This window comes from Nelumbo nucifera, chromosome 1 (assembly GCF_055504915.1).
Source record: "Nelumbo nucifera cultivar China Antique chromosome 1, China Antique-T2T, whole genome shotgun sequence".
Classification (NCBI taxonomy): domain Eukaryota; kingdom Viridiplantae; phylum Streptophyta; class Magnoliopsida; order Proteales; family Nelumbonaceae; genus Nelumbo; species Nelumbo nucifera.
In genome coordinates this window covers 154825133-154897221 of record NC_142649.1, presented here as the reverse complement: position 1 = coordinate 154897221, position 72089 = coordinate 154825133, and the positions used below count along the sequence as shown (strand labels likewise).

The window sequence follows — 72089 nt, the reverse complement described above, 5'->3', positions numbered from 1 at the left end:
GAAAGCAGATTGCAGAAAAGAAGAATTCTTTCTCTAGAATTTGCCCCCTAATTCATACCCTTTCAAGATCAGCTTCCTAATCAAATTAGGAAAGAGTTCTTTGAACCAATTCTTTATTTGGATCTGGACTCTTAAGTGGATAAGACTTATCTTATCCTCTTGTTGATCCCTATCCAAACATAAACCCAAATTCACCCCTTTTAATTAATCCTATTAAACCCGGTTCGAATTGGGCTTTAGGCCCAATAAGTTTTCAAGCTCACTTCCTTTTAATTGTTGGCTAGCTTGGCTCTTTTTGTATGGTGTGGGACCCTAACATTGATCTCCACAAAAGCCATATGGGTTCAGCCTAGCCTCTGTTACAAGGCCTGGCCGAATTCATTGCTGAAAACAATGAACCTCTGAGCCCATCAGTTTGGCTTTTTAGCAATCCCAACGTTTACACTAAATGGTCCCTGAGTCTAGCCACCTTATGAAGGCCCAAGGACTAAGGACTTATGTGAGATTAGCCCATTAGGTATAAACCTTAAAGGGTCTTACACTTAACCTCTCAGCCCACAATGAAAAAACACTACCCGAAAAGAGAGGACCTGTCCCTCAGATACAAGGTACAGTGTTGCACACTTTGCTCACATGGATCCTAGGAATTAAAACCTTTTGCAAACATTTTGTGAAACCATAATATATATGTATATCTCTATATAGATATATTTTTCAAAACAATTCTCAACAAGTTTGAAATCAACTGCCGATAGTTTAGGTTTCCATCAGAGATAGTGCATTCCCCGATCATTCAATTTGTCCAACAAAGGGGTTGATTCTATCACTATAATCACAGACTTAGGTGAATTATCAGACTGCCCCATCATACCCAGGTTTTGACCCCGCTAATGAACTCACTGATTAGCATATCAAAGATAGCTTAATCCAACACCTAGTGCAGTACCATAATCAATTCTAGGGGTTAGGTGTAACTTTCTAATTTTGCCCATCAGTCACCAAGGTCCAAGGCGTAACTGCAAAATGGTCCGGTTCAGAGTTTTAAACAAACCCACACTACATGTGCTTTAGGTCTCACCCTGGCAGCTGAGACAAGCCACCCCAACCGACTTGGCAGCACATTAGTGTCAGCCATGGCAAGATAAACCTCCCTAGGTTTATCCAACAGTTGTGAAGATTCTAAACTAATGAGTCTCATAAGTGTCCAATTTAAGGGTATTAAACAAAAACACACCACAATAACACAAATCAATTATGCACTTTATTCATTTATAATAAATGTCAAAAAGTACATCAATCTGATTGGAGCTAAGGGCATACACTGTCTAACAGGTCCCACTTGCACTTAGGTTCAATCGGGTACAAGCTAGAGTCCATTCTTTCCATGTGTTTCTCAAACACTTTCTGTGTGAGTGGCTTAGTCAATGGGTCTACCACATTCTCCGTTGATGCTACCTTCTAAATCTGGACGTCCCCTCTACCCCAACAATCTCCTGTAGTACGTGGAATGGGTGATGTGCTAGACGGAACAACTTATAATTCTTGAATGAACTTTTTCATCCAAATGGCTTCCTTGGCAGCTTCACTTGCGGTAATGTACTTGGCCTCGGTTGTAGAATCTGCAATGGACCCCTATTTGCTGCTTTTCCAGGTAACTACACAGGACTCCGTCGTGAAGATGTAATCAGATGTAGACTTTCTATCATCTGGGATTGACTGGAATTTGGCACCAGTATACCCTAGGATCTATAGTGAACTACCATCGAATACCAGACAAAACTCTTTTGTCTTAAGAAAGTATTTGAATATGTTTTTTACAACTATCCATTGCTCCTATCCTAGGTTTGATTGATATCTACTTACCACACTCACTACCTGAGCAATGTCAGGTCGACTGGATTGCATGGCATATATGATGCTCCCTACGGCTGAGGCATAAGGAACCTCCCTCATGCCCTCAATCTCTTTGGAGTCTTGGAAGACATACCCTTCGAGAGAGTACTCCGTACCTGAAAGGAACATTTCCTTTCCTGGAGTTCTCCATGCTGTATCTTTTGACAATTTTGTCAATGTAAGTACATTGGGATAAGCCTATTATCCTCTTTGATCTATCTGTTTAGAGTCGAAGTCCCATGATGTAGAAGGCTTCTCTAATATCTTTCATGGAGAATTGCTATGAAAATTATACTTTCACCGTAGTTAACATTCCTACATCATTCCCAATTAGTAGAATGTCATCTACATATAGAACCAAGAACATAACCTTATCTCCCACTGTCTTCCTGTAAACACAGGTCTCATCCGGGTTCTACTCAAAGTCAAACTGTTTAATGATAGAGTCAAACCAGATGTTCCAGCTCGTAGAAGCTTGCTTAAGTCTATATATGGATCAATTGAGTTTACACACCATGTGTTCCTAACCTATAATAATGAATCCGTACGGTTGCTGCATGTAGATATCTTCAGTAAAATCACCATTCATGAACACGATTTTGACATTCATTTGCCAGATCTCATAATCATGGTGTGCTGTTACAGCTAGTAGGATCCTAATAGAATTGAGCATGGCCACTGGCGAAAAGGATTCCTCATAGTTGATTCCCTCTTTCTAAGTCTACTCTTTTGCCACAAGATGAGCTTTATAGGCCTCAATCTTACCATTAGGGCCCTTGTTCCTCTTGTAGATCCATTTGCAACCAATCGCTTTCACCCCAAGGGGTGGGTTTACAAGAGTCAATCTCAGCTTTCATGGCATCTACCCACTTCAAGGAATCTATGTCCAACATAGCTTCCATATAAGTCACAGGATCTTCTTCACTATTCATGGCTTCCATCAAGTAACTTTCTTGATCATAGAATGAACTGAAGGGCTAGATACCTAGGTAGACCTTCTAGGTTGGTTATTTTCTAGAGACTGTGGGACATCTCCCACTACCCCTGGGCTCTACACATCAAGAACAACTTCCTAATGATGATTGTCCAGAATATAGTCTTCTTCCAAGAAATAGGCATTTCAACTGCAAAACACCTTTTACTCCTTTGGGTTAGAGAAAAAATAACCTACAGAGCTTTTGGGGTAACGTACAAATAGGCAACGACTGCTTTTGGATTCCAATTTGTCAACACTTGTTCTTTTAACATGTGCTAGACAACCCGAAATCTTTAAGTGTCTCACACTTAGTTTCTTACTGGTCCATAGCTCATATGGAGTCTTAGAAACGAATTTGGTTGGAATCTGGTTTAGTACATATATTGCAGTCTAATGCGTAACCCCAAAAGGATATAGGTAATTCTAAGTGGATGAGAAGTGAATGGACCATATCCAATAGAGTCCAGTTTCTCCTCTCCGATACACCACTTAATTGTGGTGTAGCAAGAGGAGTTAATTATTATATAATTCTATTTCCCTTAAAATAGTCCTGGAATTCGTCAGAAAGATATTCACCTCCTCGATCTAATCAAAGGCCTTAATATGTCTCCTTAACTATTTCTCGACCTCTTATCTGAACTCCTTAAACTTTTCAAAGAATTCAAACTTGTGTCTCATTAGGTATACGTAACCATACCGAGAGAAATCATCGGTGAATGTTATGAAATAAACATGTTGGTTACATGTCCTAACATTCATGGGACCACATACATTAGTATGTATCAGGTCAAGTGTGCCTGTAGATCTTTCAGGCTTACCTGTAAATGGTCATTTTATCATCTTACCCTAAAGGCAAGGTTCATAGGTTAGAAGATCTTCTACAGTTAGAAAATCCAAAGGACCATCCTTTACTAACCTAGTTATACAATCTATGTTAATGTGGCCAAGTCGGTAATGCCGCAAGCACGTAGGATTAACTGTTTCACGAGTTCTTTTCTTGGGGATTATTTCCAACGTAGTTTCGGTAACATTAGTTTCTAGAGAAGGACGAAGAACATAGAGACCATTCTCTAGCTCTCCATAGGTGAGAAATTTATTATTCAGTTTAATAGTAATCACATTGCTAAACGAAATAGAATAACCATCCTAGCACAATTTTGAAACAAAAATCAAATTTCTTAATGTTGGTACAAAAAGACAATCTTTAAGTACAATAATGCCTTATCTGAAAAATAATTTTACAGTTCCTATGGCTATATCTGCAACTGTTGCAAAAGTCTCCAAGTAAAGAACTACTTCTCCGTCACTCAACCTTTTGCTTGTCTTGAACCCTTGCAATGTATTACATGCATGAGTAGAAGCCCCAGAGTCAATACACCAGGATGCAAAAGTAGCCAACATATTGGTTTCTACGACAAAGGATTCAAAAATACCTTGCTTCTTGGTCTCTAGATACTAAGGACAATTCCTCTTCCAGTGGCCAATTTGCTTGCAGAAGTGGAAGGCATCTGATGTCTTATTCTTGTTCTGTGTTTTGGTCTTGCCAACTTTCTTCCGAGGCTTCTTTGCCTTCCTCTTCTTCTTGCCCGATTTGCCACCTTCAACAAGCATGGCAATCGATCTATCCTTCTTAATCAGTTCTTTAGCCCTCTGCAATATATTGTTGAGTTCCTAAAGGCTAACATTTAGCTTATTCATATTATAATTCATGATAAACCAATTGCAGAAGGGTGGCAAAGAGTTTAGAACAACATCAATTTTAGTGTCATCATCTAGCCCTGAACCAAGAGCCTCCAGTTCATTGATATAGCCCATCATCTTTAAACAATGGTCATGAACCTGTTGGTTCTCAGTCATTTGAGGGGTCCTAAACAGTTCTAGGACCTTTTGTCGAGTAGAATGAATATGTTATTCATACATTGTCCTCAGACTATCCATGATATCTTTGAACACTTAGATCTTATTGAACTGTCTCTGTATCGAATTGTCTAATGAGGCTATGATGTAACACCGGGCAAGAGAAATTTTCTCCTCCCATTCTTGATACTCTTTATTACGGGCCTCGGAAGTCCTGTCACCCGGACGTTCCAGTGTAAGGTTTTTGTCTACCATGTCCATTTTCTTGGATGTCAGCACTAGGATAAGGTTATGGAACCAGTCAGTGTAATTTGGGTCCTTAAGTTTGTTGCCGTCCAACAATTTGGCGAACTGTTCATTTGCCATTTCTAATAAAAGGCAATGCAAATTATTAGTCCACAACGTAAATTGATTCATGTCATTTACATAAAAAAGGCTTTTAATCTATGTTCCATTTCCATTTTTTCATCTCTGAGATTTCCCTCCCATCTCAATGATGGAGACATGGTTATGTCTTTGGAAATGTGGGAAATAACATACGGTGCATGGATCTAACTATCACATTCTGTGGGAATGTGGGAAATCACATTTTGTGATGGATCATATCCACTTATCTTATGAGCTTTCCCTTTGGCCTTTGTCAAACAAGGTTGATTGCCATTTTAAGTTAAACCTTTCTATCTAGTAAGTGCAAACCCGTCATATTCCTGAATGCCAAAGTACCTACCATAAGAGAGTCTTCCATTTTAGGATAGGCCCCTCCCACATCGGTTTATGACACCCCTATCATATTATGAAGCATTCAAACATAATCACCAGCAAATGAATAGCCCAATTTTATGGTGCATCTCCTCATTACTGATAAGCCCATCTTCATGCTAATGACGGAACGCCTTTAAAGAGTTCATCATAAGAATCTCCCAATCACATGCACTTATATATATCTGGAGGGAACAAGTTGTTACATGCCTAGATCTTATTTAGGTCAAACCAAAGTGGCTCCCACTGACTTTCTTAAAGTCATATTCAAATGGGCCCAAAACGGCTAGGGTACCGCACAGTTCCTCTGGAAGAGGAAGCTGATTTGGGACCCATTGAAAAGGGAGATAATCCAACGATCTTTAGGGCACCATGGAAAAGATGTGCATTCAGCCATGGTGTGCGTAAAGAGCCACTAACGAATGAACATGGGCCAAGTGCTTATGGCCCATGTACATAGCCCATCACACACATCCACATGCATAAACAATCACATAATTGATCCAATCAATTAAATCAACTATAAAAACCCTTAATTAATTAAGTTAAATCAATATCAGCCCATTAAATCCCATAATATTATCATATAACATTATCTAGGTATATGGGCTAAACTGCAAAAAGTAGTTCAGCCCATATAGCATTTATGCTAAAAATGGGCTAATGTAGCTTTAACTCATAAAAACTAGGTTTTACAGGGTGAGCCAAATTGCATCTTGTAATGGGCCATCAAACGCTTGGCCCATAACTGAATTTTGGGACTAAGATCAAACCCTATTGAACCATATATTCAGTCCAACCAGTTTGGACCAATCTGGGTCAAAATGGCTTAGGGTTTAGTGTTCATTGCAATTATCAATTAAAGATTGTGATCTGAGATTAATTACAGCCAATTAAAGACAATCAAGAATTAGCAAGAAAACATATCAAATGGTTGTACATGTGATTGCAAACCTACAAAACAAAGGGTTAATCGCAGATTGCAGTTTCTTTAATTGCAAAAGGTCTTCTCTTCCTCCACGCATTCCAACAAGTCTTTAGACGTAAAAAAAAAAAGAAAAACCTAATTTTCTATTAATTACACCACACCAAATACTATACATTTTGTCTAAAAATTAAAAAAAAATTATTTACAAACCAAAATGAATAGAATGAAAAATTGCAGTTTGCGCAAATCTGGGCACCTTTAGAGAATTCGATCTCCATCACACGACAGCCCAAGAATCCAAGAAACAATTACATAACCATTCCATAATCATTAAAGAATAATAAAGAATTAATTTCAGATCTACACGCCCAAAAACTGGGAACCAATTCCTAGAAAAACTGCAAACTTGCGCAAATCGGGTAGAACAGTTTCTGCTCATTTGTGCAAGTTCAGATCTAGTCCAGATTTTTTTTCAAGACTTGAACTTGGATCTAATACCACTGAAGGGAAGGGAGATCCATCATATGAATGGCTGAACCATGCAGGGTGGCTGGGAAAAATTTCAAAATTTTCTTTTAACCTTTTGGGAATCCAATTCCCTGATTTAGAAAAACTACATTTTTCAATGTTCGTTCTTGAAACAAACCGGACCAAATCTGTAACCAAGATTAAGGGAGGGATATACCTGATATAGAATCAGCAGTAGTTCCCAACGTAGGTGTTCACGCCCAAAGAGTTCACCAAATCCGTCCTCCACTGAAGATGACACAAATTAGGGTGAGACAGGATCAACAAAGAGATTCTTCAGTAAAAACCCCAATTCTTCATCAAGAATCACACAAGGATGTGAGCACAACTTCAAGATTGTTTCTTCCAACAAGAAACAATATCCAAATCCAATCTTGATCACTCCAATAACTGGAGATCGAATAGGGTAGGGCAGCAATAGCAGAAGGAGAAAGCATATTGCAGAAAAGAAGAATTCTTTCTCAAGAATTCACCCCTACGTTCATATCCTTTCTAGATTAACTTCCTAATGAAATTAGGAAAAATTTCTTTGATCCAAATCTTTATTTGGATCTGGACTCTTAAGTGGATAAGACTTATCTTATCCTCTTGCTGATCTCTATCCAAATATAAACCCAAATTTGCCCCTTTTAATTAATCTTATTAAACCCAATTCCAATTGGGCTTTACGCCCATTAAGCTTTCAGGCTCACTTCCTTTTAATTGTTGGCTAGCTTGGCTCTCTTTGTATGGCATGAGACCCTAACACTGATCTCCACAAAAGCCATATGGGTTCAGCGTAACCTCCATTACAAGGCCTGGCCAAATTCACTGCTAAAGACAGTGAACCCCTGAGCCAATCTGTATAGGCTCTTAGCAGGCCCAACATTTACACTAAATGGTCATTGGGCACAACCACCTTATGAAGGCCCAAGGACTATGGACTTATGTGAGATTAGTCCATCAGGTATAAACCCTAAATGGTCTTACACTTAACCTCTTAGCCCATAATGATCAAACATTGCCCGACAAAAGAGGACCTCTCCCTCGACTGCAATGTACAGTGTCGCACTATCTGCTCACATGGATCCCGGGAATTAAAACATTTTTCAAACATTTTGTGAAACCATAATATATATATATATATATATATATATATATATATTGCAAAACAAATCTCAACAAGTTTGAAATCAACTACCGGTAGTTTAGGTTTCCATCAGAGATAGCGCATTCCCCGATCATTCACTTTGTCCGACAAAGGGGCTGATTCTGTCACTATGATCACTCACTCAGGTGGATTCTCAGACTACCCCAACATACCCAGGTTTTGACCCCTGCTAAGGATCTCACTGATTGGGCATACCAAAGACAACCCAATCCAACACTTGGTGTAGTATCATAATCCAGTTTAGGGGTTAAGTGTAACTTTCTAGTTTTGCCATTTGTCTCCAAGGTTCAGGATTTCAAGCAAACCCACACTACATGTGCTTCAGGTCTCACCCTGACAGATGAGACAAGCCACCCTAACCGACTTGGCAGCACATTAGTATTAGCCTTGACAGGATAAATCTCCCCAGGTCTATCCAACGACTGTGAAAATTCTAAACTAACATGAGTCCCATAAGTGTCCAGTTTAAGGGAATTACACAGAAAGACACCATAATAATACGAATCAATTATGCACTTTATTTATTTACAATAAATGTCAAAAAGTATATCAATCTAATTGGAGCTAAGGGCATACACTGTCTAACAAAAGGAATTGTAAGAACATTCTGAATGAAGAAGGACCAAAGAAATTAAAGCAAAAGTGGACCATTAAATAGAAGGAAGGAAAAGCTCCTACTTGGCTTGAAAAATAAGCTTGCGACTTATACGAGGTGCAATTAGATATATTTGAAAAGTAGCCACAGTAGCATGAACAACTTCAAATAAAAGGAAAGTCAAATAAAACATACACCTAGCATTGAGAATAGCAACAAACTGCTCAATATTCTAAATAATCCATGCATTTGTTGCCATTGGAGAAGGTTCAACACCTCCTTCAATAATGTTCTTCACCGCCTGATCTGCATTAAGAGTGCCATTGCAAAAGGCAAACAAATATTCTATAGACGACAGAAAGCATGACTTAAACACTATGTTTATGATTATTGGTTAACATTATCAACTTACCATACATTAATAGATGTTTTAAAGAAAATAAAAATAGATCAATGTAAATAATTCATATGACTTCATTGAAGGAGTGTCAAATACCAAATTGGAAAACCCTCAGCCTTAAAACTGTTTTCTAATTTCCAGGGATAAGTTAATTCCTAAAATTGAAAAGATTTGGAGAAGGGAATTGGGATGGTTGCGAAGTGTGATTTCTCCCACTCGTATGAGAAGATTAACTCCTTGAGAGGCATAATGGAGAGGGACTCTACAAAAGAGGAATGGTACCACACGGCCACATGGGAGAGGCTGATAAGAGAAAAGCAGAGAGTTAATGAGGAAGCAGGTTGGGAGTGGGAAGAGGTGTGTACAACCAGTTTGTTCGGTTCGGTTCGGTTTGGTTAGAATCGAAGACCTAATTGACTATTTGGTTTGACCATCTCTCCCAACCGATCAAATCGACCCTAAACAAATTCAGTTCGGTTCGGTTCATTTTTAGTGATTAATAAACAATTAGCTATTAATCTTTAGTCTAGGTTTTAATGAACAATTAATGCAACTACAGTCATTTAATGAACAGTTGAATGACTAATTATTTAAGCAACTACACTCACTCTTCACAAACAATTAATGAATAATTAATAATTAGTCTAGACTTTAATACTCTAGTTGTTTTGAGTCACTAGGCTATTTAATTAACTATTATTAATTAAAAGCTGGAATAGGCCCAACCTCCCAAAGCACAATGGGGAATTGCGAATTGATCATTACCCATTGAAAAAGATAAAATTATTAATTAATAAATATAAAGTATTGAATAGAATATTAAATATTTAATATACTTAATTAAATACAACCACTAATTCGATATTTGGTTTGGTTTAATTGAAAAGCTCAACCAAACCAAACCAAAAACCAAATTTTTAAAGAAACAAAAACCAAATCAAACCAATATCTGAATTAACCGAACCGAACTAGCTTATTCGATTTGGTTCGATTCGGTTTTCGATTTATCAATCGAATTTGAACACCCCCAGAAGAGAGGTAATGACATGGCAGATTAGGAGTGGTGGAAAGAAGAGGGGAGAGAGGGTCAAAGAGAATGCAGGGCGGGGGTACTGGAGCAAGGAGAGGCATGGTGATGTGGAGTGTCTTGCTATATATACTTAAATTTATATTCTATCTTTTTGTTAAGTTGGTTTGAGTTGAATGTTGTGCTTTTATCATTAAGCCATTGGTTCAATTTTTAAAGGTTATTTTCAATGTATTATGTTCATGATTTATAACATCAAAGTAAGTAATTTTTTAGTTCATTTGGCTAATAATAATAATAATAATAATAGTTGTTGTTGTTGTTATTTCTCTCCAAATGTAATTTTATATTAATTTGTACTCTCTAAAAGGATTCATAATGTGTCTATTAAAAAGTATAAACTATTGTAATTGTAGGTATATAGTGGTCACTAAAACCATTAGAGTACAGAATGTGTCAAACCAACACTATATGGACGCCTGCGATGAATCAATAACCCATCGCACATTCGCGATGAGTTCATATCTCATCGCAAATCTGTGATGAACTCATACCCAGGACAAGTCACGATGAACTTCGACTAGAACAAATCTGTGATGAACTCATACCTAGGACAAGTTGCGATGAACTTCAGCTAGCACAAATCTGCAATAAAGCTTAGACGCGAGTGGATTTGCAATGAACCCCGAACATGTGCAGATTTGCGATGAACCCTAAACACGCACGGAGTTGTGATGAACCCCGAACACGCGTGGAGTTGCGATGAACCTGATACCATTATAGAGCTGTGGAATCATAGTAGATCGGGAATAAATCCTAGTTACACATGAGTCTTTAAATTATGCATGCGGGTTTAATGAAAGTACGCCCACTAAACGATGACATCACCCACGCCACGTCAGTATAATAGGGTCACATACGGAGAGGATCCGGAAGGGATAGATTTTCTAATAACGATCCCTTAATAGTCAAAAAAAGGAAAGATCTCATTTCCTAACAAAAAAATCCCCTTTCCTAACAGGAAAGAACTTCTTCTTTCATAACCTTAAACTTTCTGTCTATAAAAGAGGAGAGCAATTCTTCCCCAGAGAGAGACAACACTATACAACCTTGACCTAGGACTTTCAGAGACTGACCAACCTCCGCTTTATCATGGTGCTTACATTAGAATCTCTGATTCTCGTCTCCGATCTCGGGAGGGAAAATGATGGTTAAGAGATTTTCCGTTGTTACAATGCGGGGAGAGAATAGCGTTTTGATGACTCTCTCTCTCCCTATGGTTGTCATCTCTGGTTCTTATCTCTGTATTGACCACTCTCTCTCCTCTTTCGACTGAAGTCAGACTTTGGTATGCAGGTTCTGCCAGTGGTATTCGATGTCCATTGTCATCCATAGCTTTCAATCGATGGTTTTGTTCAACTATGATTTAGGTTGTTTTTGGTTCAGGCTTTGAGGTTGTAGCCTTTGAGTGTTTGACAAGGCAAACTGTAAAGGATTTATTCCCCTTTGCAAAGGAGAACTTCAAATTGGCATTAGAGGCTGATAATTCAAATGTCCATGCAAGATATTGGTTGGCCAGACTCCATCTCAATTCCCTCTTATGACAACTGGTAAGGAGAGGCTAAGGTTTCTCAGCGACCTCATCCAGCTATCGATTACACTTCTCGCTGGTCACAATGTTGTTCCAATCGTTTCAATCTCTTCCTGATTTTGATCTCTATAAATTTATTCTTTGATTGTTCTCTTTCTAATTGATTTTTGCTATGTTATGGCGAGAATCTGAGATTTCTTTTGATCTATTTTATTTCTTCAGACTGGTATGAAGGGATGAGAGATCCATTATATGGATGGCCGAAACCTGCAGGAAGGTTGGGCGAAATTTCAAAAATTTCTCTCTCCCATCCGGGAATCGCATTCCCTATTTTAGAAAACGGGATTTTTAAGCATCAATCTTGAACCCAAAATCAGACCAAATCAGAAACCAAAAGGGAGGAGAGGCAAATACGAAGTAGCAGTAACTCCCAATGAAGGTGTTCACGCCCAAGGAGAAGACCAAAACCCGCTTCCACTGAATATGACACAGTGTGTGATGAAGCAGGATTAGTAGGATGGCTCTTTAACAAGAACCAGGATTCTTCAGCAAGAATCGAACGGGGGCTCGTGAGCACGACTTCAGATTGTTTCTTCAATCAAGAAACAATATCAAGAACCTTTCTTGATCTATTCCACAAGAGGAGATCGAACTGGGTAGGGATGGCAAGAATAGGAGAGAATTCCGTAGGTTGTTGTGTGTTAAAACGGAGGAATTCGCCCCCTATTTATAGTCTTCTTTGGATCAACCTCCTAATCTAATTAAGAGAGAGTTTCTTGATCCAAATCTGATATTTAGATCTAGACTCTTAAATGGATAAGACTTATCTTGTCCTTTCAGCTAATCCTAATCAGATTATAAATCAGTTCTTGCCAACTTTTAATTAACCAATTTAAGACCAATTCGAATTGGGCTTTACGCACATTAAGCTTATGTGCTCACTTACCCCATAACATGCTTCCTAGTTGGCTCTCTTTGTATGGTGTGGGACCCAAACATTAATCTATACATCAGCCACATGGGTTCAGCCCATCCTTTGTTACAAGGCCTGGCCAAATTCACTATAGGAAACAGTGAACCCCTGAGTCCACTACCATGGGCTCTTAATGAGCCCAACATTTACACTAAGTGGTCCTTGGGTCCAGCCACCTTATGAAAACCCAAGGACTGTGGGCAGATGCAAAATTATCCCATCAGGTATTACCCTCAATGATCTTACACTTAACCACTCAGCCCAAAATGATGAAACAATACCCGATAAGAGAGGACCTCTCCCTCGGCTATAAGGAACAGTGTTGCACTCTCTACTCATATGGATCCCAGGAATTAAAACCATTTGCAAATATTTTGAAACCATAATATATATATATACATATATATGATCATCCGCTCAGATGAATTCTCGGACTGTCCCAACATACCCATGTTTTGACCCCCTCTAAGGATCTCACTGATTGGCATATCAAAGACAGCCCAATCCGACACCTAATGCAGTACCATAATCGAGTCTAGGGGTCAGGCGTAACATTCTAGTTTTGCCCATCTATCTCTAAGGTCCGGGGTGATAAGTTTATGTTTCTGGTTCTATACGTAGACGACATTCTACTCATTGGAAATGATGTAGGAATGTTGACTACGGTGAAAGTGTGGCTTTCACAGCAATTCTCCAAGAAAGATCTGGGATAAGCCTCCAATATACTAGGTCTTCGACTATATAAAGATAGATCGAAGAGGATACTAGGATTATCCCAATTAGCTTACATTGAGAAGATAGTAAAAAAATACAACATGGATAACTCCAAGAAAGGCAATGTTCCTTTCAGGCATGGAGTCACTCTCTCAAAGGGCATGTCTTCCAAGACTCTCGAAGAGATTGAGGACATGAAGGACGTTCCCTATGCCTCAACTATAGGGGGCATCATGTATGCCATGCTGTGCACTCGTCCTGACATTGCTCAGGCAGTGAGTGTGGTAAACAAATTCCAGGCCAACCCAGGGCAGGAGCATTGGACTGCTGTGAAAAACATACATAAGCACCTTAGAAGGACAAAAGAGTTTTGTCTGGTATTCGTTGGTAGCTCACTACAGATCCAAGGGTACACTGATGTCGATTTCCAGTCAGATCCAGATGATAGAAAGTCAACATCTGGGTATGTTTTCACGATAAGATCATGCACTGTTTGCTAGAAAAGCAACAAACAGGGGTCCACGGCGGATTCCACAACCGAAGTCGAATACATTGCCGCAAGTGAAGCTACCAAAGAAGTCATATGGATGAAGAAGTTCATTCGTGAATTTAGAATAGTTCCATCCAGCACATCACCCATTCAACTGCTGTGTGACAAAACTGGAGCTATCGCTCAGGCTAAGGAGCCACGAGCCCACTCGAAGTCAAAGCACATCGAGAGAAAGTACCATGTACTGCGAAAAATAGTTGGAAGAGGGGACGTCCTGATTCAGAATGTAGCATCAGCGGAGAATGTAGCAGACCCATTGACTAAGCCACTAACACATAAAGTGTTTGAGAAACATGTGGAAAGTCTGGCACTCTGGCTTATACCAGATTGGACCTAAGTGCAAATGGGAGTTGTTAGACAGTGTATGTCCTTAGCTCCAATCAGAATGATGTACCTTATGACATTTGATGTAAATGAAGAAAGTACATATTTAATTCATGTTATTATGGTGTGTTTCTGTGTAATACCCTTAAACAGGACACATATGAGACTCGTGTTAGTTTAAAATCTTCACAGTCGTTGGATAGATCTGGAAGATTTATCATGCCAAGGCTGACACTGATGTGCCGCCAAGTTGGTTGGCGTGGCTTGTCTCAGCTGCCAGGGTGAGACCAGAGGTACATGTAGTGTGGGTTTTCTAGAAACCCTGAACCGGACCAGAATTCCAATATTGCCCGGGACCTTGGAGATTGATTGGCAAAAGTAGAATGTTACACCAGACCCCTAGACTCAATTATGATACTGCACAAGGTGTCAGATTGGGACAGTCTAAGAATTTATCTGAGTGGGTGATCATAGTGACAGGATCAACCTCTTTGTCGGACAAAGATAATGATCGGGGATGCACTCTCTCTGATGGAAACCAAAACTGTCGGTAGTTGATTTCAATCGTTGAAATTTGTTTTGCAAAATATATTTATATAGAGATATACATATATAGTATGGTTTCAAAATGTTTGCAAAAGGTTTTAATTCCCAGGATCCATGTGAGTAGAGAGTGCAACACTGTTCCTTGCAACCGATGGAGAGGTCCTCTCTTGTCGGGCAGTGTTTGATCATTATGGGCTGAGAGGTTAAGTGTAACACCATTGAGGGTAATACCTGATGGGCTAATCTTGCATCTGCCCACAGTCCTTGGGTTTTTATAAGGTGGCTTGACCCAGGGACCACTTAGTGTAAGTGTTCGGCCCATTTAGAGGCCATGGTAATGGGCTCTGGGGTTTAGTGTTTCCTACAGTGAATTCGGCCAGGCCTTGTAATAGAGGTTGGGCTGAATCCATGTGGTTGATGTATAGATCATTGTTTGGGTCCCACGCCATAAAAGGATACCCAACTGGGTAGCAGTTTGGAGGCTGAATGAGCACATGGACTTAATGGGCCTAAAGCCCAAATCGAACTAGTTTAATTTGATTAATTAAAGAAGGGCAGTTCTGGGATTTAGATCAACAGATAGGATAGGGAGTTATCCCTATTCACTCAGAGAGTCCAGATCCAAATAAAGATTAGGATTAGGAAACTCCTAATAAGATTAGGAGGGCTGATCTTTATCTGCAGATAAGATAAGAGTCTATCCTTATCTCTTAAAGAGAGTCCAGATCCAAATAAAATTTGGATTAGGAAACTCCTAATAGGATTAGAAGGAGCTTTCTTTAAGGCTATAAATAGAGGAGGAGGGCGAACCCCAATTCACCCAAGCTGATTATAGAAACAAGAGAGAAGACAGACGCCATCTTCTGCTCTTGCCTCCTTCTATTGCTGTCGCCATTGCCAGTTCGTTCTCCATCGGTAGGAGTGATCAAGAAGTGTTCTTGGTATCAGTTTTTGGTGAAAAACTGATCTGAAATCGTGCTCACTTGCCCTCCATCATATTCTTGGTGAAGAATCAGGTTTTTGCGTAAAGACCACTCTACTGATTCTTCTCCACCTAACACTGTGTCATTTTCAGTGGAAGCAGTCTTTGGAGATCTCCTTGGGTGTGAACACCTTCATTGGGAGTTACTACTACTATATATCAGGTATATCCCTCTCCTACCTTTTGGTTTCAGATCTGGTCTGGTTTAGGGTACAAGATTGATCCTTGAAAATGCAGTTTTCTAAAACAGGGAATGTGATTCCCATGTGGGCGAGAGAAATTTTTGAAATTTTGCCCTACCTACCTGCAGGGTTCAGATATCCACATGATGGATCTCTCATCCCTTCAATGGTATCAGAGCCAAGTTCAAATCTTGAATCGAAACTAATTAGATCTGAACCTACGCAAAAGGGCAGAAGGCGTTCTACCCGATTTGCGAAGATAATTGATTTTCTGGGAAATCGGTTCCCAGATTTAGGGTTGTTGATTTGAAATTAAAATTTTATAAATCTGAATTATATTTAGAATGCTTCTTTATATTTTTCTTGATTTATGGGTTGTTCGTACTGTAGAGATCGAAGTCTTTATTGGCGCACGAAATCTGCGTTTTTGCAGTTCTTCAACTTTTGGTCTGTAATTAATTTTTTTCTTTTAATTACTAGACTGAATGTATAGGAATTCAATCTGATGTAATATTAATAGAAAATTAGGGTTTTTCGATTTTATTTTATTCAAGATCGAAGCTTATTGCGCGTAAGGAGGAGATTTCGCAGATTGAGAATTCGTTATCTGCGATTTGTAGTTTGTAAAACTGCAAACTGTGATCTAACATCTGTTTTGCAGGTAGCAGATGTGTGAACAATCCTAGTACTGATTTTTTATTATCTTTAATCAGTAATTTAATTTCAGATCAATTCTTGAATTAATTCTTGGATTAAAAATCAAACCCTGGACCCATTTGAACCAGATTGGACCAAACTGGTTGGACCAAAGCTGGGGTTCGATGGGGGCTGTTTTCAAACCTAATTTCCCACTCTTGGGTCAAGAGATTGATATTTAATTGCAAGACCAAATTCGGTCCACACCTGTAAAGCCCGGTTCTAAAGTGTTAAAACTGCTTAAGCCCACTGACTGCATAAAAGCTATATGGGCCAAACTGCTCTTTGCTATTCAGCCCATATACCTAGATAATGTTAACCAGTAATATTATGGATCATTATGGGCTTTGATGATGGGCTTTACAGATATTAATTGATTGGATCAATTCTATCTCTGCATGTGATGTATGGATGTGTGATGTGCAACGTCCATGAGCCATAAGTACTTGGCCCATGCTGATACGATAGTGTCTCTTGCTCATGCCATGGCTGAATTCACATCATTGCCATGGTGTCCTTAAGGTCATTGAATGACCTCCCTTCGTGGTGGGCCCCACACTTCCCCTAAAGAGGAACCGTGCGGAACCCTAACCGTTTAAGGCCCACCAAAATCTGGCTTCATGAAAGCCAGTGGGAGCCACTTTGGTTTGAACTAAATTAAACTAGGGCATAACTTTTGTTCCCTTCTGAACTATGGGTGCATGTGATAAGGAGATTCATATGATGAACTCTCTAAAGGCCTTCCATCATTAGCATGAAGATGGGGGCTATCAATTTGTTGTTGGATCTGTTGAAATGTTTCATAAGATTATAGGGGCGTCATAGATCGATGTGGGCGAGGCCTATCCTAAAATGGAAGACTCTCTCACGGTATCTTGGCATTCACGAATATGATAGGTGAACACTCACTGGACAGAAAGGTTTAACCTAAAATGACAATGAACCTTGTTTGACAGAGGCCAAAGGGAAAGCTCATGCAATGAGTGGATATGATCCTTCATAGAAAGGTGGTGGGGTTAAGCAGCTGAAACAGTTGGATCCATGCACCCTATGTGATTTCCCACATTTCCAAGAGACATAATTCGTAGTCTCTGTCACTGAGATAGGAGGGAAATCTCGGAGAAGAATAAATGGAAATGGAACATAGATTAAAAGTCATATCTATGTGGATAACATGAATCAAATTAGGTTGTCGACTAATGTTTGCTTTTTATCGGAAATGGCAAATGGACAATTCGCTAAACTGTTGGACGACAACAAACTTAAGGGACCTAAATATGCTGACTGGTATCGTAATCTTATGCTGCTCCTAACATTTGAAAAATTAGACAAACTAGCTAAGAATCTTGCCCCGGAGCATCCAGGTGATAAGGCTTCTGAGGCCCGAAGGAGAGACTACTAGGAATGGAAAGAGAAGAATTTCATAACTCGTTGCTACATCATTGCCTCCTTGGATAATTCGATACAGAGACAATTTGATCAGATCAAATTGTCCAAGGACATATTGGATAGTCTAAGGATGATGTATGAGGAGCAGAACCGTTCTACTCATCAGAAGGTCCTGAAATAGTTCATGACGGCGCAGATGTCCAAGAACCAGCAGGTTCATGACCATTGTCTTCGGATGATGGGTTACATCAATGAACTTGAGGCTCTTCGATCCGGGCTTGACCATGTCTCGAAGGTAGACGCCATCCTGAATTCTCTACCTCCTTCCTTCAATCAGTTCATCATGAAATATAACATGAATAAGCTGAATGTCAGCATCCAGGAACTCAGCAATATGTTGTAGAGGACTGAAGAACTGATTAAGAAGGATGAGCCCAGAGCCATGCTTGTTGAAGTTGGAAAATCAGACAAGAATAAGAGGAAGGCTAAGAGAAAACCCTAGAAGAAGGCTGCCAAGTCAAAGAGGCAGAAGAAGGACAGAGCATCAGATGCTTGTCACTTCTGCAAGCAGACTGGCCACTGGAAGAGGAACTATCCTCAGTACCTGGAATCCAAGAAACAAGGTAATTTCGAATCCTATGTCATAAAATCAATTTGTTGGTAACTTCTGCTTCCTGGTGTATTGACTCTGGGGCTTCGAATCTTGCGTGTAACTCACTGCAGGGGTTCAGAATAACCAGAAGACTGAGTGACGGAGAAGTAACTCTTTACTTGGGGACTTCTACAAGTGTTGCAGCTTCAACTAGGAACCGTAGAGTTATTTTTCATAGAAGGAGAACTTAAGAATGGTCTCTATGTTCTCCATCCTTCTCTGGAAACTAATATATCCGAAACTACGTCGGATGACATCCCTGAGAAAAGAACCCGTGATACAGTTAATCCCACGTGCCTGTGGCATTACCGACTTGGCCATATTAACATAGATCGTATCACAAGGTTGGTAAAGGATGGTCCTTTGGATTTTGTAACTGTAAAAGATCTTCCAACTTGTGAACCTTGCCTTCAGGGTAAGATGACAAAACAACCATTTAACGGTAAGCCTGGAAGATGTACAGGCACGCTTAACCTTATACATATTGATGTATGTCGTCCCATGAGTGTTTGGACATGTAACCAGCATGTTTATTTCATAACATTAACCAATGATTACTCTCGGTATGGTTACGTGTACCTAATGAGACACAAGTCTGAATCATTTGAAAAGTTCAAAGAGTTTAGACAAGAGGTTGAAAAATAGTTAGGGAGAGAAATTAAGACCCTTTGATCGGATCGAGGTGGCGAGTATCTCTTTGACGAATTCATGGACTACTTAAAGGACAATGGGATAGTATCACAGTTAGCTCCTCCTGCTACACCATAACTAAATAGTGTGTCAGAGAGGAGTAAAGAGACTTTATTGGATATGGTTTGATCAATTCTCGTGCACTCAGAGTTGCCCACATCCTTTTGGGGTTACGCATTGGAAACTGCGATATACGTGCTGAACCGGGTTCCAACCAAATCAGTTCCGAAGACTCCGTATGAGCTTTGGACCAAAAAGAAACCAAGTGTAAGACACGAAGATTTGGGGTTGTCCGACACATGTTAAAAGAACGAGTGCGGACAAATTGGAATCCAAGACCAGCCGTTGCCTATTCGTGGGCTACCCCAAGGGCTCTATGGGTTACCTATTCTATGACCCAAGAGAACAGAAGGTGTTCTATAGCTGAAATGCCCATTTCTTGGAGGATGATTATATCCTGAACAATCATCGTCAGGAAGTTGTTCTTGATGAGGAGAGCTCAGAGTCAGTGGCAGGTGTCCCAGAAGTTTCAGGTAATGACCAACCTAGAAGATCTACCCGGGTTTCCAGGCCTCCGATTCGTCTCAGCTATGACCAGGATAGTTACCAAGTGGAAGATACGACCAGTGAGGAAGATCCCGTGACTTATACGGAAGATATGTTGGAAATAGATTCCCTAAAGTTGGTAGATGCCATGAGAGATGAGATGGACTCAATGGAGACCAATGGAGTCTGGACTCTACTAGATCCGCCCCCAGGGGTAAAAACAATTGGTTGCAAATGGATCTATAAAAGGAAGAAAGGCCCCGATGGTAAGGTTGAGACCTACAAGGATCGTCTGGTGGCGAAAGGGTATACTCAGAAAGAGGACATCGATTATGTGGAAACCTTTTCGCCGGTGGCCATGCTTAAATCCATTAGGATCCTGCTAGCTGTAGCAGCATACCATGACTACAAGATTTGGCAAATGGATGTCAAAACTGCATTCCTGAATGGAGAACTTATTAAAGATATCTATATGCAGCAACTACAAGGTTTCATAGTTGCAAGTTAGGAACACACGGTATGTAAATTGAATAGATCCATATATGGACGAAAGCAAGCTTCTATGAGTTGGAACATCCGGTTTGACTCTACTATCAAAAAGTTTGACTTTGAGCAGAACCCGGATGAGCACTATGTTTACAGGAAATCCAGTGGTGATAAGATTATGTTTCTGGTTCTGTATATAGACGACAATCTACTCATTGGGAATGATGTAGGAATTTTGACTACGGTGAAAGTGTGGCTTTCACAGCAATTCTCCATGAAAGATCATGGAAAAACCTTCTATATACTAGGTCTTCGACTCTATAGATATATATCGAAGAGGATAATAGGATTATCCCAATCTACTTACATTGACAAGATAGTCAAAAGATACAGCATGGAGAACTCCAAGAAAGGAAATGTTCCTTCAGGCATGGAGTCACTCTCTCCAAGGGCATGTCTCCCAAGACTCCCGAGGAGATTGAGGGCATGAAGGACGTTCCCTATGCCTCAGCTGTAGGAAGCATCATGTATGCCATGCTGTGCACTCATCCTGACATTGTTCAGGCAGTGAGTGTGGTAACCAGATTCCAGGCCAATGCAGGGCAGGAGCATTGGACTGTAGTGAAAAACATACTTAAGTACCTTCGAAGGACAAAAGAGTTTTGTCCGGTATTCGATGGTAGCTCACTACAGATCCAAGGGTATACTGATGCCGATTTCCAGTCAGATCCAGATGATAGAAAGTCTACATCTGGGTATGTTTTCACGATAGGATCGTGTGTTGTCTGCTGGAAAAGCAGCAAGCATGGATCCAAAGCGGATTCCACAACCAAAGCCGAATACATTGCCGCAAGTGAACCTGCCAAAGAAGCCGTATGGATGAAGAAGTTCATTTATGAATTAGGAGTATTTCCATCCAGTACATCACCCATTCCACTGTTGTGTGACAACAATAGAGCTATCACTCAGGCTAAGGAGCCACGAGCCCACTCGAAGTCGAAGCACATCGAGAGGAAGTATCATGTACTGCGAAAGATAGTTGGAAGAGGGGACGTCCTGATTCAGAATGTAGCATCAGCGGAGAATGTAGCAGACCCATTGACTAAGCCACTAACACATAAAGTGTTTGAGAAACACGTGGAAAGTCTGGGACTCTGGCTTATACCAAATTGGACCTAAGTGCAAGTGGGAGTTGTTAGACAGTGTATGCCCTTAACTCCAATCAGAATGATGTACCTTATGACATTTAAGGAAAATGAATAAAGTACATATTTGATTCATGTTATTATGGTATGCTTCTGTGTAATACCCTTAAACAGGACACATATGAGACTCGTGTTAGTTTAAAATCTTCATAGTCATTGGATAGATCTGGGGAGATTTATCCTGCCAAGGCTGACACTGATGTGCCGCTAAGTTGGTTGGGGTGGCTTGTCTTGGCCGCCAGGGTGAGACATGTGGTACATGCAGTGTGGGTTTTCTTGAAACCCTGAACCGGACCAGAATTCCAGTATTGCCCTAGACCTTGGAGATTGATGGGTAAAACTAGAATGTTACACCTGACCCTTAGACTCGATTATGATACTGCACTAGGTATCGGATTGGGCTGCCTTTGATATGTCAATCAGTGAGATCCTTAGAGGGGGTCAAAAGCTAGGTATGTTGGGACAGTCCGACAATTCATTTGAGTGGGTGATCATAGTGATAGGATCTGCCCCTTTGTCGAACAAGGTAATGATCGGGGATGCACTCTCTCTGATGAAACCAAAACTGCCGGCAGTTGATTTCAATCATTGAAATTTGTTTTGCAAAATATATTTATATAGAAATATACATATATATATTATGGTTTCAAAATGTTTGCAAAAGGTTTTAATTCCCGGGATCCATGTGAGTAGAGAGTGCAACACTGTTCCTTGTAGCCGAGGGAGAGGTCCTCTCTTGTCGGGCAGTGTTTGATCATTATGGGCTGAGAGGTTAAGTGTTAGACCATTGAAGGTAATATCCGATGGGCTAATCTTGCACCTGCCCACAGTCCTTGGGTTTTTATAAGGTGGCTTGACCCAGGGACCACTTAGCGTAAGTGTTGGGCCCATTAAGAGCCCTTGGTGATGGGCTTAGGGGTTCACTATTTCCTACAGTGAATTCGGCCAGGCCTTGTAACAGAGGCTAGGCTAAACCCATGTGGTTGATGTGTAGATCATTGTTTGGGTCCCACGCCATAAAAGGATACCCAACTGGGTAGCAGTTTGGAGGCTGAATGAGCACATGGACTTAATGGGCCTAAACCCCAAATTGAACTGGTTTAATTTAATTAATTAAAGAGGGGCAGTTCTGAGATTTAGATCAGCAAATAGGATAGGGAGTTATCCCTATCCACTCAGAGAGTCCATATCCAAATAAAGATTTGGATTAGGAAACTCCTAATAAGATTAGGAGGGTTGATCTTAATCTGCTGATAAGATAAGGGTCTATCCTTATCTATTAAAGAGAGTCCAGATCCAAATAAGATTTGGATTAGGAAACTCCTAATAAGATTAGGAGGAGATCTTTTTAAGGCTATAAATAGAGGACGAGGGCAAACCCCAATTCACCCAAGCTGATTACAGAAACAAGAGAGAAGACAGCCCCAATAAGACTGACGCCATCTTCTGCTCTTGCCTCCTTCTATTGTTGCCGCCATTGTCAGTTCGTTCTCCACCGGTAGGAATGATCAAGAAGTGTTCTTAATATCAGTTTTTGGTGAAAAATTTATCTGAAGTCATGCTCACTCGCCCTCCATCAGATTCTTGGTGAAGAATCAGGTTCTTGTTGAAGGACCACCCTATTGATTCTGCTCCACCCTACACTGTGTCATCTCCAGTGGGAGCAGTCTTTGGAGATCTCATTGGGTGTGAACACCTTCATTGAGAGTTACTACTACTCTATATTAGGCATATCCCTCTCCTACCTTTTGGTTTCAGATCTGATCTGGTTTAGGGTTCAAAATTGATCCTTGAAAATGCTGTTTTCTAAAACAGGGAATGTAATTCCCATGTGGGAGAGAGAGAAATTTTTGAAATTTTGCCCTACCTACCTGCAAAGTTCGGCTATCCATATGATGGATCTCTCATCCCTTCATTAATTGGAGATAAATAACTCACCCAATTGACTTGAAAGACAGTTTGTCGTAATTTGACTAAATTTTAATTGATTCGAGTTTTGTGCAAGTATTTTTCTGTTTTATATTATACAATTCCAAGCTCACTTTGGTTTATTTTATTAATAATATATAACATTTTTTATTAATTTATTGGTATTAGTCAATTTCAAACTAATAATCTGAATTCAATTTGAATATTAATAAATCAGTTTTTTATCTGATCCGTCTGTAGCTTTAGCAAAATAAAATAAAGTCTTCACTTCTTTTAAGAACAAAAAAAAAATAAAATAAAATTTAGTCAAATTTGTTGATTATGTGTAGAGAATAATATCATTAGGAATAAGTAAACTGTTGCTAGAAGAACTACGGGTGTACGAAAGGACATGGGCATATCCTTGAAAAGACAATAGCCAAGTGTTTTGTATGAAAAAGGTTTGTTGTATTCAAAACATAGTGTGTTTTGAGTCTTTCTGAAATAGGAATGCGATTGATTTAGGACGCATGATACTAACTTCAGATTTTTGTGATGGAATTATTAAACATATGATATGCTATAATAAAATATACATCATGATGTATTCTGAACTGTGTGATGTAGTCATGATTTCTCACTGTTGACTTCAACTTGCGATGAATTTCTAACAACATATGTTAATAATTCACATTTTGCGATAAAATTTCTTTCATAGTTTCTGCAATATAGCCTTGATGTATTCATGTATGTTGATGATGTGACAAATTTAAAATTTTCTGCTTTGATCAATACAACCTGTGTACTAACCCTTAGATATGTCTTCCATATATACTCTCATCTCCTAACAACCTCAAGATTGCACTCAAATTCCCTGGCAACCCCAGGTGCGCTCTTATCTCCTGGAAACCCTAGGATTGCATTCAAATTCCACGGCAACCTTGAGAAGGCCCTAGCAACCCCGACTGGCAACCCCAGGCGCGCTCACATTCCCTAGCAACTCCAAGAAGGCCCGAGCAACCCCAGGCGCACTCAGATTCCCTAGCAACCCCAGGCGCGCTCATATTCCCTGGCAACCCCAGGCACACTCATATTCCCTGGCAACCCCAGACGCACTCAGATTCCCCGACAACCCCGAGAAGGCCCTGGCAACCCCAGGCGCACTTACATTCCCTGCCAACCCCAGGCACACTCAGATTCCCCGACAACCCCGGGAAGGCCCTAGCAACCCCAGGCGTGCTCACATTCCCTAGCAACCCCAGGCACACTCATATCACCTAGCAACCCTAGGCTTGCACTCAAATTCCCCAGAAAACCCAGGAAGGCTCTGGCAACCCCAAGCGCGCTCATATCACCTGGCAACCCCAGACTTGCACTCACATTTGCTGGTAGCCCCAGGGACGCTCAAACAACATCAGGTATGATCTTTCTCCAATCTATTAATACAGATACTTTACCTACTTGCAAATGCACCGGCCTAAGTAAGAACAAAGTTAAACCATCTCACACATAGACTATAATCCTTTATTGTTAACAACAACTTATTTAAACTATTGATATCTTACTTGCATTAAAAGAGATCAACTAGTTTTCTCATGCCACGACCAAAACCTTGCCACAAAGGTAACTTAGTTCTGAAGCTCATAATTGACCCTTAGGGCTGGTTGACGCGGTTGCAATGAAACTCTAACTTATACTAATTGTTTACACTGACTGAACCCCAACTATATCACCTGTAAAGGGCCTCACCGTCTCAAGACACGATAACCCTTGATCCTTGCATGGGTAACAAAATTGCATTTCCCTACAAAGTAATTCAACTGCCCGTTCTATGAACACGTTAATTGTCCAACTATTTGCATAATGTTATCTGGGATAACTCCTACACACTTGATAGTATCTCAGATATCGGAAAAATACTCTGTTCATTTTTTTTTCTCTAAATGATTTGCGATAAAGTTCACTATGCCTGTGCTAATGCTTGATCGCGATATTGTTCAACAAGTGCCCAACACTAAAATACTTGAATTCCCTTATTTCTGAAACACCTGCGAAGTCCTTTCCCATGTCATTGGACACTCGCAACCCTCTTTCTTCTGAACGACAATTAACACTTGCGTTGAGCCTACAAACTAAGGGGCAGGCACAAGATACTTACGAAATGGTACTCGATTGCGATTAACTTCTAAGATACTTACGAAAAGTACTTGTTTATGACGGAGTTCACAAAACACCCAACTTTAAATGATTGAATTTTATTACCATTCGACATTTGCACTGATACAAGTTGCAATAAAAATTCACAGACCATGTGACTTCTAAGCCGCATTACATACAACTTTGATTCGGACTCTTTTCTACAAACTAATATGCGATAAAATTGTATTACAAAATCAAAAATTCTTGACAAGTGAAGAAGTTCTCTTGGAAGTCATTGCGAAGGCTCTCTCATATGGAGCTCTAATATAATGGGAAAACTTTCCTGTATGTTTAAGTTCACTATGTGTCAGAAACCCGAATGTAATACACCAAGGCCAATCGCCCACTCGCACAATGATAAAGTCACAAGCGCAAAATAAATCAAAGCACTTGGACACTGGCATAAGACAAAAATTTCATCTATTCTTTTCACAAATGTGACTACGGGTGTCCACATAGAGGCCCAATCCTTCTTCATATCAACTATACTTTCTAAAGCCTTTCCCACGTGCCTCAAAGTCCATCAAATCCTTCACCTTCGCTTCATATTCAGCCACCACCTTCTGTTGGCGACCGCACTCCTCCATGAGGGCTTCCAACTTCTAGGTAGCATTCGAGAGACTGGCCTTAACCACTTTAAGGCGAAGGTCACACACCTAGAAAACCTCACTTAAGTGTTTCTCAATAGAAGGCATTCTATCAAAATATAAGGGGGGTGAACACTAAAGTAGCCAACTATTCATTTCACATGTCTCTTAATACAATGACTTCTATCAATAAATATGGGGGACTAAAGTATAAAAAGTATTGAGTTATACCTTACAAAATACTCATATGATGTTTCCGTCACTTAAACTTTTAAAAAACTCCGATGACCTAGAAAGCAAATACGAGTCAACACGACACCTTGTCAAAAAGACAGGGGGCTGAATCACAAAATGAAAACTCTCGATTCTCATCCAAGAACATTACTAAAGTTGAATACCACAATGCTTATTGGCAATAAGCAAGGGAGCTATCAAACATACCCAAATAAAATTTTTCCACACACAAAGTTCGTAGAGCATCTCATTAAGAATAGGAGCGATCACCAGGCCTAATGCGAAAAGATTAGGATGCCACAACATCTACGATTCTCTTCCTCATCGCCCCATGGCAAAACCCCGAAACAAACATGATGATAAAATGCTTATCAGTAAGGGGGGCTAATGTAGGTACATAGTGGTCACTAAGACCATCAGAGTACAGAAGGTGTCAAACCAACACTACATGGATGCTTGTGATGAATCCATAACCCATCGCACGTTCGCGATGAGTTCATAGCTCATCGCAAATCTGCGATGAACTCATTCCCAAGACAGGTTGCAATGAACTTCGGCTAGCACGAATCTGCGATAAAGCTTAGACGCGTGCAGATTTGTGATGAACCCCAAATACGCGCGGATTTGCGATGAACCCTGAACACGCGCGAAGTTGCGATGAACCTAACACCATTACAGAACTACGGAATCATAGTAGATCGAGAATAAATGTCGGTTACATGTGCGTCTTTAAATTACGCATGTGGTTTAATGAAAGTACGTCTACCAAATGATCACATCACCCATGCCACGTCAGTATACTAAGGTCACATATGGAGAGGATCTAGAAGGGAAAGGATTCTCTAATAACGATCCCTTAACAATCAAGCAAAAGGAAAGATCTCCTTTCCTAGAAGAAAAGATCTGCTTTCCTAATAGAAAAGAACTTCTTCCTTGATAACCTTAACTTTCTCTCTATAAAAGGGGAGAGCAATTCTTCCCCAGGAAGAGACAACATAATACAACCTTGACCTAGGGTTTCTAAGAGATAAGCAACTCCCTTCTCTCCTCTCTTCCCCACATTCTCTCTCTTTCCCGCTGCCATCTCCGGACCTTTGGAGACTATCCAACCTCCGCCTTACCATGGTGCTTACAGTAGTAGTCCATATTCTATGAATTTTAATATTACATACACTAAAACAATTAATCTGAAGAAATGTTAGCATAGCATTAGTTTATATTGCATATGGAAAGGAATTGGGTACACATATGTTGGTTGGTCACTAATTTGATTTACTAGTTGATCTCTTCTAGTTCTAATTACTAACCATAGATGAGTTTGGATGGATTCCTAACAAGCCACTACAGCTAGGGGTGGATTTGAGCCGAGCCGAACCGAATAGCTAGTTATTCGAGCTTAACTCGCCAAGGCAATATGAGGCTCGAGCTCGGCTCAAGTCAAAAGCTCGTAAGCTCGAGTTCGGCTCGGCTCAAGCTCAACTTGAGAAAAATGTTTTATAAAAATAAAAAAATTATATATAAAAATATTTTTATTTGATATTTAAAAAATTAAGAATTATAATAATTACTTATTATTAAATGTAAAATTAAAAATGTAAATATAATATTTTATTATATATATTATTTTTTATAATTTTACATCATTATATATATTTTTATTATTATTATATGTATGTATGTATGTATGTATGTATGTATGTATGTATGTATGTATGTATGTATGTATGTATGTATGTATGTAGCTTTTCAAGCTCGACTCGATTAATAAATGAGCCTGTAAATTGGGTTAGAACTCGGCTCGAAGCTTGGTTGAAACTGAGCCAAGCCGAGCCTTTCACGAGCCAAACTCAAATAGCTCGTGTAGAGCTTGGCTCATGAACATCTCCCTTGTCATTCACGAAAAGATGTGACAGATGTGTGATGTAGTGTCTTGTTGGGAGCTTTGTTGAAACGTTTGTTGGGAAAAGATCTGGTCTCACAATAGATGGCCTGATTCATCAAAATATATATATATATATAATCACAAGCTGATTATGATCTCTTGCACCAAAAACTTACAAGAGGGGAGCATTTGCAGAGTGTACAGTACAGCACATTAGGTGGTGTTTGGACCGGCTAGCTACGTTGTTTTTCCATTGCATTTTGTGATTAATGTAGGTGACACATAAGTGTTTTGCCTTTACCTTCTGGAAATCCTGTTTGGTTAGGCAAAATCAAGTTTATTTGCATAGTGTTATATATGTGCATAGAGGTGTTGAAGGAAGCTTCAAGATGTTGCTTCTCCTTTTCCACTTTGTGTGTCTTATTTGGTGCTTGTGGAGTCTAGTGGCATCTATACGTTTAAAACAATAGAAATTCATTATATCATGTGCTAAAACACCACAATCTCTTGAATCCAATACAAATACTCAGTACAAATTACTAAAACTGGAAGTACAACCATGCCAAAAACCCAATAGAACTAAGGTTGTTTTTGTATTGGGGTGGAAGTGGAAATGAGTAGAAGAAAGATTCCATTTCAACTCAAAAAAAAAAAAATAGAGGCCAAAGATAATATGGACAACAAAAAAATTTAATTTTCTATCTGATAAGGATGGGGAATCTAGTGCCATTGGTTGGACACAAAATCATGCACATTGAGCTTGGCTACTTATCGCACGAGTGAATACATGAAATTGTTCACTACAAAGTCCCATCTGTATTGGACACTAGTGTGTTCACTCGTGATAGGTAGTCCAGCCCGGTGTGCATGGTTTTGTCTCCAGTTCATTTAGACAGCATTTGTGAGGGGTTTCGGACGGCCTTCTAAGTAGGCTTGTAAACAGAGCAAATTCGAATCGAATTATCTCATATTCGAATTCAAATTTGATTACAAGAAAGGTGATTCGAATTCGATTAAATATCCGTCAAATATATAAAACCAACAACCAAATTCAAAATCGATTAAAATATCAAATATTTGATACGATTCGAATTTGACCAATTACTTTCACTTTCCTTGTAAACCCTAAGAAAGCTAGATGCATTTTCATTTTCCTTGTAAACCCTAACAAAGCTAGATGCATTCAGAAAAGAGGAGGAAGAATCTGTCTTTTAAAAATAAAACTAAAAGTGATATGTGGCATTTGCATCAAAACATTGAACAAGAGAAATGTCAACGGCAAGACATTGAAAAAAAAAAAGAAGAAAAGAGAGTAAAACTTAAAAAACTAAAACAGAGCGAACAAAGGCACTAAGATGGATTGTTTTCTGTTCTTCAAAGTACGGATGCATCACTTGTAAATCTTGAAAATTTGTAGAGGATATTGATCATGAATGGTGGTTGCTTGGTGCTCGCAGCTTGCGAATAAAAAAGACAGAGGGAGAGAGGAATAAAGAAGGAGGAAAAATCAAGAACAATGAAATTAAAAGAGGGGGAGGGGAAAAGACACTAGAGAGAGAGACAGGAGGGGAGGGGAGGGGTTATCGAGAATGAGAGCAAGGTTTAAAAGTTCGATATGATATGCCCGATACAGGGCATCTCGTATCGTATCTTTGAAAAATAATACGGGATACGCATGGATATCAGACGCATATCGGAGGCATATTGGGGCATATTGGGGGTGCATTGGGTCGTATTGAGGGCGTATCTGGGGTGTATCGAGGCGTATCAATAGTGTATCGATGAAAAAGATACGGCCAAAAACTAAAAAAAAATAAAGGGGGAAAGCAAGCTTCTTTTACCCGAAATAAGCCTTCTTTCACTCCCAAAAGACTCTAAAACTCCAAACTTCATTCCTACTAGATTTGCAAAAGTTTGTAAAAAACAAGTGTGAATCATTAATTTTTTTAAAGATTTTTCAATTTTCGAAAAAATATGACAAAAATAGGTAAACTTTTTCAATTTTTTATAATATCTTGTGATTTCTTTTTTTTCTTGAATGTTTAAATTTATGTTGATCTACATTTCTTACATTCAAAATCATAAATTTTTTTGTGTTGTCAGTAGATTCATGGAAATTTCAAGAAGATATTTAGAAAAAATATAAATTAACAAAAAATTTGAAAGTGTAATTTTTTCCCTGCCTATAAAGACTAAATATGTTTTAGATCTATGGATTTATCTTTCATATCCATAAAGCAATTGAAATTTCTTCTTTAATTTTTTTTTATTTTTTATATTTTTAGAATTAAAAAATAAATTATAATTAATTAAATTTCATCATTTGATCACAACAATTGAATATATTATAATTCTATGGATGATCTATCATATCCATAGACCAATTGAAATTTCTTTTGTAATAATTATTTTTTTATTTTTTTATTTTAGAATTATAAAATAAATAAATAAAGAATTATATTTTATCATTTGATAAAAATGATGGAATATATTATAATTCTATGGATGATCTATCATATCCACAAAGCAATTGAAAATTCTTCTTTAATAACTATTTTTTGAATATATTATAATAATGTTTATTTATTTTTTATGACTTTTGGAAATGAATAATTATTTAGATAATTATTAATTATTAATTATATTTTCACATAGAAGTTGTGCCAATTCATGTTTTATGGTTGGATAGGAGAGTTGGGTTTTACCCATCCCATAAAACAATAAAACTTAAGAATTATAATTAGGCATAGGATTTTTAATGAAATTATAATTAACTACAATATATTTCTTCATAAAACCATTAAAACATATTAATTTAACGTATATACACCTCATTAAGGTCTTATATTTAGTGTTGTTGATGTATTTTTATGATTTATTAAAGTATTTATAGTGTTTCCAAGCGCGTATCTTTGCGTACACGAGTAGGTGACATCATTGCAGCCTTTTTGGCTGAGATGTCAGGTTTTTATGATAGACATGACCACTCTTTAAGTTTAAATTGATATATATTTTATTATATTTATTATTAATATATATTAAATTTATATAATAATCGAATTCAAATTTTAATCGAATCATATCACGAATTCGAATTTGAATTCGATTAACTAATCGGTAAGATATACAAATTCTAATTCGACCATTAAATTTATCGAACCATTCGAATTTGATTCACTTATGTCGGATATCGAATTCGGAATCGGATAATCGGATACCATTTACACCCCTACTTGTAAGGTTGGTCCCATTCATAAACTCTATAAGCAATGTTTGGTCAAATTCTGAAAAGGCCATGTTTTCTGTCATTCAACTAAAAATGGACTTCTGGTAAAGGTATTTTAGTAGATTCTTCATAGCAGCTCTGTGGAAGCAGTTTAGTCAAAGTTCAGCCCCCGCAAACGGCACATAATGAAAGAGGGAGGGCTTGGGAGAGTTTGCTTTGGTTCATAGACCTTGTTTCTTCCATGTTGGGATGTACATGTGAGTTATGCATTATGAGTGAAAGAATATCGCATTGGAAAAACACAATAACTGCAAGGGATTTATATACAAAAGTGGCTTATAACCTAATAGCCAATTTAGGTTATGAATTCAATTTCACTCCTTTTAATGCCTACTTAACTAACCATTACTAACTAGTAACAAGTAGACCTGTTCATGTACCGGGCTCAGGCTTGGGCTTTTGCCAAAATTTAAATGGGCCCAGCCCAAAGCCCAACCCAGATACAATGTAAGTCAGGCCTGAGGCCCAGCCCATAAACAAGTCTACTAGCTAGCCTAAAAGATATAAACAAAGCAATGTATTAAATCTAGATTTCCATTTATTGAGATTTATTTACTGATTAATTCATCAATGAGTTTGTCTAACAAAAGCACTAAGGTGAGATCAAACATATCACTTTGCCTCTCTTTCGCCATCTCCATTCTTCCATCACCCCCTAACAAAAGTTATAAGAAATTACAATGCGGAGAGATGTACTTAGGCAAGATTTTCTTTCCATCGTATTATAATAGCATAAAATAAAAAATAAATAAATAAATAAACAAGAAGAAGAAAAGGATTCATAAAAGAGACAAGAAAGAAGAAAGAGTACGGAAAGGGAGGTCTCTCTTAAATTTCAATATTAATCCTATGGATCATTCAGCTCCTGTTGTTGTTGTCACCAATTCCAAGTGTATTCTTCACGCTGTCCACTGCACCCTGTGCCATGTCTGCTATTTTCTCTCCGGTCTATAACCACAAAGAAACAGCATAAAATTAAATAGAAAAGAATATTGAAAGCCATCAAATGATGGTTCAGATTGACAATTGGCAATGACCCACGAAATGAATGGTCCAGATTGACAATAAGCAATGACCCATTCTTGTTTTTTTGAAATCTGGACCCTTTATCTCATAGATGATTGGTAGGTGTAACAGATGGGAAAGAACCTGTTGAAGAAAGCCGGAGTCTTGTTGCTGGGCAGAGTCCCTGGTGGATTGAGCAGCATTTTCTGTCTTGTCACAAGCAGTGCTTGCGGTGTCCTTAGCAGATTGAATACACTCCTCGCTCTTGGCCTGCCAAAACGCAAATTAAGCAATGCAAAAGGCTTATTAGCAAAGAATTATTGTATGAGAGCCAACTGGGGATCGAGTTTGTGTTTGGCATGCACCAATTAATTATATATAAATATAAATATATAGCACTTGCCTGAGCGTGGCCATGAGTTTCACCAGCCCTGAACATTTGAGTTGAGTCCGCCATTTCTTATATCAAATCACTACAACAAAGAGTTTGGAGCCTTCTTCAATAATTCACGATTGCTTTGAAATGCTTTTGGTGTGGTTGGAGCAAATGGGGAATGATTTATATAGCTTTTTTCTGGGCCAAAACCCCTTACTTAGAGCCTATGTGCATGGCTATTTGCTTCTCCTGACATCACATGTGTCATCTGCTACAAGGTCGATCTGCCCGGTCAACCCCATTCTAACATCTCCCGAACAGAATATGAGAGAGCCACACAGTTGATGGCACGACCCGCGTAGAACGGTTGGCCATAAATGCATGAGGTGGATTCTTCACTAATTAAGGCTGCTAATTGTATCCATTTATCTGAATTTGAATTTAAACCGGTTAAGGGTGATCTGAATCCACTTATAATTGGGTAGAGTTAGGATCCACCACTATCCAATCCAATATATATTCCTATTCATTTCGATTTTATAAGGTTATATGTGTAGGCAAAGGATAAAATTTAGTTAATATTATATAATTAAATTTAACTTTTATGACCTGCAGTTATGCACCTAAACCAAGGCAAGTATTGACTTTATATAATGTAGATGTATTTATATATATTTAAAACTTGTATTTTATTTATTAGTGAAGTTGTTTTGAATTGAATGTTGTGCTTTTACCAATGTTCAAATAGCTGGATGAGAAAAAGGAGAAATTCAATGGTTAAAGGTTTAATCAGGTCAAACCATGATGATATAATATATTAATATATAACGGGGATATTATCTAAAATTCACCATGATTTTGTTAATTTTTGTGTTTTCTTATACTCACTATGACTTTTCAAAATCTCTAGAGAGGCCCATGGCAATGATTAACAGCTAAAACCCCTCTGAATATCCCATGTTAATAAGCATTGTTAATTATATACATATATTTTAAATATATAATTGTATTCTACTATAACACACTCACATATATAGATATGTATGTATGTATGTATGTATGTATGTATGTATGTATGTATGTATGTATGTATGTATGTATGTATGTATGTATGTATGTATGTATGTATGTATGTATGTGTGTGTGTATGTATGTGTGTATGTATATATGTTATAATTGTATTCTACTATAACACACTCACTATAACACACTCACACACTCACATTTTGTTTTTGGCAGAAATAGTGAAGTAAGATCTTGAAAAATTATCCAAAATAAAAAAAAGATCACCCTAATCGAACAATTTAATGCAAAAGTATAGCCTTTGATAGTTTGCATATAATGTAAAATAAAAATGATTAAAAACTGGTCGATTGTATAAAACTAGGACTAGCTTACTAGTTCCCAGGTTGGGCCGGCCAGGTGGACAATTTTCATTGATTTTTGGTGATTACTATTTTAGGGGTATAACCTTCTGGACGGTGTATGTCCTTAGAGTCCAATAACTTTGTATATTTAGTTTATTGATGAATAAAATCAGTTTCTTATATGTTTCGTATGTGTCTATGGTTGTGCTGCTATTTAATGACCTTGATCTATGTTATAGGATTATGATTTTTAATCTGAGATATTCATAATCAGTATGTGTATGTTAATGTTCCCAACTGGTGGATCAACCTAGGTAGTTTATCTTGTTAAGCATGGTTTTTAAAACCGACCCGGTGATCGAATTGGTCAGGGGTCTGGTTATCGGGTCGAACGGTTCGACTGTTCGAATCAAATGCCCGGCCTGTTCTGACAAAAATTAAAAAAAAATCAAAAAAATAAAAAACAGTCAAAACCGCTCGAATGGTTAACTGCTCGGTTCAATGGTTCATTGACCAAAATCAATGATTTTAGGGGGAAATCCGATTTTTTGGGAAAACAGAACCAGTCACCTAAACGGTTCCCAAATTTTCCGGTCCGACCATCCGGTCTGGTCCAGTTTTGAAAACCCCAAATCTTCCAGTAAGAAATTATCCAGCTCGGCACCGAGTCACCTGCTAGTAGGGAGATGCCAGATCGCATATCATCACTATTTAATATCTAATTGCAATGCCTAGTTCGATATAAATCTAATGGATAAAATTTGATTCAAATCCAAATATAAATGAGCCAAATTTGAATCTAGTTTGTAGCTATTTGATACAATCCATTTGCAGTCACTTCAGTCATATTTGTTTGTTAGTCTAGTAAGAACGTAGCAAACTACAGATGAACCACATTGTCAAAACCACAGGTGATAAATCTAGTTTTATCCAATCCAAAGTCTAACAGCATTGGATTAAACAAGTAAATTAAAGCTTAATAAAATGCTATGAATTAAGGGGCCATTACTTGGTGTAGTGATAAAATCTCGGGTTATCAAGCATGAGAATGTGGGTTTAAGTTTGAAAGTGGATACTTTGTGCCAGACAATGCAAAGGTTAGGAAAGTATGTAGTCTATTCTTTTGGAGACCCTAGATAGCTAGGAAAGTATACTATCTATAAAAGAGAGAATGTCCCTTCTTTCTTGAATTTTCACTAGACATTTTCTACCCCCTTTGTCTAAGAATACAGCAGGCACAAAGAGGGCATATATGTCCTTTACTCTCACTTCAGAAAACTGCCCACTTATAGACCGTTCAGAAATTGTCCACTTATAACTATTCAGAAACTACCCACATATAATCATATAAGAAAAGGTCTACTAAAGAATCTTTTTTGACAAGAGTGTCATGGGGATCAAAAAGAGAAATAACACATACAGCCCCCACACTTCATCATCAATAGATGGATAAGGCTTAAATAAACTCAGCAAATGCATGAAAGTATAAAACAAAACAAATCTACCTTCATCAAAGGCACTACCACGTGCAAATGCACATACACGTTTACTAGTTGTTTTAAAGGTGCAAATTAACTAGGTTTCACTATAGGATGGTCTAAAATGCAATTTTAGGCCAAAAAAAAATAAAATAAAATGAGAACAAATTTTGGGCAAATTTACTTTTTTTTTTTTTTGCTCCATGCGACTAAACAATGGGAGTAACCCATGCCCCAAGCTTATAACCACCTCCCCCTCCCAAAAAATATATTTTTTTTTTCAGAAAATGATGGATAAACATAAAAAAAAGTACATAAAATTGACCATGTCTTTAGGCCTAATCAGGTTAGAGTTGGATCAGATCCAGATCCAGCCACATTAGAGTCCAATCTAATTATTGAAACTTCAAATCTGAATTGGAACTGAAATCTAATATACCGGACTTGGATTGGATTCAAGTTTAATTTGACATGCTTTATTGTGTTTAAAATAAAGAAAAAATTAAGAAGTTTAAAAAAATAATTAGTTTTTATCTGTGTGTAATTATTTACATACATAATAAAAAAATAACCATGTCTATATTTTTATATATTCATGATAGTAAATAAGTCAAATTTGGATCTATCTATATCTGTTTTGATTTAATCCATTTACAATACTAAAAAATAAATGGTCATTTGTGTCTAATGTCTAAGCTTAACGTGTTTCCAATTTAAATATTATTTGAACCACCTTGACTGGTACAAAACCGATCGTGTGTTTGGCTGAAAAAAAAAGGTAAATTACAAAGACCCCCTGTACTATAGGGTTAGTGACAAATACCCCCCTAAACTTTCATTTTTGACAAAGACCCCTTCAAATTTTACTTTGCAACAAATGCCCCCTCCTTTAGAGTCCCATCAGTTAACTTTGAAAAAGATTCTCATTCGGCTGTTTAATTTTTTTAAATTCCTAAACTACCATTTTCTTATTTATTTGAATAATTTAAGATTTGAATAGTTTTCTAAATTTAACATTGAAGCCTTCTCGGTTGCTCCAATAGATCTTTGTAGATTTTTGGTTGGATTCAATATTCAAATGAAATGATAGATATTTCTTTCTAATAGATATAAATTTATGGTTTTGTTTGATTTTTCTTAATTTATTGGAGAAAGGAGCGGATTTGTTTCATTTTAAGATGAAGAAAGACATTCGTGTTAGTGAAATTAATTAATGATTAAAAAAATCTATGCCAATGAAATGATCCTTGTTATGTTAACTAGTTTCGTTTAGAGAAAATGGAATGCACTTTGTCATCTGACTTAACAGATAGGGGATATTTGTCACAAAGTGAAAGTTCAAGGGATCTTTGTCGCAAATGGAAGTTCAGGGGGTATTTATCACTGACCCCTTAGTACAAGTGAGGTCTTTGTGATTTACCCAAAAAATGATAAAAAAAAATCTGAAAGAAAGTCACTTAAGGGGTGCTCCACAATATAATTGGTTTTGTTTTTTATAATTGTTAGAATACACAAATCAGGGGTATTTTGGTCATTTGGGTTTATCTATTTGAGAGTGAAAGGTCTATTTTATTTAAGTTTAAGTTATGTGTCCCATCACTTATGAGGGACAATATCGTCTTTCTTGTAACTATGATTATTAGAGATAAATACAAGTGGGTCGGTTAGAGGTGGACTGATTTTTCCTAATCTGGTCGAACCCTTCTTCTTCTCTTCTTCTTCTTTCTCTTCTTCTCCTTTCTCTTCTTCTTCTTCTCTACTTTAACCTAGAATCGAATAGGGATTTCACATGGTATCAGAGCAATAAAACCTAGTTCTCTTTTCCCTTTTTTTTCTCTTTCCTCACTGTTTGTCTTCTTCCTGGATTCGCCTCAACTATTTCAGCTTTCTTCGATTTTGGAGGTGAGTATGCCTCCAGTTACTGTGGTGGTGGTCGTTGAGGTTGTGTACTAGATGCCCTCTATTCTGTGATACAAAGAGGGCTGTTTGTGGACAAGAATGAGCGGTTCCGTTTTTTGCCCAAATAGTGGACTGTAAATGTTGTGTTTTGGTTCAAAATATTTTTTTTATGGAGGTTTGAAGTGATTAGTATGCATATCAGCCTTGTTCTTCTCTGTTTTTACCTCATATGTGTGCTGAAAGTAGAGTTTTTCGACTGCTGAAGTTCACGACAGCAGTGGTGTGATGGTGGTTGTACTGTGTTGAATGGTGTGTTGGTGATTCTGAATAGTTGAAAGTGAAACCTTGTGTCATGTGGTGGTGTTTATACTGATTTTTGTGTTTGATTTAATGGCTGAGTGACTTCAGCCCTTGTATTTGGTGTGTGAATGGTTCTGTAGTGTGCAATACAGGTGTTCGATTTAATGACTGAGTGATTTCAGCTTTGTATTTGATGTGCAATGTGTATTTGAAGAAGTTGGTGGTGTTGAGAGTGAGATAAGTTTTGTGGAAGTGCGTGAGGTTATGTTGAATATTTGAAGGTGAATTAGTTAAGGTGGCATCGATTGGAAATGGGAATGACAATAAAACAGGTGTTATGATTTCTCCAGATTACCTAAATGTTCAAATGGCATCTATTAAGTTGAATTGTGAGAATTATGTGACATGGGCAAAATCTATGGAGGTGTTTTTAAATGCCAAGAAAAAGGTAAAACATGTGAGAGAGGAGAAACCCTCATCTGATTCTCCGGGGTTTAGTGACTGGGAACAGGAAGATGCACAAATAATGACATGGTTGAGGAATAGCATGGAACAAAAAATTAGCATGAACTTTATGTTCCTAGATACAGCTAAAGAAATCTGGGATCATGCTAAGAAACTGTACTCTGGACAAGACAATACAACTACGGTGTATCAGTTGTACCAAGAGTACTTTAATCTGAAGAAAGGCAGTCAAAGCTTGGAGGAATACTATGCAAGTCTGAGGAATATTCGAAATGAGCTCAATGTGTATCATCCTCTGACACAGGATGTTCAGATTCAGCAAACAACAGCGTAAGCAATTTGATGTGACAAGGTTTCTGGTGGGTCTGAAGGCTGAATATGAGCTTGTTCGTGCACAAATACTGGGGGGGGGGGGTCTGCTCTTTCCTCACTTGAAGAAGTTTTTGCCCGTCTTAGGAGGACATCTATTGAGTCTATAGAGCATTCTTCTCTCTCAGACAGATCTGGTTTTGTGGTGACTAGAGGGGGAGGCCGTGGAAATAGAGGTGGTGGTGGTGGTCGTGGAATTCTAGGTAACCGTGGTGGTCCCATGTTTAACTGTGCTGGTGGTCGGAGTGGAGGTCGGGACTCAGGGGGAGGTTCTGGTAAAGGAAGAAGTAATGCCCCTAGGAAGTGTACACACTGTGGATTAGAGGGGCACACGGTTAATTTCTGCTATGATTTACATGGTCCACCCAACACTTGGGCTAACTATGCTGTGACTAAGGGTAGTGGTACAATTACTGAAAGTCGGCAAACTGACCCGATTCCCTCCACATCTACTAGTGCTTCTGGAAAGAAGATGGTGAGTGTACCCCGTACAGTATATGAGCAGTTCCTTTAGACATCTCAGCAAAACACAGCTACCCTTGCCCATTCAGGTATGGCTTGCTTGGCTTCCAAGCCTCCACCCTGGATCATTGACTCCGGAGCCTTGAACCATATGTCTGGGACTCCTAATGTATTTTCCTCTCTTTCTCGATCCTCCACATCTCAAACAGTTACTCTTGCTAATGGTTCTACAACTCCCATCAGTGGTGTTGGTGATGTTAATCTCTCCTCCTTTTCTCTATCATCTGTTTTATATGTTCCCAAGTTCCCCTTTAACCTTATGTATGTCAGTAGATTAATCAAGTCACTTAATTGTTCCATAACCTTTTATCCCTCTTCTTGTGTGTTTCAGGATCTCAAGACGGGGATGAAGATTGGTGGAGGGCATGAGGCAGGTGGATTATATTACCTTGATGGTGGTGGCCCTCCAGTATCTTTTCAGTCCTCTCTTACTCCTCTTCAATGGCACTACAGACTTAGTCATCCTTCTCTCAAGGCTCTGAAGTTGTTGGTTCCTTCCTTGAGTCATCTTTCATCTTTGGATTGTAAGTCATGTCAACTTGGGAAACATCATAGAGTCTCTTTTAGTCCAAGAGTTGATAGTCGTGTCTCAAGTCCTTTTTCTTTAGTTCATTCTGATGTTTGGGGTCCGATCAAAGTGATGTCATACAATGGCTATAAGTATTTTGTAATTTTTGTTGATGACTTTTCAAGGATGACATGAATTTGTCTTATGAAAAATCGCAGTGAATTATTTTTTATTTTTCAAAAATTTTATGCTGAAATACGTACCCAATTTGGTGTTCATAATAAAATTCTTCGCTCTGATAATGCCAAAAAGTACACCTCAATACCATTTTAGCAATACTTAGAGCACCATGGGATAATTCATCAAACTTCTTGTGCCTACACCCCACAACAGAACGGTGTAACTGAACAGAAAAATCGACATCTCCTTGAAACTGCTCGGTCTTTGATTCTTAATATGAATGTCCCAAAGCACTTTTGGAGTGATGTTGTCCTCACATCTTGTTTTCTCATCAACCGGATGCCCATGTCCATCCTTGGAAGTCAATCCCCCTTCTCTGTGTTGTTTCCCACTTTGCCTTCGTTTCCTCTCACCCCAAGAGTCTTTGGATGTGTTTGTTTTGTTCAAAACTTGGGGCCTGGTTTAGACAAGTTAGATGCACGAGCTACTAAGTGTATCTTCCTTGGCTACTCAAGGACTCAGAAAGGGTATAAGTGCTATAACCCTAACTTCCATAAGTCATTTGTGTGATCCGATGTCACCTTCTTTGAATCAGTTCCTTTTTTCTCGGATACTATGGTTTCTTCTCCTTCCTCCGTAATTCCTCTTCCTGTCCCTGTTGCGGATCCCCTTCCCGTGGTTCCTATTCCAGTTGCAGATTCACCTCTCGTGCTAGTTACTACTTAGAGGCAACTAATCAAACACGTGTATACTCACAGAAGAGCACCGGCCCCTCCAATTCAGCCCTCGTCGATAGATCCTGTCATTGCTTCTTCTCCCTTAGACATTGATCTTCCTATTGCCCTGCGGAAAGGTAAATGCACTTGTACTTCTCATCCTATTTCACACTATGTTTCAACTGCTCACCTTTCCGCTTCTCATCACAACTTTATATCATTGCTATCATCTGTTTCCATTCCCAAGACTATTCAGGAAGCCCTTACCTCCCCAGAGTGGTGGCAAGCCATGGAAGAGGAACTCTCTGCTCTACAACACAATCACACGAGGGAACTTACTGCTCTTCCTCCTGGTAAGCATGTTGTTGGGTGTAAGTGGGTCTACATAGTGAAGTATCTTCCAGATGGAAGTGTGGAGCGATTGAAGGCCAGGTTAGTGGCCAAGGGCTATTCTCAACTGTATGGTGTGGACTATATAGAGGCATTTTCTCCTGTGGCTAAAATTGGTTCAATTCGGGTGTTGATTTCATTAGCTGCTATGTATGATTGGCCTCCTGTGCAACTAGACATCAAAAATGCTTTCCTACATGGTGATCTCATTGAGGAAGTGTATATGGAGCAACCGCCAGGGCTTGTTGCCCAGGGGGAGGATGGTAAGGTTTGTAGACTCAAAAAGGCAATTTATGGACTGAAACAATCTCCACGCGCATGGTTTGGGAGGTTCAGTGAAGTAGCGAAAGAATTTGGGATGAAACAGTGTCAAATAGACCATTCTGTGTTCAGCCATGACTCAAAAGATGGGAAAATATTGCTAGTGGTGTATGTGGATGATATTGTCATAAATAGGAGTGACAGTAATGAGATTGACAGGCTGAAGAAATTCCTACAGGACCACTTCAATACGAAAGATTTGGGTAAGCTGAAATACTTCCTAGGAATAGAAGTTGCAAGGTCAAGGCATGGAATTAACTTATGTCAAAGAAAATATGTTCTTGGCCTACTTGAAGAAACAGGATTGTTAGGTGCTAAACCGGCAGAGACTCCTATAGAACTTAATGTCAAGTTGAGTGTTGATGCAGGTGAGGAGTTTGATGATCCTGGAAGATACAGGAGGTTGGCGGGAAAGTTGAATTATCTGACTATTACCCGACCAGATATATCATTTGCTGTGAATATGGTGAGTCAGTTTATGCAACATCCTCATATTCCTCATTGGGAAGCAATTCTAAGGATTGTTAGGTACCTGAAGGGTGCTCCAGGTCGTGGTTTTCTATACCAAAGTGGACGGACTCTTGAAATAGTTGGGTACAGATGCTGATTGGGCTGGTTTTATATCAGACAGAAGATCAACTACAGTGTACTGTACCTTCCTTGGTGGCAATCTTGTAACTTGGAAGAGCAAGAAACAAACAGTGGTGGCAAGGAGTAGTGCAGAAGCTGAATATAGAGTTATGGCTCATACCACATGTGAACTAGTATGGTTGAAGAACTTGCTACAAGAGATGGGGTTCTCGGTTGACAAACCCATGAGACTATACTGTGATAACCAAGCTGCTGTTCACATCTCTTCCAACCCAGTCTTCCATGAGAGAACCAAACATATTGAGGTCGATTGTCACTTTGTGAGAGAGAAAGTGATAAGTGGAGTGATAACCACATCTCATGTGAGCCCAGGAAATCAGTGGGCAGATCTCTTTACAAAGGGATTGTCACGGGGCAGAGTAGATTATATTTATGATAAGTTGGGACTATATGATATATACTCTCCGGCTTGAGGGGGAGTCTTAGAATACACAAATCAGGGGTATTTTGGTCATTTGAGTTTATCTATTTGAGAGTGAAAGGTCTATTTTATTTAATTTTAAGTTATGTGTCCCATCACTTATGAGGGACAATATGGTATTTCTTGTAACAATGATTATTGGAGATAAATACAAGTGGGTCGACTAGAGGTGAACTGATTTTTCCTAATTTGACCGAACCCTTCTTCTTCTCTTCTTCTTTCTCTTCTTCTCCTTTCCCTTCTTCTTCTTCTCTGTTTAACCTAGAATCGAATAGGGATTTCACAATAACAATAATTGCCACATCCACAAAATTATATTGTTTTTTATTGATATGGCAGTAGAATTTGTTTGCAAAAAGAAAACCAACCATGTTATCAAACATCGTATTAATTGACAAAAAACCGAAAATAAAAACTAAAAGTCAGGGGAAATAGTAGAGTGTGGAAAAAGAAAATCTTTTCCACCCCTAAGGTGGAGTTAAGATTTCTAAAGATGGACTGAACAGTTGAAACCCTTTTTTTAAAGCCATTGTAGTATAATAAAAGTTGTCCTTAGTTACTTTCATTACCCCTCACTCATGTTAGGAAAGGGCCTTTTAAAAAGAGAAATATTTTGGTTGGACAGTCCTTTGATTATTAGCTAATCTCTTCTAAATCCTAACCATTGATAACTTATTGGGTTGACTCCCAATAAGCCACTACAGCTGTACATGTTCCCCATGTGCTGCTGTAGTGTCTGTTGGGAGGCTCGTTGGGAGCAGAAGCAAATCTTGTTCATGATGTGCGGCTGTAGTGTTTCACTGTTTTGTTGGAAGGCTATTTCCTCTTACCAACCAATAATGAATTGATCTAATATCAAAAGGGTGGCCCACATCAAATTAGCTAGGCTCAACTTGGAAGGAGCATAAATACAAATATGAGTGCAAAACCTTGTATTTTGCATGTATTTGCAATATACATATTTGTTGTATTTATGGCTGTATTTGGTTGCAGTGCAATTTTATTTACACTAATGCAAATGCATGGGAGTGCAAAATTTACACAAATAATTTGTACTGTCATAATTTTGCATCAGTACAAATTTATTTGCATTGCAATCAAACACAGCCTATAGTTTTATACTCTTTCCATACTGAAAGTTCAGTTTGAAAGGAATACAAATATAAATATGTACAGTGCAAAACCTTGTATTTTGAACTATTTTGCGTGTATTTAAACCATATATTTGTATTTATAATCTTTTCAATCTAAGCCTTTATGCCTTTGGGCACTCCACAAATGATATATTATTAGCTATTCTAAATATAAACAAAGCAATGTATTAAATCTAGAATTCCATTTATAGAGCTTTATTTACTGATTAATTCATCAGTGAGTTCGTCTAACAAAGGCACTAAGGTGAGATCAAACTAGCACTTTGCCTCTCTTTCACAGTTTCACTATCTCTACCCGAACAAAAGTTATAAGAAATTACAATGCGGAGAGATGTACTTGGCATGATGTTCTCTCCATCTTATTATAATAAGAAAAGGATTCATAGAAAAGACAAACAAGAAGAAAGAGTACGGAAAGAGAGAGGTCTCTCTTGAATTTCATTATTCCCATGGATCGATCAGCTGCTGTTGTTGTTACTGTTGTCACCAATTCCAAGTGTGTTCTTCACGCTGTCCACTGCACCTTGGGCCATGTCTGCTATTTTCTCCCCAGTCTATAACCACAAAGAAACAGCATAAAATTAAATAGAAAAGAATATTGAAAGCCATCAAATCATATTTAATGGTTCAGATTGACAATTGGCCATGACCCATGAAATGAATGGTCCAGATTGACAATTGGCAATGACCCATGAAATGAATGGTCCAGATTGACAATGAGCAATGACCCATTCTTGTTTTCTTGAAATCTGGACCCTTTATCTCATAGATGATTGGTAGGTGTAACAGATGGGAAAGAACCTGTTGAAGAAAGCCGGAGTCTTGTTGCTGGGCAGAGTCCCTGGTGGATTGAGCAGCATTTTCTGTCTTGTCACAAGCAGTGCTTGCGGTGTCCTTAGCAGATTGAATACACTCCTCAGTCTTGGCCTGCCAAAAAGCAAATTAAGCAATGCAAAAGGCTTATTAGCAAAGAATTATTGTATGAGAGCCAACCGGGGATCGAGTTTGTGTTTGGCATGCACCAATTAATTATATATAAATATAAATATATAGCACTTGCCTGAGCGTGGCCATGAGTTTCACCAGCCCTGAACATTTGAGTTGAGTCCGCCATTTCTTATATCAAATCACTACAACAAAGAGTTTGGAGCCTTCTTCAATAATTCACGATTGCTTTGAAATGCTTTTGGTGTGGTTGGAGCAAATGGGGAGTGATTTATATAGCTTTTTTCTGGGCCAAAACCCCTTACTTAGAGCCTATGTGCATGGCTATTTGCTTCTCCTGACATCACATGTGTCATCTGCTACAAGGTCGATCTGCCCGGTCAACCCCATTCTAACATCTCCCGAACAGAATACGAGAGAGTCATACAGTTGATGGCACGATTCGCTTAGAACGGTTGGCCATGAATGCATGAGGCGGATTCTTCGGTAACAGTAGTAATTAGTAAGCACACAGTTTTGGAATCGCCTTGCTTTGATCTCAATTCCCCTGAAATGAGGGGCTGAGGTTTTTTCAATATACGTGAAATTCATTTTTATTTATTTTTTGTAGTTTTCGTGTACTCATACTTAAAAACGATCTGGAATTGGAACAGTTTTTAAAATCGGTTTTTGGGTCAGCTGTTCGGCCCGTTCGGTTTGAATGGATGGTCTGTCCAATTTAAAAAATAAAATAATTAAAACAAAAAATGGTCAAAATTATTATCCGGGTCAAATAGGTCAAGAGTTCAATCATCTAGATTAGCCGGTTGTCGATCAAGTCAAGAGTTTTGGGGAAAAAAAGAGGGTTAAGTGTGAAAGAAACTGGTTGCCTTGATGAAATAATTTTAATAGATTCTTCGAGGCAATTCAGTCAACACAGATCAATGAATGCTAAAACCCTCCCAAACGGGTTTAAAAAAAAAATCATTGAAAAACCATATTTTAGACTGAAGCTGAACAACAGTAAAATGGGCTTTCCAGAACTTAAACCAAGCATTGCTTATAGATTGTCTGGGTGGGGCCCACCTTGCAAAGCCAAAAGCTGCCTTCCAAACGGACGTTAGGTTTGCCCGTGACAAGGGTTAATCAGCACTGGCCAACCAAATTTTTCCTCCTCTCCTAGCATGATCAAGGGGGTGAAAGCGACTAAGGATAACTTTGTATTATACTGTACTTGTTTCAAAGAAAATGAAAAAGAAAAAGGAAAGGAAGAAAAGAGTTTTTTATAATGGGGCTAATTTTGTTTCCTTTTGATTCCTGAACACTATTTTTTCATCTTTTTGGAGAATATATATTTTTCTACTTTAAAAAGCATAAATAGCCTCAAGAACATTTTTGTAATTTTTTAAGGATAAAATTTACCCCTCTATATTTGAATTTATTGATAAAAATTAGGGCAAATAGGATAATTGGTTATTGATATTAACTTGCATTCACCATCATTGAATCATATATTTAAGGCATTTTTGTTTCTTTTCATCATTATGTTCTATTAATTAAATCCATACATAATAAATTAATAATTCCAATACCATAAAAACTTATACTTTAAAAATCTACCTAAAAAAATAATGTTTTCATCTAGGTGGTGATAAGAAATTAAACCATTTTGGGTCAAATGGGTCAATCCATGTCACCACAATTAAATAATATATAAAATTCAAAAATAGATAAAATGCAAAAAAATATAGAAATTAAAAAAATTGGAAATATTTTTAACATCATATATTCAACATAATAAACAATAATAAGTATGATAAATGAGAAATGTTTTTATTAATGATAAAAATATAATGCAAAATTTAAAATCTTTCTTATTCTTTCTCATTAAATCTTATACCCAAGGTATATTCTCTCATTAAATTCTATATTTAAGGTATACTTCTAATGTTTCGCCATATTAAATAAAAATAATTATTAAAATAAAAAACATTTTTATTTATGACAGAAATAGAATAAAAAATTTAATAATAATAATAATAATAATTGTTATTGTAATTTAAAATTTCCACATGCAATGCATGTGCACATTTACTACAAGCATTTAAGTTTATTTTAATCACATTGCTACTTTTGTTAATTTTTAATTTCTATCTTAACTATGTTATATATAAAATTCAAGTAATTAATATGAATAAAAATTTCTTACATGTAATGCATGTGCCTGATTACTTTATTATATATATAAGTGGTCAAAAAGAAAATATATCTCTAAATTTTAATGATAAAATAATTTTCTTATCGATATGATATCAACTAAAAGAAGTTCATAACATTGTTTCAAAAGAAAAGGAAAATCTATAACCAATATCATTTTAACACAGTTGTAACGTGGTTTTTTATAGGCACAGCCGCACAATTGTAAAGTGGTTTAGTAGTAGGATTCCTTATCATACATATAGACCACCTAGGTTTGATTCCCATGAGCTAAAGGAAAGCAAGAATTAATAGAGGTGCAATTTAATAAAGCAAGCATTAATATGTATCAGCCCAGCCATTTCAGCTGATACATATTCATCTTCATGCCTTGAACCTTGGTACTGGTACTAGAAGCTTTAGAGCTTTTAGTACACCTCTAACTGGGCAAGCCCGTGGGCAGCTCCATTACAGTGATGAGAGACGCGAGAGAAAGAGATAAAGGAAAAAGACCCTATAAGCGCCTTACAATCTGAGAGCACAGTGAAGGCTTTCCAAAGTGGATCCGAACCAGATGTAAAGGAATTAACTATCTGTAAAGCATCCCTCCAAAAATAGAAAGCAGAGGATCAAAGCCACAGAACCACAGGCTCTCCGTGATATGTTAGGTGGGCCTCACGTGCACCCTGCTCCGTCCCCACACCTTAATTCCCCAGGTGTATTACGTAAGAAGAAAAAACATCCCACATGTGTATTTATAGACAAACATGTTATAAGCATGGTTTTCAAAACCGGACCGGACTGGACCAGACAGTCGGACCAGAAAATTTGAGAACTGGTCAGTTGACCGGTTCCATTTTACCCCAAAACCGTTATTTCCTCAAAAATCACTGATTTGGGCGGACAAACTGTTCAACGGTTTGGCTGATTTTATTTTTAAAATTTTTTTTATCAAAATGGACCATCCGTTTAGTTCAAACAGTCAGACCGTTTGACCCAGGAACCAGACTAGTGACCAATTCATTGTCTGATTCGGATTTAAAAACCTTGGTTATAAGTGAGTAAAAAAAATCATTTAACTAAAAAAAAGAGGGCTTTTGTCATGCATTTATCGGGCTAACTTGATGAACCCAACTCAACCTGAGTAATCCAATTATGAAAATCAGGTTACTCAGGATGGGTTAGGTTTGGACTATTTGCTTTGGATGGTTGGACAGTTGGGCTTGGGAACTAGCCAACTATCTGGTTTAAAAATTCCAGTTTTTGGGGTTTTTCAAAAACCATTCAAACTACCATTCATGGGCGAACCAATGAAAATCATTCTCATTTTAGCAATCCAGACAATTTTCAACGACCAGGACATTGCTTTGTGTTCGGATCTCCTATCCACAAGAACCCTGCACACAGCTACCCACACATCACTACAGCCGCACATTGAAAAAATCTCATATATATACATGTTATCATTCATGGGGAGATGTGTACAGTGGGTAGGATTCATGTGGGTAAGATTCATGTGAGTAGGAGATCTGGATTGCAATGGAGTCCAAATTTCCTACCCACATAACGTCACAGCCACACATGGGGAACATCTCATTCTCTTACATGTTATTATGCACGGGAAGATGTTCAAATGCATGGAGATGGTGTTTTGTGGGTAGACTTGGGAAGAGTTCTTGTGGGTCTGAGATCTGGATTCATTGCTAAGTGCGTGAATAATACTTTTCATCTCTCCTTTGAGAAAACACTTGAAAAAATCCAAACACCATTTAGTTGACGATATGCATCACAAGTTCACAACTTTGACATAATGACCGTCGAAATTTAGAAAAAATAAAACTCAGTCCCAATTGTAAGTAAATATGATTGCATAATAAGGAAAACAACTCTGAAAGTACAATATTGAAACAACTTCTCGAATCCAAGCACATTGAAAATTGATTAGAAATGGGTTACTCGACTAATGGGGAAGGCATTTACATTGAGATGGTCTAGCAATTTTTCTAGGTAGAAGGAAGAAAACCTCAGATTTACATGAACATGAAAAAATAATCCCTGGTGGGGAAAAGGCTGACGAAAAAACGACTTAAAATTCCGTTACAGCATCTACATAGCTCACAAAATATGTTACCACATGGACGAAAACTTCTCAGACTTTCTTTTTACTTCTGCTTGGCCCCCATATCCTGATTGTTTGATCATCACTTGCTGAAGCTAACATTTGGGGTCTTCTCGGGTTCCAGCTTACACAATTTACAGTCATTCTATGGCCTGGCAAAACCTCAATGGGCTTGCAGCTCTTTCGGTTCCAGATGTAAACCTTGAGACAGAAGAGCATTGACCTAAGTGCCAATATAACTTATACATGCATTCCATGCATATGCACACAGAGCATGCATATCTACAATGCATAGAAGAATGTGTATTTTTTTCACTCCACTTAGAAGAATGTGTATTGTGCATACCTTCATGTCTTTGGGCCATATGCAAATAGTTATGCATGTAGTTATGCATGAATGACAAAAATTATCACTGAACTAACAAGCAGAATTCCATCAACCCAAACAGGCATATATTAAAATGAGTTGTGAGGATAGATCAAATGCATGATGTTTTCAAATGTGTGCTGTGTGGTGTCAAAGATGTGCTCAGATGCATGAGGTTGTGCCCTTGGTCATAATTATTTCTAATATTAAAAATCATGACATATTCTTGTATCAAAAAGCATTTTAAAGTTGTGATATCAGAGATTAAAAAGAAAAATAGTAAAGAGAAAAATACGAGGCTAGAAACAGAAGAATGATTTGGAAACAAAAAGAACAGGGCAAAATAGGCCCTGTCACATTGTTTACACAATAATTAATAATTAAAGTACATAAATAGCCTAGAGACAATAACATAAATAACATTTTCAACATTCCCCCTCAAAGTGAACCTAGATGCTTTTCCTTTTTATCAGTAACAGTAAAAAACAGTTTATTGCTTTGTAAAACATACGAGATTTTAGATACTATGATTAAGCGCCTTGCACCTAGGGGCGTAAGTGAGCTGAGCCAACTCACAAGTACTCGAGCTTGGCTTGCTAAATACTCAAACTCGGCTTGAAGATTACCAAGTCGAGTCAAGCTTGACTCAAGTCAAGTAATTAGTCAAGCCGAGTTCGAGTTTCGTAATACACGGCTCAACTAGCTTGCAAGCCTAATCGAGCTTCTAATAAAATATTATCTTTTAATATATTATTATTTATAATATAAATAAATATTAATTTTTATAGTGTAAACAAATAAATTTATAATCAAGTTACATAATATATTTTTATTTATAATATTTCATAATATTGATTTATTTATAATTTTTAATATATAATCAAGTTTTCTAATATGTTTTTTATTTATAATATTTTAAATATTATTTTATCCATAATTTTTAATAGCAATTTATTTATAATTGTCTCGAGCCAAGTCGAGTTCAAGCAGCTCGCCAGTATCAACTCGAGTCGAGTTCGAGTATGAAACTCAAAACTCAATCGAGCTCTAGTCAAGTTTCAAGCTCTAAGTTTCCGAGTCAAGCTCGAGCTCAAGCCACCCAAAACTTGACTCAACTTGGCTCAATTACACCCCTACTTGCACCCCTTTAGGCAGTTAGCATTGGATAACCCCCATCCATTATGCACTTCAATGGTATGATGCCCTAATACATTTGATTTCTATGCCCCAATTTTGCCAATCCATCAGCTAAGTGGTTAGCTGACTCTGGAATCCACCTTCCTTGTGCTCCTATTCCCAATAACAGTTTTGTGATTTCCCTTATCATGTATCTGTTCCTTATCCATGCAAAAATTACCCTTGGCCAGCCTTAGGCCATGCAGCGCCGCCCGAACTCTTCCCTAATAGAATCACCTTCCCCTATAGACCCTGATTGAATTGCTTGACTGTGTTCTTCCCAATTCCTGAAAGCCCATAATACTCTTGAGCTCCCTGAGCTGCATCTATTAAAGCTCATCTTGATTCTGTTCACATTGGGTGGGTGCACAGGAGGAAGCCACTATCATTCAATTCCTAAATAGGCTTTTCATAGTAAATTGGTGAATATGAAATAACCTCACCACTATGTTTTCTAATATTGCATCCCTGCTTTTACTTTTATCTTTGAAAATTATTCTCTTTCTTCTCAAATACACCAAAGAATGGCTACACTTGTGCACCTCCACATAATTTTGCCTCTTCTTCTAGAAAGAAAGAAAAAAGGAGAAGGCTTGTAGATGAAATGTATTGAAGGAAAATGGCAGGAGATCAGTAGATGGAATGTATTTTCATGATTTGCCTTACAAAAGAGGCAAACATGAGGAGATATATATAAGTAGGGTTTTCTCCTCAAAAGATTCTCATAGTTATTAATTTTGTCATGGTAGACATTCCAGCAAGAAATGAAAGTGCATAGAAGACCATCTACAGCACATCAGCACCCATAACAAGAATTGATCTGTTACATGTTCAAGGGGCTAGAACAGCTAAGGGCAAACCAACAAGGACATGTGTTGTACTAAGAAATGATTTAAATGCTCATAATTTAACGATGGATGTGCTATTGTCTATTGAACAGAACGAAATGGTGAAACAGGATTCATGTAGCCAACACCATATAGTTGAAATCAGGCTTAGATGACGATAATGTAGACCACCTAGTGTTTTAAAAGCGCAAGGCGCAAAAAAAGCGCAAGGGCCAATTTGTGCCTGAGGCGCAAGGGAAGGCATGTGCCTTTTTGAAGCAAGGTGCAAAAATACAAAAAAGAAAGCTAAAAAATCAAAAACAAAATGTCAGAAATTTCAGAAAATGCCAAAAAAATTTAAAAAATGCAAAAAATAAAAAATAAACATAATATTAATAAAAAATATAAACTTAAATTTTAAAATAAATGTTTTAAAATCCTATTACCTAAGATTAAAATAGATAAACATAACATGTAAAGAGTATTCAAATGAAAATTTGAAAATAAAAGTAAACATATAAAGCATCTTCAAGCATGTAAAACCCACAATCTCTTTTTTTCCTCAATTGCATTACTTCAAGTAGCTAAATTGTATTATTCTATTATCAAGATGCATACAAGTCCGCTACAATCTCTTTTTTTCCTCAATTGTATTACTTCTGCTGGCATGTTCATAGCCAGGGCAAAAATTGTATTATTCTATTATCAAGAAACAAAGGGAGAGAAAAAAATAACTAAATGAACAAAGATTTTTCTAAAGAAGAGCATACCTGTGAATCTTCACTACCACTGGCTATGAACATGCAATTCAAACCACCAAAGCAAGAACGAATCACATACTTCCCTTGTCTGTGGCCCACATACTTCAATGGTTTGTCCCATTTCTCGGCAACACCCCACAAATGGATCTCTTGGCTATTGAGATTGACTATCAGAAATCGGCCATCTCTAGAAACAGAAAGCGATGTGATAGCATTCTCCTCTGAGATAATCTGCTCTGATTTTGTCCTGAAATTGTATATGCGAATCTCTTTCTCATGAAAGACACTGATCAGATGATCCCCATCAGGTGTCACAGCAAGGTCTGAGACCTTAGGCAACCTCCCCCCTTTCCATGCCTCCAGCTCATTGCCATTGAGGTCCCATGTGTAGATACAATTTTTTGGGTCAGAGCTACCAGAGACCAGCCTCTTTGAATCAGGAAACCAAGCACACGAGGTGACAACAGGGGTCCGCTCACCAAATGTGTGCTTGCAGTTTCCTGTCTCCACATCCCATAGTTTGAGAACTTCGTGGTTTCCACATGTCAGTAGCATTGTATCATCAGGGCTCCATGCCACAAAAGAAACAGGATTTTGGTGGTTGCACAGTCTGTGTTTCAATGACACAAAACCTTCTTCTGATACCTGAAAAAAAAATCCCAAAACTGGAATCTGAAACTAAAGGCCTTAAAACCACTCCAATCCCTTGTTTAGCAACTGAGAGAAATAAAGGCATGCATTCAGAAGTTTTATCATAAAGTAAAGAGGTAAACTCCATTTCCCAAATATTGGTCAGAATCCAATATACCATTGGATGATAAGAAGAAGAGTTTTATATATGCATGCATGTGCAAACACACACCCAAAGCCCTAACTTGCAAGGCAGTCAAGATCATACTGGTAATCTTTTCTTCAGAAGCTATGGTTTTTCCATACTGTTTTAACTAATTATAAGTTAAAAGTATTTATATGAGGTTCCAAAACAAATATCCTAGTAACAGATGGCACTATTTGCTTTACGAGGAAAAATTGTGTTACCTGCCTATGTAGATGTTGTCACTTTGGTTGAACACCCCAATTTCTTTTGTTTTTCGACCTCACTAAGCTGTGGAGCCACTTGAGAGCAAGTCCAGACCTCTCAAAATATCTGCTAAAACTTACCTATTTGCTTTTTATGCAACTTTTAAAAACTAAATCAAAAGGAATCTGCAATCTTATTTCCCTTCTTCTGTCCCCCGTTCCTCTTTACCATGTAGGCATATCTCATGTACATCCTTCCTGTTTCCTTTTGCAATAAAAGTTATCCTTTCTCAAAAAATAAATAAACAAATAAAAATAAAACCAGCAGTTTCTAGACATTTTCTCCCTTACAACAATCTTTACTGTCCCTTAAAACAATCTTTAACATTATCACTGTCCAACTTCCCACTCTTGTTTTGTGCATTATAATAATGTAGACAGTACGAAGCCTGAGCACAGAGAACAAGATACTGCCACATCAGTCTTTACTGTCCCTTCCTGTTTAACATTATCACTGTCCCTTAGAACAATCTTTAACATTATCACTGTTCAACTTCCCACTCTTGTTTTGTGCATTATCATAATGTAGGCAGTACAAAGTCTGAGCACAGAGAACAAGATACTGCCACATCAGTCAAATATTGTCTGCCATGCCAGAGCACAGATCACCCCATCTGTCAAGATCAAAGGGTACCACCAGTGAAACCAATCTTAAAAAGAGCACTACCACTGAAGAGGAAGCAGAATTCTTAAAATGGAAGACTAGGGCTTATGATCATTATTCTATTTCATACTTTTCAATTTTTTTCTTCTTATATGGCAATTAAATGCTGTTTTTCTTTTATATAGTTTATGGGGATTATTGTTATTGGGCCATGGCCCTCCCTATTTTAGGTTTTTATAGGTCTTTCTACTGTCATCTTATTTGGGGCACTTTTGTAATTTTTACATATTTCCAGCAATTATATAAGAGATTTGGGGTGGGGGAAGACTATTCCTTGCTTATTTTTCCTGATTTTTTTCTGTTTTGTATTGCTGAAAATACAACATTTTTGTTCAATCAACAAAGCCAAGTCTCCACAACCTTCATTTGACCCAAGTTCTGCACTTAAAATCTAATTACGTCCCCTTCTTTTTTTTTTTTTTTTGATTGGAAACAGTAACTTTCATTAAGGATATCAAATAAACATCTTGCACTGTTAACCACTCAGACAACGGCACCAATCAAATGTAAAAAATGTAAAATTGCTGATACCCTTTGACAGAGGGTGGGAGATGTTTTTGGGGCGGTCAGCTGCAACCTGGAGCTGGTAAAATATTTTGTAAAGAGCTGGAACCTTAGTGGTCTAATCAAGGAAGGAAAGGTCATTTGGAGGATTGCTCTTTTTGTTGTTTTATGGACTTTATGGACAAAGGAATAAAGGCTGCCAAAAGGTTGTGTTGTATACTCCCTCCGTACAGAGCCAGTGTACCAGGGGGGACTAGGGTATTCACATGTTCACATGTAACCAGAGAGTTTAAACCCCCACCACTAAAACAATGGATTCCTAGCGAATAAGAAGAGCACATAACTTTGGGATCAAGTTAGATGTTAAATACACTCAAAATTCCTCAATTTTAGTACTATCTATTATAAATAAAATAAAATAAAAGGCAAAAAAAACAGAGAAATTTTCAAGTAATAGAGAGATCCACTATTATTGAATGATGTGGAAGTCAAATCTCCACTGAATTGAAATTGGGGATTCCAATCTCTAGCCCATATTCTCTAAATTTTCAAGTGAATCTACTCTTAACAACAGCATATTATTCTTTGTTATTTACCAAAACACACACACAGACACATTATATGAAGAGAAAACCTCTCTACAGTATGGGAAGAAAGGAACAAGAGAATCTTTGATGATTAAAGCTTAACCAAGGAAACAGTTTTGGAAACAATCTTGGCTAGGGTGGCACATTAGGCAAAAACTTTATTTATTTCTAATCATGTATCCTATGATGATATTGCTAGGAATTGGCAAATCATTGCTAACCGATCTGCAGCTAGATCAAGGGTCGTATCATCTTTGAAGCCACCTGCAGTACCACTTATTAAAATGAATTTTGACAGTTGCAGCCTAGGGAACCCAGGGAAGTCAGGCATTGGAAGTGTTTTTAGACACTCAGATGAGACTGTAATGGATCCTTACTCAGGGCCTATCGGTTATGGAGATTCAAACAAGGCAAAATTGATGGTAATATTACATGGACCGAGGCAAGGCAGAAAACCTAACTACAGAAATACAATGGTGGAAGGGGACTCCAAGGTAGCTGTGGGATGGTTAAGGAATAATACTCAAGGAACATGGACATCTAAGATACTCATCAAAAACATGGACATCTACAGAAATACTATAGATACTTGCCAAGGGAAGTCAGATTTTTGGCTGAAGATTCATTCCAATGGGTTCCTAGAAGTGTAAATAGCATGGCTGATAGCCCCAAAAATCAAATTATTTATGTTTTCTTTTCTTCTGATAGGAAATTTCCTTCCAAAAAATGTTGATTAATAGAGGAGTTAAAATTGATGGCAAATGTGCCTTCTATGGGCCGAGGACAAAAGTAACATTTTTAGAGATTGTGCTTATATAAAACAGATTCCGATGATGGTAGACCAAACTATCCCTAGCCCGGTGGATAGAAATGGGTCAATGGTTGATAGGTGGAATCTGCTTTGTAAGGAGGGTATTAAACAAAGTGGTGAAGATCTCTTGGACAAAGTGCCCTTTCCTGCTTTGTCATATCTGGAAAAATAGAAATAGTTCCCAGAGGAACCTGAATTCTTTGTCTGCTTTGGCATATTTGGATAGGCAGAATGGGGGTTGTGTATGGAATCCCCAATTCCAAAGGAACCTGAATGACTGGGAGGTGAATTCTTTAATTAGTCTGTTACAGACACCGTACAATGTTAGGATTCATGGAGCACAGGAAGACAAAAGGAAGTGGATCTTTGAGAATTCAGGTGATTTTTCAGTTAAATCTTTTTACAACAATCTGACAAGGGAGGAAGACTCTAATTTCCCAAGTAATATGATCTGGATCAGGAATGTACCATCTAAATTGGCTTTCTTTGTCTGGTTTGCAGTCCTGGATAAAATCCTTAGAACAGAAAACTTAGTTAGAAGAGGTATACAGGTGCTGGATGAGAGGTGTGTTTTGTGCAATAAAAGTGTGGAAACCACAAGTCATCTACTGACTCATTGTGAGTTTGTCTACTGGATTGGGGGAAAATGTTGGAAATTTTTGGGGTAAATTGTGCTTTCAAGCTGATGTGAAAAGTCTCATGAATGCTTGATGGCTAAAGCAGTTAAGGCTGGCAGAGTAGCTTGGAACATCACACCAGTAGCAGTTTTTTGGGCAGTTTGGTGTGAAAGAAATAACAGAATTTTCAAAGGGAGACATAATTCAAAAGAGGAGGTTTTCAAAAAAGTTTCAGGCATGTTGTTTTCATGATTTGCAAATCACTCTGTTCAAATTCAAACGTACAAGTTCTTTTTTGATAGGGATTTTCTTTTGGTCAAAATCATGTAAATGTCTTGCTGGTTAGGTTTATTGTAATTGGGCCTGTTGGGTTTTCTCTAGTATAGATTCTCTTTGTACAGGAGTTCTAGACCAGTTGTATATCTTGGATTATTTTGTTCTATCTTAATACAATATATTACCTTTTTCAAAAAACAAAATAGTTCCCATTCCAATGGTGGTAGAGAGAGCAAGGAATTCAATGATGGAAATCTCTATGGCCAACATTTATCATAGCTGTCAAGGCAATATCAACAATATAGGCAAAATATCCCAATTTTAGTAGTTGGTGATATGAAATTTTCCAGGAATCTTTTTTCCAAATATCTCCAATATTTTGCCGATATATCAGCGATATTGGTGATATTTCAGATTTTGTTGATAGACTTTATATTTAAGGTTTAAAATCAGAGAATATTATTAAAGAACTTTTTGATACTTCATTAAAATTATTATATTTTTTTAAAATAAATTGGTGATATTCCAGATTTCATTGATAATCTTTATATTTAAGGTTTAAAGTTTTAGAATGTTATTAAAAACTTTTTGATACTCCGCTAAAATCATTATAATTTTTTAAAAATATTTTCATAAATGAACCATGGGGAGTTGGTGATTGGATAATTGATCAAAAAAAAAAAGTTGGTGATTGGATAATTGACTTACTAGTTTGATATTATTAACTTACTAAGTCACTAAAACTGAAAAGAAAAAGTAAAATGCATATAACTACAAAATAATATTCTCAAACTAATCAAAACATATAGTAACAGATAAAAGTCAGAATGGCAAGTAATTGACATATTTAATAAAGAGAAGATAGCTAAGAGACTAAAAGTGAGACAAAGAAAGATACCTATTAAAGCATCTCAATTGTCTCCTATTTGATTTATACAGTTTCTTGTCATGGTTATTTTGAGCCTTAACGTGCAACTATATTTATCCTAATGATTCCTTGAAGGTTTATTAACTAATTCCATGTTTCTAGAAATATTTCCTAATTTTTTTAATTTCCAAAATATCTTAGCGAAACTAGCAAAATATCTCTGAAATTTCTCCACCTCTACATGGAAAAGTGTCCATCGATATCGAAATGGTGAACCAGGGCAACAAGGTGCCTGTGGATGGTCACCTCGCTTAATTGCTACATATTTTGTACATGCCACTATGAAACACTCTTATTTTCTTTGTTTTTAATATTATAATAATTAAATAGATGTTATTAAACTAAAATATTCATTATGTGGGTTTTATATACTAGTTTCTTTTTATTATATTCTCAATTGTCAGGATTCAATCAACACGCATGTTGGTGTATGTTGTCTTGAACCCTAGACTTAAAAACCTAAACCAATAAGCAAGGAAAAACTTAAAATTCTGTCCAATTAACACATTCTTTATTTTTATCATCATCACAATCGTCCTTCCACCACTCTTTTTCCTTTTCCTAGACAAAGATAGGGGCTCAACCCCTATATTTTCCGGGTTTTCTTTTCCTCTTTTTCTTCCCATAAATATGTTGATTTTCTAGATTTTAATATGAAGCATATGCTTTTTTATGAAATTTATAAATAATTATCAATGAAGGATGGTTTCTGGTTTCTATGGAACTTAAGGAATTACCCTAGAGTTCATGGTTTCTATGTAAAAATTTCATCACCTAGGATTCATGGTTTATATTTAAAAATTTTCATCACCTAGAAATTTATAAAACCCTAAGCATATACTTTTTGTTCGAGAAAGGTTTATTTCTGGAGATCTTTGCATACCTTACTTGCCCTTTGGAAAACAGCTAGCCGATGTCTTTAATAAAGGGCTGTCAAAGGCATTCATGAATTATTAGGCAGGTTGAGCATAATAGGTATCTATGCTGAACTTGAGAGGGAGTGTTGTGAGACATAATGTATTAGTGGGCCGAAATGCTTGTCTTACTTTTGTAGTGGGCCTTGGCCTTATATCTTTGTATCTCTTTTATTTTCTCAGCCCACCTAGTAAGGGACTTTTATGTAATTTCTTCCTCCTCTAAATTCTAATATACATATCATATCATTCTGGGCTGGACAAAAAACAATCTACCGCCTTTTTCTCAAACACCTTCAATTGTTCTATTCTTTCTCCTTCCTTCTTACTCAAAATACTTCTCCTTTGACCAACATTGGCATCATATGCATTATATATTTATTCTCAGCCATTGATCTTTATGGATCATAGTGGCATAAAATGGGGGTGGAAACAGCTTAAGACTTGACTAAAAAAAATTCTCTCTACAGAGTGGGTGGGGATTTCACATATATTAGACAAAAAATCTATAGTTGTTGAACTATTTTTTTGGTGTGTCTTCTCTTATATATCACTACTTACTTTTAGGTGCATTTGATTGAGGGAAAGGTCTTCTATCAAGTCAAACAGTCTTATGTTTTAAGAAAGGAAAGCAAGGAGACAATGCTAGTTTGAAGATGACAGTTTGCTAATTAGTAAAGGCTGTGATTGATGATATAGTAGATCTATGCTAAAACTACCAACCTATTTACCTGCCACACAAACATATAGACAAGCTGAGAAGAATGTAAACATTCCATAAGTACTACTCTAAGATACCAGGTTTATGTCATACCTTCCATATTATGGCTGTGCAGTCACTCGAAGATGATGCTAAGTATTCCCCGTTATTTGAAAATTGTACAAACCAAACCTCATTCTCATGGTGATTTAAGATCTGCTACAGTGAGAAATATCAAAATAAATTCCACTTATATTTCCAATCATAAGATAGGAAAATAAATGGAAAATGTGAATAGCTCAATGGAAATGATAAAATTCAGATTGCAATCGCTAACCACTATAAAATTTTATATTTTAATTTCATGATTTAAACAGCACAACTTAAGTGTATACAATTTAAGGTCCTTGGGGTTTGTTTAACACTTCTACATCCTCAACATCCAAAGTGTTATTAGTATTTTATTAATAACAGAAACTATGGGAGAGAGTGATCAAGTAAAAATTACAACATGAAGCAAGTATTATATTAGAAAAACCAATTTGGTTTTATGTTAAGAAGATCAACCATGGAAACTATCTTTTTATTGAGGCAATAGGTAGAAAAGCTTCAAGAAAAGAAGAGAGATCTTCACATGACATTCATTGATTTGGAGAAAGCATGTGAAGGAATCCTTAGAAAGATAATATGGTGGATTTTGAAAAAGAAAGGAATGCCAATAGGAATGTGGACCTGATTAAGGACATGACAAATGGTCCAAGAACCAATGTGAGAACCAGTGATTTAAAAGGCACGCCTAGGCCCTAAGCACAGCACTTTCAAAAGGCGTGTGCCTAGTGCGCTGTACGCTTCAGCCCAGGCATGCACTTATTTTGCGCTTTTTGTTCTTTTTTGAACATAGCAGTTGGACCAGGGAAACCGGACCCCTGGCCAAGTCCCTCGAGGCAATTCATTCATCCTAATAAAATATCTTCTTAAAAGGCAATTAAAATTATAAAATCGTTTATTTTGTGTAAGGATTAAGAATTTCAAATCCTAACATGGACTTCTTTTGGCTTGCCTCAAGGGGCTTGGTACAAGCACAGCTCATAGAATTAGCAATGCAAGATGTGTTGCATCACATTAGTTATTTGAAGTAATGCAATTGAGGAATGAATTGCCTTGAGGAAACATCTTGCATTCCTATGTGATATAGGGGGCACCTTATTTTATATATGCTGAATAAAATAAGAAAGGCATTTTAAGAAGAAGAAATGTGTTGATTAGACAAAATTTTAAGTTCTTCCTTACTTATTGGTTCAGGTGTTGAAGTCTTTGGGGGTTAAATACAGCATTTAGCAATGTTTGTATTGATTAAACCCTAAAATCAACAGCAGAAACATCCTCATATAATTTTAAGGTTTTCACCCAGTGGACCACTCTAATGACGATGGCTTCAATTAGTGCCTCTCTACTTCTTTTTCTGCAAATGTTCTCTGGTTTCCCATATTGTCCAACAAACTGCCCTCATAAATCCATAAAATTCTTCCCCTCTTCTTATGCCAACTAACAAAGGTAGGGCCAAACAAGCTTTGTACATTTGGAGGGGGTTCCACCTTAACCCAAACAAGGATAGGAGTTATTATTGAATCCATATTCTATCACTTCCAATATTTCTCTAGGTCCTATTAAAAAAAAGGAGCCTAAAAATGTCATCCTCCTACAAACAAGAGTCTAAAGATATCACAGCATTTTTACAGCCAATAGCCTTCAATGTTCCCCTTAATTGATACATTAACTTCTACAATTCCTGATCAGAGCTATCACCTTCTATTCAAAATATGGATGGCTACAGGGTAAGATCAAGGTTTAAAATGTCGATGTCAGTGGAAATATCGGTCATCCAAATATAAGAAACATGTCGGAAATGTCGGAAATATCGTATGGAAATATTGTAAAAATTATAGACATGGTGGAAACATTTTAAAATATGCAACATATAGAAAGATATTTTATGAAATGATAAAAGAAGCATAGGAACACATTTTTAAATTATTATCTTGTTGCAAATCAATAAACAAAGCTAAGAAACTAAGGTTATAGACGAAAGAATACGCTCTGAAGTTGCCCTGTAAACTTTAAGATTCAGAGCTTCATGATAAAATGAGTTGAAGCAAAATTTTAACTCATAGAAAATGTAAATGATTGTAATAGATCAACCAAATAATCTATTACACAAACAAAAAACTAATATTTAACTTCATATTTGAAATGAATATTGAACTAGCTCAAAGTGGTAATCATGTAAGTTAGGCGGACAATAAAATTGTTATTTAACATATTTACAATATTGTACCAACTTATGTTATAATACTATCTCTTGGACTCCACATAGTATTGGTAGTATTCACTGGGAAATATGTTGATTCCAGTAAAGTTTCATGTCACTACCCATGGAAGTGGAAATGGAAATATGTTGTGGAAACTATTTGTTGTACTCCACATAGTGTTGGTAGTGTTCATTGGAGAAATGTCAATTCCGGTAAAATTTTGTGTCGCTACCCATGGAAATGGAAGTATTAGGGAAATTAGGGACATTTTAAACCATGGGTAAGATCCATGAATAGGCAACAAGCTTATGCCCAAAGTTTTCATGCTTGCAGTTTCCAACTAAATCATGTCAATGAAATGCCTTTGTTATTTTATTCAGCATATATAAATAATGTTCATTAACAAGCCTATTTTGGATATTGTCATTAATATATAATTTGGTAATGTATAGTTGGTTTTTATGTTCCATTGTTGTTGGGCTGTCTTGTTGCAAGATGTTGTTTTCAGTTTTCTTTCAAATGGTGCTTTCTGGTCACCTGCTATATGCTCTTTTTTATTAATGAAAATTACCTTTATTAGCAACAGGAAAACATTTGACAGGCACCACACATCCAGCACAACTACCCATGGTATCAGATTGGTAGAACACAGCCACATTGTGTTAATAAAATCACATTATAGAGCACAATTATTAGGGCAAAAAATTCTAGAAGATATTGTACCAAAAAAACTAGAAGATACAACATATGTAATATAGACCAAGGTTCAAAATATCGATACGCCCGATACGCCGAACCGATACTATTTTTTTTACTTTTTTATTTTTTTCTGAAACCAGTTCAGGGTGGCCGGTTTAGGGCTCCTCCACCCCCTGAACCGGTCAGACCCCGATACACCCACTATAGGGGCGTATCGGAGGGGTCCCAGAACGTCGGAACGATACGTATCGGCCGATACGGGCCGATACGTGTCGACACTTTGAACCTTGATATAGACATACTAGTACATATGGAGATTTAGAGATAAAAAGAAAATTTGTAAACGACCATAAGGTAGGTCGAATATAATTATATAATTCATATTTTATAGACTAATATCAAATAATGTCTAGAAGGAGCAAACTGGTTTCACAGTTTCTAATATCTACTAACTAATATCATCCTAAAGATAATTCTAAAAATATTCTTCTAACATCTTTATTTACTTCTCAACAAAGTGCCATAGACATAGAACTCTCTCTTCTTTGAGTAGAAAAAGAAAAAACAATAATCTGATTTCATAACAGTGAAAAAGAAGAAAGAAAGAGAGTTCTTAGTGAGAAGAGAAGAAGAGATGGGGTGTGAAGCCAACAATGATCTGGTCACCCCACTCATTATCTTATATACTCATAAAAACAAGGTTGGCTACAAAGACTAATATGCCCTTAATAGGGCGGCTATTGCTAATAACATAAAAAACAGTCCCAAAAAGACAGCATAAACTAATGGGCCTTGAGCCCAATAACACTAACTAATGATTATAAACAAGAAAAACATAAGAAACCGCTTAATCTCAACACTTTGATAGAAAAGTAGATGACATTATTAAGCAGGAAGTTTAAGCAATTAAGCCAATGCCACAAGTGTAAGCTTGTCTTACACTGGACGACTGCCAATCCCAAACCCAAATAAAGGAGGGTCATGTCAGGTTGGCAGCCAGCACTTAAAACTTTTGACAAACTCTAATGATGATGAAGTTTAAGCAAGGAGATATTGAAGAAAATAGGTCAAGCAAGGAGATATTGATGAAATAGCAGAAGTCCTTGGAGAGCTCAAAGATATAGTGCTAATGGAGCTGCCAGAGAGGCTTTCACCCAGAAGAATCATGGAGCAAGGGGCTAAGCCATTGGCAGTGATGCTTTACATGATGGCACCACCAGAACTAAAAGCGTTAAGGAGGCAGTTGAGAGAGTTGCTGGGTACCAGATTTAGTAAGCCAACAATGACCTCATTGGTTTACCAGTGCAGTTTTAAAAGAAGTGTTAACTTTTAAAAGGTAAGAAATGAAAGATTTGCATTCAAACCATATCTTAATACCTTCTCAAAAATATGCCTACTATACTATCCCATTCCTCCACTATCCACAATTTATTGTTCTGGATAGTTTCATGAATCAGCCGACGTTTGCCAACCAGTCAGTAGTGATTAATCTCCAAATTTATGGACCTTTTATTCCTCTTGTTTCTCTTTTTTTTTCAGGCTTTTAAGCTAAGGATTGGAAGATAGATGTTTTATGATAGCCTTTTGTTTTGAAGGTATGATTGGTTTTTCCATCTGTCAATAATTTAGGCTATTCCTTAACATGTGATTAGAAATTTACCAATAATTTGATGGATATTGAGGTCTTGACAAAGAAATTTTGTCATAGAGGTGTTAATAATGGTAGTTCATTTTCATGTGGGTAAAGTAATATTGATATCTTTTAGAAGGAACTTCATCATGGATATGGTTTGTTCTTACTTCTTAAGGTTGAAAGTTTCTACCCAAAAAAAAAGGATGGAAGTTAGTCAAGTCAATCTGTCAATTGTTTAATGTACTAGACTATCTCTTTTTTGTTAAAACACCTAATAAATATGTATTTAAAACCTAAAAACAAATTTAGGGAAGAAAATATAGTTTTGATTTTAAGCAGCTGTGAGTAGGAAATTCTAACCAAGGAGGAAAGTTTCTACCCTAGATGTAGCCAATCTAAGAAAGCCAAAGTCAAACTATAACATACAGAGAAGATAACATTCACATATGACACAATAGGAAAACTTTTTATTGCTACGATAAAATAAAAAAAAAATATATGCATACTTCAGTCTCAAATCTCAAAGTTATTTCCAAGTGTTACTCTTGCATGTAAATGAAATAACAGGAAAGTATTGCATCGTAAGCTCCTGCTTAACATTAGTGGATCTGAAAGGAAATGTTTATACATCTGAAAGGATATACATCTTGTATATCATTCCCTTCTAATGAAAGTTTCCTTTTCTCAAAAAAAGGAAATGTTTATAACTTTATATCCAGCAATTTCCAACAGGTATACATTTCTAATGACCTTCAATAAACACAAAAGAAAATAAGGTTCAATTTGGAAAGAGTGCAAGTACAAATATGTACAGTACGAATACATACAAAATACAAGGTTTTGCACCCTACATATTTGTATTTATACTCCTTCCAAACTGAGCCTAAATAAAATACAAGCATAAATGCATACACACGAGAGAGAGAGAGAGAGTCAAGTTCAAAAGATATATATTTTCAGTAACATACACAAACAAAGTGCAGAAAAAAACAACTGCAAGAAAATCAAAACTACCTGAACAGTCTCAGTAGGAATCTGATCACGACCGCAGCAATGGTCCTCGTATAGTGAAATTCTATCAGATGAGTTATGATAGATACAAGAATCCCTCTGAGTGATAAGTGCCATCTCGATTAGATGTTCCAACCTTCCGTCAGGCACTGCAATTGGTGGAGTAAGCAAATTTTCCAACTCTAACAACAATCTCCGTCGCAAATCCCTAATAAAACTTTCATCTATCTTACCCAACCCTATCTCCTCTGGAGAAATGATACTAGATACAAGCTTTCTAACTTTCTCTGCGTCTATCCCTGTTTTAGAAATGTGTTTCCGAACAACTGCCAATGCAGAAAATTCATCTCCTCGGCTCAAAGACTCCAAAATACACTGCCGAAGGATGAGAAACGAAGCCGAAGCTTGACTTTCCGCAATCAAATTCTCAATTGTACAAATAGTATTGATACAGTCATCCCAATTAGCATTAAGGATTTGAGACTCGAGTAACGTGAATTCCGAAGATTTGTACGAAATACCAGATTCTGATTCCAAAAGCGAAGCAGACTTTTTGTAGCCTAAGGAGTAAAGACACTGAACAATAACTCTTACAAATTCATGTCTCTTTATTAGGCCCATTGGACCGAGAAGCTCCGGTGATTTCTCCATGGGCACGGAATCGTGGAGAGTTTTACAACGTCTGAGTTACCGTTCTTCCTCCTTGGGCTCAGCATCTCCCATGCCTTCCACTGACAATGGCCATTGGTTGTTACACTTGATAAATAACAAAATTAAAACAACGAACCAGAGTTACAGAAGAAGATCCAAAAAGTCAAACACCCAGATTCAGTGAAGTGTTTCGAAATTCGGATATGGAAAGTGGAGGAGGAGCTCACAAATTCAAAACCCCAAAAGCAATGGATGCAAACTAGAGCAACGCATAAGACAGAAAGGTGATGCCTAAAAACCCCAAAGCCCCAAAACCCAACTTTTCAGAGGATGAGACTGCTGAGCAGGACTCAGAAGAAGCAACAGGGACCTTGGAAGAGACGAGAGCCCAGCAATCCAAAATAAGAAAACGCAAAATTACAAAATAAATGGATAAGATGTAATACACAAGTTGCAGAGTGCTCCCAGAAACTTAAATGTGAAAGGAATATTGATTGCATGAGAGAAGAAATAAGACAGATTAGATACAATCATACAAGGAAAACTACAGAATGAAGGGAATGATCAAAAATGAGAAAATTTTCGGAGCAAAATAGATTTAGAAAAAAAGAGATCAACCATATATAGAAATCTATCGAGATAGTATATTAGTATCTGCTGTGAAGGTATAGCTAGAGCCTAGATGGAAAACCCAGGGTCAGTGCAATTCCAGAAGCAGTTGTTTCCTTTTTTTTTTGTATTTTTTCTTCTTTTGAAAAATAAAACAATAATAATAATTAAGGTTGCGTTCGGATTCGTTCTTCCAAACCCCAAATGTACAAAACCCTAATTCCAAACTTTCTGCTTCGGGGCTTAAAAGTGTTTGGGTTCCATATCATCTGTAACTATATACTTAAAGCTTTAAAGCTTTAGGTTAGTGTACCGTCATATTGTGAAAGAAAAAACACATTTGGTTAGAATATTATATGGTGAGAGATGAACATGTGGTATGTTGGTTGTTTGCCATGCTTGATATAAATTTGCGACATGTGTCTTTTTATTTCCCTCCTTTTTTTTCATTTTCCTTCTCTTCCCTCTTTCTTATATCTTCTCTTTATGTGCCTCTTCTCGACACATTTTGATTTTTTTGAAGTTTATGGTCAATTCAAAGAGATGAAGTTGTCGCCCAAATTTAAAGAAAATGGACTCTCGTTTCAACCATAGAAAATTGATTTTTTTTTTGAAATCATGGCTTTCAAAATCAGACTAGATCGGACGGCCATACCAGAAAAATCAAGAATCGGTCACTTAATCGGTTCCATTTTACACCAAAACTGTCATTTTGACCAAAAACCATTGATTTGGTTAACAAACCGTTGATCCGGGTGAACGAACTATTTGAATCGTCATGTGATTTTTGGCCATTTTTTATTTATTTTTTGTCATAACAAGCCATTCATTCGATTCGAACGGTCGAACCATTCAACCTAGGAACTGGACCCTAAATGATTTGTTGTCCAGTTCGGTTTTAAAAACCTTGTTTGAAATAGTAACTCAATCTCTCCACAAGGAAAGCAATTAACCTAGAAATTTTGGACCGGAATGGAATGAAAGAATGTGTTAAGCACCCCTCCCTCCAACTACTATAGTAGCTCACTATGAGAAATGTTTAGGCGTAATTTTCCTAAGAAAAACAACAAGAAAGATTGTTAAAAATCCCCAAAATATTGTGGGAAAATGCTCCAACTTCCTCTAAACTTGTTTGAGGAGATATTATCAGGTATCAAATACTGACTTCCCTAGGCCCATCGCCTCTCTACTTGTTTATCCAAATCCAAAAGAAGCTAGAAATGCAAGTTCTCCAAGCTTTTAAAACTTCCAAGAACTTATAATTAGAAAAAACCCAAGAAACTGTGAGCTTAGTGAGCAAAGAAAACAAGATGAGAGCTCAACAACTACACCAAGTTGAAAGGATGCTTACACGAGCGCTTTAGATTGGAGAATGCTTATGGTCAAAAAGGGAATATGAAATTGTCAATGTAGGTGAGCTACACACATTGGGGAAAGATTTGAAATGTAAACATTAAGGCTTGGAGGTTTCTTGTGAGAAAACACAAATGAGAACTTTACGGAGATTGGGGATGTTTGTCAATTCTCTCATCTTTCCTTGGGTTCAATTTAAGTCTATATTTGTAGAAAAATGGACAGGAAACCAAGTCTGAAACTTGTCAGATCACAAGGTTTCAGCTTTAAGAAATCCTTGCAAGAGCACTCAAGAAACATGATCTTGACAGGCTTTTTAGAGGCTCTCTGAGGATTTAATCACTCAACCCAAGATTTTTATGAGTTATCTAAGGTTTCTTGGGCCCAATGGGGTTAGTTTTGAACCTATCTTACTTGAATTTGAACTCTTAGTGGCAAAAAACATAAATTTTAAATGGCCATAATAGTCCTTATGTCATTTCCTTTATTTAAAAAGGATTACCTTGGGTTTTTTGGGTTCTCTTAGTTTGTTTGGCTTATCCTAATGGATTTAGGTGTTTTAATATGTCAAGTATAGGGCTGACATCATCCCCACCCTCTTGAAGTCTCAAGTCGAGACAAATGAAGGGTGATTTAATCTAGTGCATCGAAATAGAATCTTTCTAATTTAGCGATCAAATTAGTGAATTAGGTTGTGAAATTTAATGTACTAGGGTTTTTTAGGTCTTTGAACATGGTGGTGAGGTTTGATTAGTCAAATAAGGTTTAAATGATGAAAATCTATAACTAATCATATTTAATCAATGAAATTTGTTGAAATAGAATCTTTGTTTAATAGTGGATTAAATGGGGAATCTTGGGATGAAATTTGGTGAAATTTATTTTTTGAATGTCTTGAATCTAATATAACAAATGAATCTTTTATCAAATATATGGATTGAACGATCGTATCTTAATATTCTTGAGGCAATGAATGTGTTGGATTTGACTTATTGAATCAAGGTTCAAACATTACATAAATCGGAACCTTTGGAAAGAAAGTCGGTGTGATGAGTGGTGAATCTTTGAAGTTTGATCATAAAATTCAACATATAATTAAGTTATAGTTTCCTAAGTTTAAGGATTGTGTTTGATTGGGTGCTAAAGCCTATGCAATGTCAAATTTTGATTTTAATGTTCTCATTAATCAAATTTTAGGTTTATTAATGTAGTTTAATCAGATGCTTAACGTGTAGATTATGCTAAAAAATGAATATTTGGTTTTGATAAGCCTCAAGTTAATTTGGTCATGCTTTTCAAGCTTTGTGGTCCCAAAAGAGGGTATAAAGAGGTAGGATGAAGGTGCCAAGAAAAAATTGGGCTCTAACAACACGTGTTTTCTCTTCTCAGTCAGGGGGTCTTTTCTCCCGTCTCCTCATTTGTGGTTCCTCCTTTATGAACTATCTGGTGTTCTAGCAGTCTGTTTGGCATCGGTGTCGTTGCTCTAGAAAACGACAACACATCAGTGCCACATCGAAAAAAACAGTGATCCAGGAAATGCCTGTTTGTTTGGAACCATTTTTCCATAAAAAACAATGCTCCAAGCCACGCCTTGGAAATCGAGAAGGCGTGGCTTGAAGCAACACCGAATTTAGCGTTTCCTAGAGCTACAGCTTATTGCTACCAACAAGGACATAAGGTGGCAGTGATAGGGATATGATGTGGCATTGGATAATAGGTACCATTGCTGAAAATGTTTCTTGGAGCATTGGTATCAAACATAAAACGTTGTTGTTGGTCCAGAAAACGTCTTACCTGGCAGCAACATTTCCAAACCAAAAAAAAAGACCATTTTCTGAGAAAACGGTGTTGTATTTGTAGCATCGATGCCAAGCATATACTAGATTTATGGCTTTCCTTCTATTTCAAGTTATGGTGGTGAGTTGTGGTTGTATGGTGGCACACTCTCGTGGAGTGATGGTGGTTGAGATAGGGTTTTGATTATGTCGTTGATAGTGTTTTTAGGGTTTTAGTTGGGCTACCACTATACGAGATGGTCCATCAATAATGCTCATTGCAAGTGATGCACATCGCAAATTCTTGATGCAAGTCATGTTATGGCCATCACAAATCCTCATCGCAAGTGAGATTACAAATGCAAATCCTCATTGTGAATGAGATTATCATCACAAATTCTCATCGCGAGTGAAATTGTTATTACAAAAGCAACCGCAAACACAAACCTCAAATGCAAATGAAAAAATCACAAATCGCATATGACCAGGGTTACAAATCACACATACTTGCACAAAAATGAGATAAACACTTTTAGGAGGTCGAAAATGGTTGTTGGCATTTTAAAATTAAATCCACGGATCATGACTTGATCAAGTGTGATCAAGGGACATGTAATTGTAACAATAAGCATTGAACCGAGCCATATATAAAACTCACACTGCCACATATATTGCAGCACCCTAATTACGTTCTTTAGGCTGAGTTTAGAAAGAGTACAAATGCAAATATGTACTGTACAAATACATACAAAATAATGCAAAATATAAGATTCTGCACTCTACATATTTGCGTTTGTACTCCTTCAAAACTGAGCCTTACATCTTTATTTAAGCAAAAAAGAAGCAACCATAGGAAAAAACAGCCAATCTACTAATCGACTTTTCTACGCAAAAATAAAAAATAAAAAATAAAAACCTTTATATTTTATATTGAAACTCTCTTCTTATCATTTTTTAGTTTTTTTTTTCATGGACAAACTCAGGTTAAGCAAGTTCAACCATGAGATGTATAATATTGAACACTAAATTTATAGACACAAATATATCAACCTGATGCACTTCCTTGATTATGCAACTTAACAAATAAATTTCAGCAAAATAAAACACTTTATTTAAATCAATTACTCGTTATTTAGACATAGATGAGCTAGTATTCATCAATCTTCATGCGGTTATGATGGGCCCTTTCCACTATTAAAAATTTAGAATTTGACCACATGAACTTTTTTTTTAGTCTAACAAGGTGAAATTCATTCAGCAATATTTAGATACATGCCCAAAGATTATAATCAGCAAAAAAGGCCAAACAAATGATTATATCCAAAACAATAAAAAATATTAATCAAATTACAAGAACATACCAATCTATTGAACCAAGAAACTATACACTTGAACAGGAACCGAGGGAACTCGTGAGATCTCGGGTGATGAATTTTTAAAGGGTAGAAGACTTAACCAAACCCTGAGTTTTAAAAAACTGACTTAAACATACCTTGGGAATATTAAGGCCCTATTTGGCATCGATCCAAAAATCGATTCTCTAAATGAAAATTACGTTTGGTTGTACTAATTTGCAATTTCTAATTCGAATAATGATGAAAAAATGGTTCTAGAGTTGGATTCTACAATGTCAAAAAAAAAATCAGTTATGATAAATGAGATTCTTGCTACGTCGTTCTATTAGGTTAGGAACCCAAGAGCTGCTTATTACATGCGAAATCAAGGGCATTCTAGTAATTTTTCACCAAAAGCATAACAATGGCTTGAAAATCCCTAGGCCCCAAATGATCTCATAGGTAAGATTTCTTTTTGAACCATGTTTTTCTCAATAAGTAAAAGCACCAGCCAAGGTTCAAAGTAGTATCCCGATATGCCCTTACAAAGGATGTATCAGGGTTTTGACCGGTTCAGCGAGTGGAGAAACCTTAAATCAGCCCCCTGAATTAAAAAAAAAAAAAAAAAAAGTACTGATACTGCCCGATACTCCCCTACCGGCATATCGGGTGTATCGATATTTAGAACCTTGACACCAAGGTCCATGGATCTGTCTTTCTTATTCAATTTATGATGGAAAAAAGATATGGTATGGAAAAAGTTTTGACCAATTAAAATTCACCCATGAATTTTGATAAATAGCACCTTATTCGCTACCACATTTATGATTCCAATTTATTTGGCAGTTGTTTTTCGGATATCATATTTTTTCCATATGATAGTCGAACCCAACTTGTGTTTGATATTTCAGTGACTATTGTGAGAAGTTGCTTGTTTTGTCGGTGACAACCTCACTTTTTAAAATGGAAATCATGTTTTATAATGTAATGGTTCTTTGAATGCGATGGAAATTGTGTTCTCTAACATGCCATGATGTTCCTACTCAATAGAATTATAGAACCAACATGTAATTATACATTTGTCTACAAAGGATGAAACAAGTTGTGATAGATTTTTTAGGTCCCATGTGTAATGTAAAACCTGATTTGTTTTTTTTTTCCCTTACAAATAAATGAAATAGGGATTTTTCATCTCATTTAGAGAATTGATATGAAGAAGCAAGTGATGCCAAACATTATTTTCATTCCAAAAAATAGGAATCAAATGAATGTGCCAAATACCAGTTGAGAAACCATTTTACCCTTCATGGGGTCATGTGATTAACCAAAGCAAAACAATGAGAAAGCATGTTATTTATTGACTTCACCAACCGTGAAAAGTTAAATTCCATTCCAAATCAAACAATA

General features: G+C 37.1%; 1 protein-coding gene and 2 long non-coding RNA genes across 4 annotated transcripts; all 3 read right to left on the bottom strand.

Annotated features, from left to right (window-relative positions):
• Window positions 1-32253: 32253 nt before the first annotated feature.
• On the bottom strand, window positions 32254-33297 carry LOC104602868 (uncharacterized). Its single transcript, XR_016080771.1, has 3 exons — window positions 33144-33297; window positions 32885-33010; window positions 32254-32683 (listed from the first exon to the last, which is right to left on the bottom strand). It is a non-coding gene; the product is annotated as an uncharacterized LOC104602868 (long non-coding RNA).
• Window positions 33298-44022: 10725 nt separating this feature from the next.
• Window positions 44023-45074, bottom strand: LOC148804022 (uncharacterized). The gene is made up of 3 exons (XR_016080762.1): window positions 44918-45074; window positions 44659-44784; window positions 44023-44411 (listed from the first exon to the last, which is right to left on the bottom strand). It is a non-coding gene; the product is annotated as an uncharacterized LOC148804022 (long non-coding RNA).
• A 3756-nt stretch (window positions 45075-48830) lies between these two features.
• On the bottom strand, window positions 48831-66514 carry LOC104602715 (transducin family protein / WD-40 repeat family protein). 2 transcript variants are annotated; one of them, XM_010266494.3, is made up of 4 exons: window positions 64964-66514; window positions 59423-59527; window positions 52237-52872; window positions 48831-49297 (listed from the first exon to the last, which is right to left on the bottom strand). In XM_010266494.3, exons 1-4 carry the CDS (start codon window positions 65609-65611, stop codon window positions 49127-49129), a joined length of 1560 nt encoding a protein of 519 aa, XP_010264796.2. In that variant the 5' UTR covers window positions 65612-66514; the 3' UTR covers window positions 48831-49126. The 2 variants fall into 2 exon arrangements, with proteins under 2 accessions (XP_010264796.2, XP_010264797.2); XM_010266495.3 differs by having other exon boundaries at window positions 59423-59524; window positions 64964-66511.
• Between the last annotated feature and the right edge of the window lie 5575 nt (window positions 66515-72089).

What these genes read in the sequence shown, in the direction of transcription:
- LOC104602715 (XM_010266494.3), bottom strand. Translation starts at nt 65,611, where the DNA reads ATGGAGAAATCACCGGAGCTTCTCGGTCCAATGGGCCTAATAAAGAGA. An exon ending in TTCCTACTGAGACTGTTCAG is followed by an intron (nt 59,528 to 64,963) that starts GTAGTTTTGATT and finishes TTCTCACTGTAG; the next exon opens with CAGATCTTAAATCACCATGA. An exon ending in GTGGTAGTGAAGATTCACAG is followed by an intron (nt 49,298 to 52,236) that starts GTATGCTCTTCT and finishes TTCTGTCTCAAG; the next exon opens with GTTTACATCTGGAACCGAAA.